Below are 64,050 nucleotides of genomic sequence, written 5' to 3' on the forward strand. Positions count from 1 at the left end.
GTCTTGTCTTTTAGGCAATATGACTTGTGCACCTTTTACGGGAAAAGGAACACGAGCAAGTGAGGTTTTGGCCCTCATACATACCGATGTGTGCGGTCCATTAACCATCATCGCTAGAGGAGGTTATCACTACTTAATCACTTTTACTGATTAGATATGGGTATGTCTACTTAATGAAGCACAAAAGTGAAGCCTTTGAGAAGTTCAAAGGTTTTCAACATGAAGTAGAGAACCAATTAGATAAGAAGATAAAGCCCTACGATCCGATCGTAGTGGTAAATACTTAAACAAAGAATTCGATTCACACCTGAAAGATTGTGGTATTGTATCACAATGGACTCCTTCTGGCACACCATAATTAAATGGCGTGGCCGAAAGGAGAAATCTCACTTTATTAGATATGGTACGGTCTATGATGAGTCTAACTGAGCTTCCTGATTTATTTTGCGGTTTCGCGATTTTGTCTGCAATATTCTCACTAAATTGAAGCCCGACTAAAACAGCCAATAAGACTTCATATGAGATATGGACATGGAAGGTCCCATATTTGTCGTTTATGAGAATTTGAGGTTGCGGGGCGTATGTTCAGAACAAGTTTAACGACAAATTTGCACCCAGATCCGACAAATGTCTATTTGTAGGATATCCGTGTTGGAGCTTGTGTCCTCCACAAATTAGTGTGATAACATTTATAAATCTCTTATAGGTTCACAAGGGTATACTTCGTATTTTATCAGTTGGTTATTGATTACCTTATAACGGTTGGCTTGCTAGAAAGTTTGACGTTATTATCATACTGATGGCGGTGATCAACTGGTCCCTAAAAGTCACACCTAAAGGATGTGTTTGAGAGATGTGATTATGGAGATGTAATCACATTGATGCCTTACATGACTAAAAGGTTAGTTCATGTATTTGACTAAACAGTTAGTCAACGTGTTGATGAGACGATTATTTAATGCCGATTAAATAATATTAGCTGAGACGAATTAAATGTCAATTCGTAAATTGAATATAATATGTTATATTTAATTAATGTATATAATGTTAGCTTGAACGAATTAAGTTGTTAATTCGTAATTAAATGTAACCAGTTATATTTAATTTGCTAATTATAAGTATGCGATATTTATAGTTAAAGTATATTTTATTCGAGATTGTTATAATAAATGTTGTCAGGCCGGATTTAATAAATCGACTACAATCGGTTCTGTATGGACTTATTAAAACGGGACAACATATATGATAATTAATAAAATGTACACATAATATACATTCTGATAACTACCCAAAAATAAGAAGATAATTTCTCCTTATTTTTGGTTGGTAGTTTGACCGAAAAAAAGAAGAGAAAAATCTCCCCTAATACTCCTCTTTCACGGTTTAAAGAGGGAGTATAGGTTAGATTATTTTCTCATTCTTTTGACCTAATTTTTGCCTCTCATCAAAACACACAAAATCCTAAAAATTAATCAGTTAATTTGGGGATCTATTCTAGCAAGAACAAAGGCATATCTCATATCATCTTGGGTGCAACTGATAGGAGAATATCATTGCGATATTGTTCATAGGCCATATTAGCTAGGACCGAAGGTTATTTCTTAATTCTCTACTATTTTGTTTATGTAATTTATTTTATGACTCGTATTCATCATAATAATTTCGTTATAATCCTTATAATGTTAATGGAAGTATACCAATATTTCCCACAAGTGGTATCAGAGCCAAGGCCACGATTTTATTTTGATGATTTTCATAATTGAATTTAAGCAAAATTTGAAAAGAATTTCGAAAAAGAGAAAAAAAAAAAGGTTCGACCGAAAAAAAAAATTTGCCGAGAGGAATTTTTTTTTTTTTTTTTTTAGCCAAATTGTTTTTTTGGTTTTCTTGTTTTTATTTCCATTTTGATTCATTCATTTTGTTGTTTTAATAAGTTAAAATGATTACATGATGAATTTGTAGATGTTTGATTTAATGAGGATTAAATTAAAATGTAAATGGAGGTTGTTTCTTGATGATAAATTGTTTTTGCTACATAGTTTTTGGCAAACATACTAATTTAACATTCAAATAAATTGTGATGATCGATTAATCATGATTTAGATGTTCCTTTTTAATAAGTTAAATTGAATCATCAAGTTTGAATATATGATTAGATTAAAAAGATGATTTTGCCAATCTTGTTCTAATAGCAACCATAAACGATTTGTCCATCTATTTTTGTTTTAGGGCATTATGACGCAAAAGAAAAAAAAAAGCTGTTGTTTTGTTTTTTTTAGTTTTCCCGAGACATATAAAAAAGGGTAGGCTGTTTTTTTTGTTTTTGGGCAATTGCCGAAAAAAAAAAAAAAGGATTGCTGGTTTTTTTTTTTTTGCCAAGAGCCAAAAGAAAAAAAAAGTTTTTTTTGTTTTGCTGAAATGCCGTGAGCATTTAAAAAAAAATTTCTTGTTGTTTTTGGCCAATAATTAGAATTATACATTACTTTATAATGTATGATTAATTGTTGTGAAGAGGTTCACATATCTTAGATACCTAATTATTTTAAAGAGGTTTAAAATATTGTCGGATTGATTCATATTACAAGATTAATATGAATTTAGATTGAATTAATTGTGATAAATTGAGGAATTGTCACATAATTTGATCATTTAAATAGGTGGTTTGGATAAATTAATCTACATAATTGAGGAATTATGTCTTGTATGTTTAATTTTATTAGTTGATGCATTTTATTTTAGATGAATGAATCGTTGAATGGTTTTATTTACGTATTTTTGCAATCGGTTGTAATTTGTAATACCTAGTGTGGCCTTAGTTAAATTATGTTTTCGTAATGATGGAAACATAATTTTTAATGTAATTTGAGATCTCGTATCTCCGTTATGGTTTTCTTTTTTATTACGGTTTTGAAATTAGAATGTAAATAGGTTTATTATGTAATTTTAAATTGTAATTTTTGAGAAGACTAAAGATGGAGATTGGAGCTCACTCCCGCTACATGGATCAAGATGGAACATCAAGACAAGCTTCTCGGGTCCAAGAATGGATTCCAAAATTATATTTAATGTTCATTTTGGTAGATAGGCCACACTAGGACTTTATTTTGTTTTACGTTTTACCGTTCTTATTGCTTTTCATTCACATGCTAGGTAGTGCATTATTTTCCGCCTAAAACCAAACCACCTACTAAAATGCATGAATATTGACTCATATAGATTGTATGTTAGTTTTCATTGACATACAGATGTCACACTGTTTAAGTCATAACCTTAGTTTATTCATTCACGCATGCTAGATATTAGTTCACTTAAAATGAATTAAAATAAAGTTGATGGGATCTTCCTCTAAAACGGAAATTGAGACTATATAAGGGCAAATAACTATGAATCCCTTCTTCGTCGGTAGGCATAATATGACCTCTTCTACGTTGGGTAAGTAGTTTGTGTTGACTTAGTTTATCTCAATTTTATAGTCCGAAGAGTTTCTCGTGATTATGATGGACTAAAGATACAATTTACAGAAATTTATCGACCAAGAATTCTAACAGTAGAATTAGCCAAAAGGTTGGCTTATCAATTACAGATAATTAAGTCTTGGGATCATTTATATAATTCTTGAGGGAGGTCAATTGTATAAATGCATGAGTCTTCGCTTATAACAGTTTTTCATTAAGACTTAAAATCATAACGATGCATATGCTTATTATTTTTATTCTTCTTTTCGTAGTGTAGAATTCATTTATTTTTATAATACTGTTACAACAAATGGCTGGAAATAACGAAATCCCAATGCCGAGTGCCACACTTGGACGCGAGTCCTGGCTTAAAGTTTTTATGGACAACATGAATCAGTTCACACGACTGAAGAATGATGGGTCCAACTTTGCGGACTGGGAGGCAGCACTACGGAATGTTGCCATTGCTGACGGTATGCTCAAGTACTTAACTAAGCCAATACCGGTAAACCCAGGCCCCAATGCAGGAGTTAACGAGTCACTTGCTTATAGTGATTTCGTCATGGAAGCGGGTGCGATAAAGAACGTACTCATCTTTGCAATGGAAACCAATTTGCAGAGACGCTTCATTGCCCAAGGTGCAAACAAGATTTTCACCATGCTCACTAACGAGTTCTCAAAAGCACCGAGAATTGTTACTTATGAGCATACCTGTCGCTTCTTTGATGCGAAACTCCAAAAGGGCCAAGCGGTTAGCCCACACATTCTTAACATGATTGAGAATGTCGAGAAATTGGAGGCACTTGATTGCAAAATCAGTGAGAGCATAGTCATTGACCGAATGCTTCATTCTCTTCATGATGGTTTTGCCCTTTTTAGGGCGAACTACTACATGAATGACTTGAAGAAAAGTCTTCATGAGCTACACTCACTTCTCGTACAGACCGAGAAGGATATGAAATTGAGTGGGAGCATGAAGCAGGATGTTCTCACGATTTCGAACAAGAATAAAGGTAAGGGCAAAGCTCCAGGCGACCTAACTGTAGGTATGCCAAAGTTTAAAAAGCCAGGAAACAGTAAGAGTGGGCCTGGTGACACTAGTGGCTCGCAGGGCAAGGCAAAGAGCAAGGGCGGTGACATTGAGTGCCACCATTATCACAAGACTGGACATTGGAGGAGGAACTGTCCCGTGTACCGTGAGGACATAAAAGCAGGCCGCGTCGTTCCTGTTGGTATGTCATCTTATATTCATATAATTGAGATTAACCTTGCAAGTTTTGGAACTTGGGTACTTGATACTGGTTGTGGTTCTCATCTGTGTAATCATTTGCAGGGCCTAAAAAACATCACACATCTCGGAAAGGGTGATGTGGACCTGCGAGTCGGGAATGGAGCTAGAGTTGCTGCAGTCTCGAAGGGAACATACGTAATCCAACTCCCTAGTGGTTTTGAGTTATTTTTATATACCTGTTACTATGTACCCAGTTTGTCTAAGAACATTATTTCAGTTTCCGTACATGATAAAGACGGTTTTTCATTTTCAATAAAGGATAATAGCTGTATTTTCTCTTTCAATGAAATGATTTATGGCAAAGCAGTTTCCATGAATGGAATTTACATCTTAGATCAAACCAAGGAAATATTACACGTGAATAATAAGAAATTAAAGGTTGGTGACAAAGATCAAACCTATCTATGTCATTGTCGAATGGGACACATAAATGAAAAACGTGTAAAGAAACTCGTCGATAATGGGACTATTCCCGCATTCGATTTTTCTACATATGGCACGTGTGAATCATGTCTCATTGGCAAAATGACTCGAATTTCCTTCAAAGGTGTTGGAATGCGCGCTAATGACCTATTAGGACTCATACATACTGATGTTTGTGGACCTATGTCAATCACCGCTAGAGATGGCTATAGATATTTTATCACTTTCACGGACGATTTGAGTAGATACGGATATGTCTACATAATGAAGCATAAAAGTGAGTCCTTTGAGAAATTCAAGGAATACCAGAATAAGGTTGAGAACCAACTGGGTAGAAAGGTTAAAGCACTCCGTTCAGATCGGGGTGGCGAATATCTTTCAAATGAGTTTGATCAACACCTTAAAGACTGTAGAATCCTTTTACAGTTAACTCCACCTGGAACACCTCAATTAAATGGTGTGTCCGAATGGAGAAATCGAACATTACTTGATATGGTTCGATCCTTGATGAGTCACACGGTAGTACGTGATTCATTATGGGGTTTTGCTCTTTTTTCAGCTGCTCTTATACTTAACCGAAGTCCGACTAAAGCTGTCGATAAGACTCCATATGAAATGTGGAAGGGAACAGTCCCTAACTTGTCCTTTATTTGGGTTTGGGGCTGCAAGGCTTATCTCAAGTGGAGACACGAGGATAAGCTTGGCCCGCGATTGGTCAAGACATACTTTATTGGTTATCAAAAAGTAACGTTTTGTCATTACTTCTATTCGCCTACCGAACACCGAGTTTTTGTTGCGGCTAGTGCGACGTTCTTAAAGAAAGAATTTCTCGAGAACAAGACAAGTAATAAAACCTTCGAGCTGTCGGAGATTCAAGAACCAACAACTGAGGAACAGATGGAGGAAGTTGTTCCTCCAACTGATGATACGGTTAATATTTCTGAGGAACTTAGGAGATCGGGCCGAGTCTCTAATCCTCCGGACAGATACATTGGTATGGTTGAGGAGAGTGACGTTTTGCTCCTAGAGAGTAATGAACCCGCTACCTATAAAGGTACCATGACCTGTTCTGACTCAAAGCTATGGCTTGAAGCCATGCAATCCGAGATGGACTCCATGTATGAGAATGACGTATGGGATCTAGTTGATTTACCTAATAAGGTAAAACCTCTACAGTGCAAATAGCTTTACAAAATAAAGCATTTTGTAGACGCGCAACCAGATACCTATAAGGCACGACTAGTGGCAAAAGGTTTCACTCAAGTGCACGGCTTGCATTATGATAAAATTTTTGCACCTGTAGTCATGCTACATTCCATTCGGATAATCTTAGCGATTGCCGCTTTTCATGATTATGAAATTTGGCAAATGGATGTGAAAACCGCCTTCTTAAACGGTTATTTGGAGGAAGAGTTGTACATGGTACAACCCGAAGGTTTCATAGATCCTGAAAATCCTAAGAAAGTGTGGAAGCTTAAGCATTCCATTTATGGACTTAAGCAAGTTTCTCGGAGTTGGAATCATCGTTTCGACCAGGTGATAAAAGAGAGTGGTTTCACTCGATCGGTCGGGGAACCATGCTTATATATCAAGTCGAGTGGGAGCAAGATTGTATTCTTGATATTGTATGTCGATGACATACTCTTGATTGGGAATGACATTCTTCTCTTATCTTCGATTAAAGGATGGTTGAAGAACCATTTCCAGATGAAAGATCTGGGTGAGGCACAACGCATATTGGGAATCCGTTTCTACCGAGATAGATCACGACGGACGTTATCATTGAGTCAGGAGTCTTATTTGGATAAGATTCTTGAAAGGTTCAGCATGACCAACTCCAAGAAGGGGAACCTTCCTATGACGTCTGAGATGCAGTTGAGCAAGTCTCAGTCACCCACGACGCCTGAAGGGATTGAGCGCATGAGTCGTGTTCCTTATGCATCTGCAATAGGATCAATCATGTATGCCATGATATGCACACGTCCAGACGTGGCATATGCATTGAGTATGACGAGTCGGTACCAAAAGAATCCAGATGAAACACACTGGATAGCTGTTAAAAACATCCTTAAGTACCTACGGAGGACTAAGGATAAGGTATTGACTTATGGAGGAGATATTAAGCTATCCGCAATCGGTTACGCAGATGCTAGCTTCCAAACGGATAGAGATGATTCAAAATCTTAGTCCGGGTTCGTCTTCACTCTTAATGGTGTTGCAGTCAGCTGGAAGAGTTCCAAACAGAGTGTTGTAGCAGATTCTACCACTGAATCCGAGTACTATGCCGCTTCGGAAGCAGGTAAGGAAGCTATATGGATGCGTCAATTCTTACAAGGACTTACGATAGTTCTTAGTTCGAATGACCCGATCACCATCTATTGTGACAATAGAGGTGCCATCTTTCAGGCTAAGGAGCCTAAGTCTAGCAACAAATCTAGACATGTACATCGGAAAGCTCACCTGATCCGTGATTACGTGTAGCAAGAAGAGATAGTGATTGACAAGATAGCTTCGGATGACAACATCGCGGATCCTCTCACTAAACCATTGAATTATGATAAGCATGAAGGGCATGTTATTTCCATGGGAATTAAATGTGTTCCTGAGATGTAGTATTAGATTATGGATTTGATACATTATCTTTTTCATATACTATTTATAACTTCATCGTTTTTATAATATCTTGTTTTTCATGTGGATTGTACCGACAACATTGAACGCCACAAAGTGAACTGAATTACATTATATTTGTTTTTTTCCGTAATCGCCTTAATGAGCTGATAACTCTGGCTATTATATTGTGCAGTCGATTGATGGTGGCTTAAACGAGCCATAAGTCAAACGGTTGACTGATCGATCACAGATGCGAGATTATAACGATACCTCGTAGGACAAATTTTTTTTGTGACAACGTAATGGAGTCCTAAATGTTTAAAAACATTCGGTGCCAAGTCGTGGATAGGACATCCATTGTGTTCCTACAATCGATTCTTTTGACTATCGACTGTCTCTTGAGATTAAGGCAGTTTTTGGGTGACTTTGGTTTCTTTCTCATGGTCTGCCGTAACTGAAGACTAAGTAGATTTTTTCTGGGTCATTTCATACTGTGCTTACATCTGCAGGATTCGTGTTGAAGAAAATATCCAACCCTTATCAGGTATAGTTATTTCTCAGAGCCACTCGAGGAGTTATAACTGAAATGCATGGCCATGCTCGAATGATGATTCGTTTATCAGTTAAGTTACTCTCTAGTCGGGGAAACCACTCTTGATATTGATCACTTGTAAAATACGACCTTTGTGAATACGGATTTTGCAAATTGTTTTATATTGAGTGGGAGAAATTTTAGGATATGAGAATCGGTTATCGCACATACACTTGTGAGGACAAGTGGGAGTTTGTTGGAGCTTGTGTCCTCCACAAATTAGTGTGATAAAATTTATAAATCTCTTATAGGTTCACAAGGGTATACTTCATATTTTATCGGTTGATTAACGATTACCTAATAACGGTTGGCTTGCTAGAAAGTTTGACGTTATTATCATACTGATGGCGGTGATCAACTGGTCCCTAAAAGTCACACCTAAAGGATGTGTTTGAGAGATGTGATTATAAAGATGTAATCACATTGATACCTTACATGACTAAAAGGTTAGTTCATATATTTGACTAAACAGTTAGTCAACGTGTTGATGAGACGATTATTTAATGCCGATTAAATAATATTAGCTGAGACGAATTAACTGTCAATTCGTAAATTGAATATAATATGTTATATTTAATTAATGTATATAATGTTAGCTTGAACGAATTAAGTTGTTTATTCGTAATTAAATGTAACCAGTTATATTTAATTAGCTAATTATAAATATGCGATATTTATAGTTAAAGTATATTTTATTCGAGATTGTTATAATAAATGTTGTCAGGCCGGATTTAATAAATCGAGTACAATTGGTTCTGTATGGACTTATTAAAACGGGACAACATATATGATAATTAATAAAATGTACACATAATATACATTTTGATAACTACCCAAAAATAAGAAGATATTTTCTCCTTACTTTTGGTTGGTAGTTTGACCGAAAAAAAGAAGAGAAAAATCTCCCCTAATACTCCTCTTTCACGGTTTAAAGAGGGAGTATAGGTTAGATTATTTTCTCATTCTTTTGACCTAATTTTTGCCTCTCATCAAAACACACAAAACCCTAAAAATTAATCAGTTAATTTGGGGATCTATTCTAGCAAGAACAAAGGCATATCTCATATCATCTTGGGTGCAAGTGATAGGAGAATATCATTGCGATATTGTTCATAGGCCATATTAGCTAGGACCGAAGGTTATTTCTTAATTCTCTACTATTTTGTTTATGTAATTTATTTTATGACTCGTATTCATCATAATAATTTCGTTATAATCCTTATAATGTTAATGGAAGTATACCGATATTTCCCACAATCCGAAAGTAACACATGGTTATTACTTCTACAATAGTCACGAGAACAAAGTGTTTGTGGCTCGTAATGCTGTATTCTTAGAAAAAGAATTTATTTCTAAAGGATAGAGTGGGAGGAAATTTGAACTTGATGAAGTTCAAGAGCCACAAACCGAGAATGAAGTGGAGAAAAATGTTCCCTCCTCTACTGAAACGGTGATTGTTCCTAGGAGGTTAGGTCGAATTAGTCATCAACCAGACCATTACCTCGGTAATATAGAGGAAATTAGTGATTTTTTTACATTTATAATGTGACGAACTGTAATACTCCACTGAACCGAAGACGTTATTCGGGTGGGGTACCCCTTTGAAGAGGTCCATTGTTAGGCTTAAAATCTGACTAGTGCTTAAAGGGATTTAAATTACTACTCATATCAACAAAGTGCACTCTTTTTTCTGGTTATCCATGCAAAAGAACTCCACAGTTAAGCGTGCTTGGCTGAGAGTAGTCTTAGGATGAGTGACCTCCTGGGAGGGTTTCCAGGATGCGCATGAGTAAGGAAAAAATGTGCTGGAAAGGACCCGTGTTGATTTATGGGCCATGTACACAACCTGACGAGCTACCGTGAGTGACCGCCCCCGACCCTAGGTTTGGGCCGGGGTGTTACAATTGGTATCAGAGCAACCCTGCGACCGTCTGGTGAGCATGTGGTATGGAGTACCCTGGTCACTAACCTAGCGAGGGAGGATTCTGGGTTTGGCTTGGCTGCGGTCTGATGCTGTCAGGCGCAATGAGGACATTACGTTCTTCAAGTGGGGATGTGTAATACTCCACTGAACCGAAGACGTTATTCGGGTGGGGTACCCCTTTGAAGAGGTCCATTGTTAGGCTTAAAATCTAACTAGTGCTCAAAGGGATTGAAATTACTACTCATATCAACAAAGTGCACTCTCTTTTCTGGTTATCCATGCAAAAGAACTCTATAGTTAAGCGTGCTTGGCTGAGAGTAGTCTTAGGATGGGTGACCTCCTGGGAAGGTTTCCAAGATGCGCATGAGTGACGACAAAATGTGCTGGAAAGGACCCGTGTTGATTTGTGGGCCATGTACACAACCTGACGAGCTACCGTGAATGACCGCTCCTGACCCTAGGTTTGGGTCGGGGTGTTACACGAACCCACTACCTACAAGTCGGCCATTTCTAGTCTCGACTTCATGCATTGGCTTGAGGCCATGCAATCCGAAATGGATTCCATGTACGAGAACCAAGTATGGAACTTGGTGGATTTACCTGAGGGAGTGTGACCCCTTCAGTGTAAATGGATCTTTAAGATCAAGCTCAGCATGGATAAACATATAGATGTATACAAAGCTAGATTGGTGGCAAAGGGTTTCACTCAAGTTTATGGTCTTCACTATGACGAAACCTTCATCCCAGTCGCTATGCTTTGGTTCATTAGGATTATCTTGGCGGTTGCCGCACTTAATAATTATGAGATTTGGCAAATGGATGTCAAAACCGCCTTCTTGAGTGGGATTCAAGAAGAGGAAGTGTACATGACGCAACCCGAAGGTTTTGTAGATACATCTAACCCTAAGAAGGTATGTAAGCTTAAGAGATCCATCTATGGTCTTATGCAAGCATCTAGGAGTTGGAACCATTGCTTCGATCATGTCATTAAACAATAGGGTTTTACTCGAAGTGGTGTGGAATCATGTTTATACATGAATTTTAGTGGGAGTAAGGTTGCTTTCCTAGTTTTATATGTGGATGACATATTGCTCATCGGGAATGATATATCGATGCCCACTTCCGTTTAGGAGTGGCTAGGAAATAATTTCCAGATGAAAGACTTGGGAGAGGCACAACGCATCTTTGGTATCCGGATCTATAGGGATTGATCCAAAAGGATACTAGCATTAAGTCAAGAAGCTTGTATTGATAAGATTCTTGATCGGTTCAACATGAAAGACTCTAAGAGAGGCTTTCTTCCTATAAGTTCTGGAATCACTTTGAGTAAGTCATAGTGTCCCACAAAACCTGAGGAGACTGAACGCATAAAATTAATCCCTTATGCTTCCGGTGTTGGATCAATCGTGTATGCTATGATGTGCACTCGTCCCGACGTCGCATTTGCTTTGAGTATGACGAGTCGTTTCTAAACCACCCCAGGTAAGAGTCACTGGATAGTCGTAAACAACATCCTTAAGTACTTGCGAAGGACTAAGTATTCGTTCTTAGTGTTTGGAGGAGAAACTGAATTGCGTGTAAGGGGTTACACGGACACCAGTTTCCAAACCAATGGGGATAATTTGGAATCCCAATCCGGCTACATCTTTATGTTGAATGGAGGAGTTGTTTGCTGGAAGAGCTTCAAGCAAGGTGTTACTGCGGATTCTACGACAGAAGCAGAGTACTTGGCAGCGTCAGAAGCTGCAAATGAAACTGTTTGGATTCGGCAATTCATGAAAGGACTAGGAGTAGTCCCTACCGCAGAAGACCCAATCAATATATATTGTAATAATAGTAGGGCTATTTTTCAAGCTAAAGAGCTCAAGTCTAGTAATAAATCCAGACACGTACAAAGGAAACATCATGTAATAAGAGATTACGTGGAGAGAAAGGAAGTAGACATTTGTAAGGTTGAGACAGACGATAATATTGTTGATCCTTTAACCAAGACTTTATCGAATGCCAAGCATGATGGTCATGTCGTCGCAATGAATTGAGACGAGTACCAGAATTTCATTAGATTATCAGATATGTAATAATTGGATATTGTATCAATTTTTCAAATATGATAATCACATTCATTGTTTAAGTTTTTATTACAGAATTTTTATTTAGTTTGACTAAATTTTAATAGTTTGTTTATCGGAATAGGTTGTGAGACAACAATGAACCCTATTCAAGTGAATAGGATGAACTTTATATTTTGTCCCTAGTCACTTAATGAGGTGACATCTCAGAGTGACTAGATTGTAAGTCGATCGATGGTTGGTTCAACACCATGGGGTCATGGAGATAACTGGTCAATTACATAGGCAGACTATATGACACTTTGCCGGGCAGTAACATTTATAGAGTCCCTTATCAATATTGTTGAAGCCTGGTCGTGGCGGGGACTTCTATAATATTCCTATTAGTCGATACTTTTGACTAGCGACCATTTATCTGAGTCGGTGCAGTTTCCGATTGGCTTTAGTTTTTGTCGTAGGTCGCGCCATGAAAGGTTGCTGATGGGCATCTTCTAGGTCATGGTGATCTGCATTATACAGAGTAATGGGTCAACATGAGTTGTTCACCCACGATAGGGTGTAAACATCTTTGGGCCACTCAAGGAGTAGTTACGGGAAATGCATGGCCACGCTCATAAGAGATATATCATAGATTTTTCGATCAGTCAGTTACTCTCCTTATCGAGGAAGCCACTAATAATATGATCAAGTGCAAGTGTGACCTGAAAGAGACCTTGCAGATTAGGAGATGTGAAACGGACACAAGAATTGGTAACGCACAACTTGTATCGGATAAGTGGGACATTTTGGAGTAGGTGTCCTCCACAGTAGTGCGTATACATAATCAATCTCATTTAAGGAATATACCCGGGATATTGATTGGCAATACTAGTCAGCTGATCAACGTATATCGGTAACGGTTGGCCAATTAGGGTTTGACGTTATTGTCGTATGACGACAGTGTTCAGCTGATTCCTTTCTGTCACACCTAAAGGAACGAGCCCTAATAGAAAATTAATTATCTGTATGTGATAAAATTTAATTACTCTCTTGAATTATTGACTAAGAGTTAGTCGAGTGAGTTTTAGAGATATCGAGTTTGGAAATCAAGCCGTAAAGTTTATTATTTAATTATGCGATAATTAATTAATAAAACTATTTGAGACAAGGTCTAGTAAGTAACTCTTAATTTACTAAAATTGTGCTAACTGATTAATGTGATTAGTGTTAGTATATATATATATATATATATATATATATATATATATATATATATATATATATATATATATATATATATATATATATATATATGTAAATCGTAATTGTATATATATATGTATTGAGTGTTATTAGACATAATATATGGGACAAACTTAATTATATAAAATAATTAAGTAGGTGATTTACATATATTTGTGAGATAAATATTAAAATTAAAATGGACCCATAATTGTTGTGAGTGGGGCACGTAAGTGGAAGAAAAAGAGAACATTTGGACACAATGATTATTTCTTGTACATGCTTCCTTTTCTTTATGCTTTTTCTCGTCCCCATTACTTTGGTTCTTATCAAAACATGTAATGATGAAGCATGCTCACCTTGAGCACTCAACCTCTGTCTCTCTCCTCTCTTGGCCGGCCCCTAGGCCACAGAAAGAGCAATAGTTGCTCATTCTTGCTTGCTTGTAATTTTACACCAAAAATTACTTCTCTCTCTAAAACTCTCTAAAATTATTATTAGAAATCTTTACTAATTGTTATTAACATAAAATCTAATATTTACATATTATTACTATGTGTTAGTATTATATTTTAAGGGTAATATTTGTAGTATCTAGTTAATACTACTTATATTATTTGGAGGCAAGTTCTTGGGTGCAACTCAAAGGAGGACTCCTATTTTGGTGTCTTTGGTTCTTGGAGGATCTTGCCAACAAGTGTTGTACTTATTTTTCCATAAGCATTGTAAGGAAATCTCTACTCTTCTCTTTTATGCCTTTATATTTGCATGCATGTTACATAGATCCGTCTATCACTAAATTAATTTGTAATTTGGTAAACTAATGAGAAGAGTCTAATTAGAGGTCTATCACTTTCAAGAGCTTCATCCAACTCGATAGTCTCATCCTCGAGCAAATGTGACGGATCACTCACATATTTCCGATGTTGTGACACATGGAAACATTATGCACCCGGTCAAGTGATGGTGGTAAAGCTAGCCGATAAGCTACTTCACCTACCCGGTCCAAAATCTCATATGGACCGATGAATTTCTAACTCAATTTCCCTCTCTTGCCAAACCTTATAGCGCCCCGCACATGTGACACTTTCAAGAGAACCTTGTCACCCACTGCAAACTCAATGTCCCTGCCATGCAAATCCGCATAACTCTTTTGTCGATCTTGAGTTGCTTTCATATTTTGTCGAATCAAGTGCACTTGCTCAACCATATCTTGTACCATTTGTGGTCCCAAAACTACAGCATCATTAGGTACACACCACCTCCTATCAAAATGAAAAATCCCATCTGCATGGATAGAAAATCTCGAAACTGTACCACTCCCTACCCTCATCTCCCACTCCTGAATCTTGGGATCATGTTCCTGTTTCCTTTTTATCTCATCATAAAGTTCAGTCTCGATAGTCAAATCACTGACGGCATCTCCCTTACGAATCATATGAATCCCCATCTTAGTCATCTCATCCTTTAGTTTCATTAGTGACATGGCAGTGCATAGCGAATGCACACACTTTCTACGCAAAGCATCTGCAACCTCATTAGCCTTCCCCTCATGATATACAATCTCCATATCATAGTCCCCAATTAGCTCCATCCACCTTCTCTGACGCATGTTCAACTCCTTATGAGTGTAGATGTACTTCAAACTCTTATGATTCGAAAACACCTTAATGGTTACTCCGTACAAATAGTGCCTCCAAATCTTTAGAACAAATATAACCGCACCCAACTCCAAATCATGTTTAGAATAGTTCTCCTCATGCGGTTTCAACTGCCTTGAAGCATAGGCAATGACCTTTCCATTTTGCGTCAAAACACAACCCAACCCATTCTTTGAAGCGTCGTTATAAACCTCGAAGTTCTCACTTCTCTCAGGCAAAGCTAGAACGGGAGCTGTAGTCAAACGGTTCTTTAATATTTGGAATGTCGTCTCACAACTCTCATCCCAATGAAATATGGTCTCTTTCCTCATCAAAGCTGTCATAGGTCTATCGATCTTTGAGAAATCCTTCACGAACCTTCTGTAGTAGCCAGCTAAACCCAAGAAACTCCGGATCTCAACAACATTCTTTGGGGCTTCCCAGTTTGACACCGCCTCGATCTTACTAGGATCCACCGATACACCATCTTTTGAAATCACATGACCCAGAAAGGCCACTCTCTCCAACTAGAACTCACACTTGGATAACTTAGCATATAACTGATTATCTCGCAAAATCTGCAGTACCAACCTCAAATGCTCCCCGTGATCTTCCTTAGTCTTAGAATAGACCAAGATGTCATCAATGAAAACCATCACAAACCTATCCAGAAATGGGCTGAAGATTCGGTTCATTAGATCCATGAACACTACCGGAGCATTTGTCAACCCGTAAGGAATCACCACATACTTATAGTGGCCATACCACATAAAAAAGCTGTCTTAGGAATATCGTCAACTGCAGTCCTCAACTGGTGATAACCCAACCTCAGATCAATCTTGGAAAATACTCTGGCTCCAGTCAACTTGTAAAAAAGATCATCAATCCTCGGTAAAGGATACATGTTCTTCACGGTAACATGGTTTAGCTCTCTTTAATCGATGTAGAACCTCATACTACCGTCCTTCTTTTTCATGAATTGAACTGGTGCACCCTAAGGCGATACACGAGGTCGGATGTATCCCTTATCCAACAACTCGTTCAGCTGCTTCTTCAAATCCTCCAACTCTTTTGGTCCCATACGGTACGAAGCCTTAGATATAGGTCCCGTCCCCAGTTTAACCTTAAAACTGAAACCAATGTCCCTCTTTGGAGGTAGCCCTGGTATCTCCTCCGGAAAGACATCACCGAACTCATTAACCACTGGTATCTGTGTTGCTGAAGGCTCCTCTACCCGAGTATCCCTCACATGACAAAGGATCATAGGACACCCCTTTCTCAAACATGAGTTTAAAGTCATCACTGCAATCATCTTTACCTTGGGTTTTACAACAAACCCCCTGTAACACCCCCATTTATTCAGGAGACTTTAGCTAGACATTCCCAAATAAATAGGACTGTTACCATCTCGGTTTCCCGAGTTTGTGAATAACAAAGTACAACAATACCAAAGTACTTAAAATTAAAACTTTAATGAATACATGTTTATTACAATTTAACCAACTAACTTAATATGAAATACAATACAACTCGCAGCGGAAATAAATAAAGTGATGTAATTATTGTATGTGATCTAGACTTCAACTACGGTCCAAGTCAAGCTCTCATGCCAATGCTCCCGAGTCAGCTAATCTTTGCAACCTGTCAAATCTGCTCCCTATAAAATGGTTCACCGCAGGTGTTCACGAATACACAGTCAACCGCGAGGTTGAGTAGGAATAAATACTAACAACAAAAACATACGATAAATAATCCAATCTCCTTTTTCATTGCACAACCCCCTGACAACGTGCTCCTTTCTTTTACTTACTCATTACACTAATCATCCCGCCAATCCCTGGCCGGGGCAGCCTCAACCCGAAGGTGAGTAAACACACACTACATTACCAAAAGGTAATGTCTGCCTCAACATATAGTTGATTAAATATCCACCAGATGGCCTACAGACCAATATGGGGCCTGCCTCGAGTAAATACGATAAAATATCGTCTGCCAGAATAAATTTGAAATACATCACCCGAAGGCTCTTACACGACGTATGCCAATATAACCTCAATTATAATCTACATCACCACGAAGGGATGTCTGCCAGTATTAAACTGAATAACCGATGCAATAACAATAACTCCATCACAATAACCAACATATACAATGTAATTCTCCCTTCCAACAAGTACGATTTGATTAACCAACATATGCAATATAAATCTCACTTCCAACAATTACGATTATATCAATCAACACAATTCACATATGATCAACTCACTTTAATATAAACCATCCAACAAACATAATCGAGTAAAAGTTGACTAGGATTTATCCCTACCTGATAAGCAATTCCAATTAAGCAGCTCAAGCAATCCAATAAATAAAGCAATCTGATCCGATTATAATTCTTCACAACCGTCACCTAATCAAAATATTATAATTCAGTTCAATTCAATTATTTATTTATTTATTCCTTTTATTTAATTATTCAAAATAATTATTTATTATAATTATTAAACGTTACGATATTAAAAACCCGCTTATGAAACAAATCCGAGTCACCCGAATTACCCACTTAAAACCAGTCACCAAACACACCAAAATAAGCCCGTCTTAAAAAAAACAATAAAACCAAACCCATTTACCCAACCACCCGTAAAACACAAACCCACATACTACATATTACGCGACAAAATCGTGTTTGACAACCCTTCTAAACCCGCCTATATCCGACACCCCTAGCCACCATCGTCACCACCCAAACCCGCCACCTCTAGCCTACACCACGACTCACCCAACCACCCCCTTCACCTTCTGTCAAACCACCATCAGCAGCCCCAAAAACCGTGCCTAACCAGCCCCCTCACAACCCGTCATCACATAACCAACCACACTCATTCCCCCGTGTAAAACATCCCTCGCCAACACCACTACAGCCACCTCCACCACCTCTGGCCACCACCGTTGACACCACTGTACCACAGTGGTTCCAGAGATGGTCCCCACTTACCCAATGGTCCCCTAACGAGGACACGAGAACCGTCTTAATACGGTATCACCACCGCCCTTGTTCTGCCCTGTTTACCGCCACTACCAGCACCAACCACCACCAGCCACCCCACCAACACCCCAGCCGTGGTCGACCCAACTACCACAACCCAACTAACCCAGGTTTGAGTCAAGCAAGCCACGGGTAAGGGTATAAAACGGGTTTTTAGCGTGGAAAACAACACCCTTGCCCTAACTCCTAACTCTGGCCAACCACCGCACAAACCACCGCCATAAAATGACCCATACCACCCACGATGGTCGACTACACCCTAGGCATCTGCCATAAACAACCCAGGTCAGTCACGCTTAAGAATGGGTTCAAAACGACACTAAATCCGCAACACAACCACCTCTCGAAAACCCTTCTGCCACCGCCACCCTACGCCTTCCCTGACACCACAACCGTACTCAATCCAACCCTTGCAATCCCACGTACCACTCCCCAAAGTTTGGTCTGATTCCGTCAAGGTTTGGGTCAGTTTCTAAGCGTCTTAAGATCGTCTGACATTCAGCTTAATAAGAAAATAAAACGAGATTAGAATTTTACCTTAATTAATTATCGCTGCTAATTTCATCACCAATACTTTCTTAATCTCCCTCTTGTGAATTATTTTCAGATTTGATGAATAATAAAGACTATTGCTTGAGGTTTCATCTATTTATATTGGTAGGCTAAGGTTATAAGGAAGCAATTAGGAAATATAAAATATATTTATTATTATTATTATTATTAGTAATTATCTGATCCCGACAATTAATCAACCCATTTACGCAACATATATAGTCGACCCAAGCCCTATATCACATGACCCAACTCCAATCCCGTCTTTCTTTATTATTTTATTTATTTAATTACTGTCTCATAACAAATATTATTATTATAAATACAATTACTATTATTATTAGAGAAAATTGTTGATTACAGCCTTTTATAAACCACTTTTTGAAAATTACAGCCTTATATAATTTTTTTTGAAAATTACATCCAAAATATTACTTTTCTTCTAAAATTGCACCAACTTGAGGTTTTCGGTGAATTTTGATGATGTTTTTATGATGTTTGAGGTGATTAATTGGTTTGTGTTAAGGAGAGGTAAGAAATCTGGGTAAGTAGGCTCTCAAATAATAAAGGGTACATCATAAAAACATCATCAAAATTCACCAAAAACCTCAAGTTGGTGCAATTTTAGAAGAAAAGTAATATTTTGGATGTAATTTTCAAAAAAAATTATATAAGGCTGTAATTTTCAAAAAGTGGTTTATAAAAGGCTGTAATCAACAATTTTCTCTTATTATTATTATAACATAATAATCATTCACTATTACCATATAAATTATCGTATATTATTATTACCCAATTACCATTCCGACCCATTACTCTATTATTCTATTATTTTATTATATCATTCCGTCTTATTCACAATTATTAATTATAACCGTCACAATCAATTATTCGAATTACGTAAATTAGTTATATAAACTTCACTAAACTACGGGGTATTACAGTCTTACCTCCTTAAAATGAACTTCGTCCCGAAGTTCGCCCACAACTACTACCACAACACTTATAACATCCTCATAACTAAGCACCATCCAACACAATTAAGCATTTTACGATTATCAATCACGCCAATCTTATCACAAGGTAACACAACAATAACTCAAATATTTGTAGTATTACATTCCTTCCCCCTAAAAATAAACTTCGTCTCCGAAGTTCAGAATATCAACCAAATGGAAAAACCAAATCATTATTATAAAACATGAAACACACATTGTAATATAAAACATCTTTCATTTCCAACACTAATTAATGGTTAAAATGAATACAAAATCTTTGATTTACTTCTAAATAGCAAAACCAACCATATACGATATTCGAACTAATTTTCATTTAAACTTCAACTTATTACTTCAGCTATCGACGATTACATTGATAGACTAAATAATACTTCCTCCGTTTTTATATGATGTACCCATTTGTTGAATATATGAGTGGAGTATTTTAATAAAATGGGTACATCATATGAGAATGGAGGAAATAATCCATAACACACTACTACAAATGAGCACTTGGGCCACGGCTAAATTCGTGGCGCAAGTGTTAAATTTCCGTGGCTAAATCATTTGGCCACGGAAATACCTTCCGTGACGCAAGTGGTCGTGGCGAAGAGATAGCCTCGGGAAAAACAAGAGCGTGGCTATTATTAAATTTTTGGTCACGGATTCTCTCGTGGTAATAACTCCCGTGGCCAAAAAATTTCCTGTGGCGAATAAGTAATTCCCGTGGCAAAAACTATATATGAAAATTAAATAAATAACTTTTTAAATAACTTTTTTTTTCACGATCGATATTTTTTTATCATATATGGAATAATGACAATCTCGGTACTAGTTTCGCTAGTTAACTTGATTCATTTGAACGTTCATTAGTTTCACCGGTCATGCATTCGCACGCATCAAAGAGGCTTCCCAGGAGGTCACCCATCCCATCACTACTCTCACTTGAGCACGCTTAACTGTAGAGTTCTTTTGATGTGCTACCGAAACTGAAAGTTAACTTTGTTGATATAATTAATACTTTGAATCCTTTTAAGTTTATTATTTTTCCTTTCAAAATTTACCTTTAGTACTATTTAATTACAAAAATGTTACATGATTTATGAATTTTTATGGAAAAACATTATTTTGGCCAAAACAATCAAATTTTCGATGTTACCCTCCCGACTAATGATTTTGACATCATTTTTTTGCCCAAGTTAGCAAAACCATTTTCTCTAAAAAGTAAACTTAATCGTGTTTTCCTAACATTTTTTTTATTTTTTAGTTTATCGACATTCTTATTTTCATTTCTCTTGTACTCATTTTTTCGTATATTTTTTTACGCAAATGCTATTGTATGACCGTCGTACATACGATATGAAAAATTAACCATTTTTTGGTAAAATAATTATCACATTTTATAACTTAAGGTCCCCCCCCCCCCCCAAATTGGTCACTATTAACCCAAAAGTAGTCACTTTTTACTCAGAAAACACGAAAAACACTGTCGTACAACAGAATCGCTTATTTTCTTAAACTGATTTCTCTTTGTTATGATTTATCGTTTTTTTCTCAAATTTTTCACATTATTTGCACATGTGACTTTAAATTATTATAATTTCTATATTTTCCCTGTGATGTGCTCATTTTCAATGAAAAAAATTTCTCCATATTGAATTTTGGGTAAATTGATAAAAACTACCAACTTTAGTCATCGTTTTCATAATCAATACCAACATAATCAATAATTAGTAATCACTAGCAAAATATTAACTTTTTTTCTACGATAGGTACCAAGTTGCCTTCTTACTCTAATTTTTTTCCTACTTTAAATGTGTTTTCATCTAAGAGAAGGATTTTGGAAGTGGGTGAGTGGAGATTTGTACTTGAATGATGACTTTCTTGAATTTTTCAAGTAGGTTGAGATTAGATTTTCAGGCGACTTAGTACCGATCGTAGAAAAAAGTTAATATTTTGGTATTGATTACTAATTATTGATTATGTTGGTACTGATTATGAAAAAAAGGTCCTTATATTGGTCATGTTTATCAATTAACCCTTGAATTTTTTATATTGATAATTTTTCCGATATGTTTTTTTCTTAATTGATTTGTGGAAGATCTTTTTTTTTTTTCTTTCTATTCTCAGCGCACTTATTTTATTTAATCAATTTTTTAATCTAATTGTCGTTTTTTTTAACCCCTAAAAAAAAGTTCCCAAAACTTTTTTTCTCACCAAGTTAAATTTTATATCAAATTCAAATTTTTTCTATAAATATCTTACAAATAAAGTTGTAAATCAAATTTTGAATGAACCAATTTGACAATATGTTAATTTTAGATTTATCAAAGATAGATGATAAATAACTTATTTATGTAATTTTATATGCTATGTTTTTAAATGTGATACGATCATTTAAGATTGTTATTCAAGATTATAATGTTTTAATTAAAAAATTAAAAGAAATTCACGACTGTAATAAACAGAATTATATATTAAAACAAATTTCTTAAAATAGAAATGTTTTGAAAAACCTACAAAACGTAATTATTATTTCTAAAAGAATAAAAAAAATTAGACGATAAAGTTTTCTTTGCTTGCATAAAAGTTTATAAAATTTTAAAATTTCTTATTAAAGTAAATAAAATAATAAAAAAATATTAATTAAATTAATCAAAGTGTTTGCAAAATTTTATATTGAAATGCTTTTTCATATTATTTATATTTGATTAAATTTCTTTTAGATTTTAAGTTTGCTTTAACATGAAAATATCTTAATTTAAGTCGGAAAAGATACTTGCCACGGGAGTTTGTTAGTTCGTGGCTAATTTTTTTTCCCACGGAACAATTCGTGGCTAATTAAAATTTCGTCACGGGTGTGACCTAGTTCGTGGCTAAAATGATTATTTGCCACGGGTGTAGCCTATTTCGTGGCGCAAGTGACGTTTTGCCACGGGAAAAGTTATCCCGTGGCATAAATTTTTTTCAAAAATAATGAATAAATTTTTTCTGTGGCTAAGCAGAAATTAGCCACGAATTATAAATTCTCGTGGCATAATTCGTGGCGCAAGTGACAATTTGTTGTAGTGACAAAATACGCATAATTGTTTAGTTTAACCTTTTCTTCATGATGATATCTAACTTAGACATGGATACATTTCATGTGAACATATATATAGGCTTAGGGAAACATATTCCGCATATCACTAGACATTGTAATCTACTTCACACAATTCACAATATTAAAATATCAAGAAACAAAAACTTTCATTTGTTCAAGACTAAGGAAAACATGTTATAACTAAAAACCATAAATGATTAACAACATAATTAATTCTTGAAAACTTATACCTTTTTTAGAAAATAAAGAGAGTTACTAAATCATGAGCGAAAGAATCAAGTCAAAAATTCATAAGGTCAATTTATAATGCATTTTACAAATTGTTTGGTCGAAACAGAAATTTTACAGCAACTTGTCTGAAACTTAGGTCAACTTGTAAAAATCACTATTAATTGTCAAACATTTACCTTGCAACGTGGCTTATCAATTTAGAAACATATACGAATCTTGTAAACAATGTAGTTGGAATTACACTAAATCGATAGGTAGTGTTTAAATGGAAAATTTTACAATAACATAGCGCAAAAACATCACTGTATAGGAATATTCTGACCACTATCCACTAAAATATTTATTTCTCCTAAACTGTATGTTATTTGAACACGAGACCAGTGACATATGAAAGTTAACTGACAAGGCTATCACACATAAAAATCTCATATAAGAACTTTAATCAGGCAGTAAATGGAAGCTAAAACAATCAAGGGTAATTGTTTTGTGAAATCAACCAAAATTAAATTCTTCACAATCCCACACAACAATTAATACTTTACATGTTTAATCATATTCGCTCCTTCCACATACATGCCCACATACTTCCTCATATCAACATGCTTAAAACAACGCTTAAAATCATATCACATTATACCACCTTAAAAGCAAGGTTACGTCCTAGTAACCGCAATCATCAACGAAATCAGTATTCAAACAAGGCAACCAAAAACTCCTAAGACAAAATAAACAACATTCATTTTAAAATTTCCCACACTGTAATATCTCACAAGGTAACCGGTTCGAAACTGGAAGGGCCAGAAGTTTGATGTGAGGGGCGCCCTAACTCATCCCCAGCCTTAAGGGGGCACCTAACAGTTTCTACCCGGGTTCAATTTATTAGACACGTCCTATGTTCATTATTGTTCATTGGTTAGGCCTGAGGATCGTTTTGCTCTAATACCATTTTGTAACACCCCCATTTATTCAAGAGCCTTAAGCTAGACATTCCCAAATAAATAGGAATGTTACCATCTTGGTTTCCCGAGGTAGCGAATAACAAAGTACAATAATACCAAAGTACTTAAAATTAAAACTTTAGTGAATACATGTTTATTACAATTTAACCAACTAACTTAATATAAAATACAATACAACTCGCAGCGGAGATAAATAAAGTGATGTAATTATTCTATGTGATCTAGACTTCAACTACGGTCCAAGTCAAGCTCTCATCCCAATGCTCCCGAGTTAGCTAATCTTTGGTACCTGTCAAATCTGCTCCCCATAAAACGGTTCACCGCAGGTGTTCACGAATACACAGTCAACCGCGAAGTTGGGTAGGAATAAATACTAACAACAAAAACATACGATAAATAATCCAATCTCCATTTTCATTGCACAACCCCCTTACAACATGCTCCTTTCTTTTACTTACTCATTACACTAATCATCCCGCCAATCCCTGGCCGGGGCAGCCTCAACCCGAAGTTGAGTAAACAAACACTACATTACCAAAAGGTAATGTCTGCCTCAACATATAGTTGATTAAATATCCACCAGATGGCCTGCAGACCAATCTGGGGACTGCCTCGAGTAAATACGATAAAATATCGTCTTTCAGAATAAATCTGAAATACGTCGCCCGAAGGCTCTTACACGACATCTGCCAATATAACCTCAATAATAATCTACATCACCACGAAGGGATGTCTGCCAGTATTAAACTGAATAACCGATGCAATAACAGTAACTCCATCACAATAACCAACATATACAATGTAATTCTCCCTTCCAACAAGTACGATATGATTAACCAACATATGCAATATAAATCTCCCTTCCAACAATTACGATTATATCAACCAACACAATTCACATATGATCAACTCACTTTAATATAAACCATCCAACAAACATTATCGAGTAAAAGTTGAGTAGGATTTACCCCTACCTGATAAGAAATTCCAATTAAGCAGCTCAAGCAATCCAATAAATAAAGCAATCTGATCCGATTATAATTCTTTACAACCGGCACCTAATCAAAATATTATAATTCAATTCAATTCAATTATTTATTTATTTATTTATTCTTTTTATTTAATTATTCAAAATAATTATTTATTATAGTTATTAAAGGTTACGATATTAGAAACCCGCTTATGAAACAAACCCGAGTCACCCGAATTACCCACTTAAAAGCCGTCACCAAACACACCAAAATAAGCCCGTCTTAAAAAAAACAATAAAACCAAACCCATTTACCCAACAACCCGTAAAACACAAACCCACATACTACATATTACGTGACAAAATCGTGTTTGACAACCCTTCTAAACCTGCCTATATCCGACACCCCTAGCCACCATTGTCACCACCCAAACCCGCCACTTCTAGTCTACACCACGACTCACCCAACCACCCCCTTCACCTCCTGTCAAACCACCATCAGCATCCCCAAAAACCGTGTCCTAACCAGCCCTCTCACAACCCGTCACAACATCACCAACCACACTCATTCCCCTGTGTAAAACACCCCTCGCCAACACCACTACAGCCACCTCCACCACCTCTGGCCACCACCGTTGACACCACTATCCCACGGTGGTTCTAGAGATGGTCCCCACTTCCCCAATGGTCCCCTAAGGAAGACACGAGAACCGTCTTAATACGGTATCACCACCGCCCTTGTTCTGCCCTGTTTACCGCCACCACCACCACCAACCACCACCAATCACCCCACCAACACCCCAACCGTGGTCGACCCAACCACCACAACCCAACCAACCCAGGTTTGAGTCAAGCAAGCCACGGGTAAGGGTATAAAATGGGTTTTTAGCGTGGAAAACAACACCATTGCCCTAACTCGTAGCTCCGGCCAACCACCGCACAAACCACCACGATAAAACGACCCATACCACCCACGGTGGTCGTCTACACCCTAAGGATTTCCCATAAACAACCCAGGTCAGTCACGCTTAAGAATAGGTTCAAAACGAGACAAAACCCGCAACACAACCACCCCTCGAAAACCCTTCTGCCACCGCCACCCTACGCCTTCCCTGACACCACCACCGTACTCAATCCAACCCTTGTAATGCCACGTACCACTCCCCAAAGTTTGGTCTGATTCCGTCAAGGTTTGGGTCAGTTTCTAAGCGTCTTAAGATCGTCTGACATTCAGCTTAATAAGATAAATAAAACGAGATTAGAATTTTACCTTAATTAATTATCGCTGCTAATTCCGTCACCAATACTTTCTTAATCTCCCTCTTGTGAATTATTTTCAGATTTGATGAATAATAAAGACTATTGCTTGAGGTTTCATGTATTTATATTGGTAGGCTAAGGTTATAAGGAAGCAATTAGGAAATATAAAATATATTTATTATTATTATTATTATTAGTAATTATCTGATCCCGACAATTAATCAACCCATTTACGCAACATATATAGTCGACCCAAGCCCTATAGCACATGACCCAACTCCAATCCCGTCTTTCTTTATTATTTTATTTATTTAATTACCGTCTCATAACAAATATTATTATTATAAATGCAATTACTATTATTATTATTATTATTATTATTATTATTATTATAACAATAATAATCATTCACTATTACCATATAAATTATCATATATTATTACCCAATTACCATTCCGACCCATTACTCTATTATTCTATTTTTTTATTATATCATTCCGTCTTATTCACAATTATTAATTATAACCGTCACAATCAATTATTCGAATTACGTAAATTAGTTATATAAACTTCACTAAATTACAGGGTATTACACCCCCAATATGACACTTTGACTCCTTTAAGCCCCTTTAAAGACACTTTCTTTTGACGACGGTCTATCTTGGCCCTATACTTACCCAACAAATCCCTCCCAACTATGACCTCAAACCCATCATAGGGAACTCAAGCAAATTAACTAGTAAGTCCACTTGCCCAACTACTATAGACACCCCTTTATACAACTTATTACAAGACACCGACTCCCCCGATGGTATAAACACATTATCTCTTACCAACTCATATTCTCCCAAACCCCATGGTATAGGCATGACCGCTAGACACAAAAGAATGGGTTGGCCCTGAATAAAAAAAAAAAAAAAAGTCAATTTATTATTAACAAGAAAAGTAGCAGTGACAACATGCGCGTCATCCTCAACCTCCTGTTTGCTAATCATGAAGAGTTAGCCACTGTTCTTCTGACCTTCTCCCTGGACTGTAGTCACTGATGTAGTAGGCTTAGCCGCCAAATTCTGAGTCACACTGTTATTCGAACACTGATAGGATCCACCGTTGTTGCGGTTGTAGCCGCCATTGTTGTTGTCCCGGCCTCGCTGATTGATCCATGACCCAGCTGGCCTGCTACTTGCCAAATTATGGCTCGGAGTTTGTGAGTAATTCCCTTAATAAGATCTTGGAAAGCCTCCTCCTCCCCTTACAGTGCTCGTAAACTCATACCATTTGTGACCTGACCCACCACAGTTGTAGCATTACAAGGTTGAGTTATCGCTAGTCCTCCAACCACCTCTTCCCTATGCATGAGATCCCCCACCATAGGTAAACCCTCCAGAATAAGTTCTAGCTTGGTTATGGTTACCCCGCTTGTGGCTTGGTTGGTTGCCACCCTCACTCTCAACTTTCCTCTTCTCAATCCCCTTTCCCCGGGCCTCCTTGGCCATATCAACCAACCTCTCAGCATACCCTGCTCTTTCATAGACATCTTTCAATCAGAGATCACCCCGGCTGGTAGCTTTTCCATAATCTTCAATGCTTACCCTCTCTCAAAGCGAATAGCCAAAATTCGTTGACTCAGCTGCATGTCTTCCATAAAGCGCGATAGTTTGATGAACCTATGATAGTACTCAGTGACGGTCATGCTGTCAATCATAGTAAAGGTATCAAACTCACCCCTCAACTTTGCACGTATGTGCTCCGGAACGAAGTGGTCCCTCATTGCCCCCTTGAATCCTACCCAAGGAATTGCAGATTGGCCTAGATTTCTATAGTATGCTCGAGCTCCTTCCCTCTCATTGTGCCACCATACCCCAACCTCATCCCTCAGATAGAAAGCAGTCTACTCTACCATCATCTCCTCCGGAAAATGAACCACTTCCAACACACTCTCCATCTGTTGGTGTCAGTTGTCAAGTAGTCTAGGCTAGCCGATGCCCTCATAAGTGGTAAGGTTAAAGCGGGAAATGGTGGTGCTCAAACGGGATGCATTAAATGGTTTCTCCCCCGATTCCCCACATTTTTAAGTGCATCAGTGAGCACCTCTTGCTGCTCAATCATCCTAGCCACCTTATTAAGGCTCATCTCCGGAGCCTGGAGGTAAGCGGCTGATCTCTTTGGCGGCATTTTGAGCTGATATAACCAAGACAAACGTAAGCACATATCCTAAGACTCAAAACAAATATCACATCCGCCATAGAGGTATTCGGTCGAGTATGATGACTACTCGGCCAAGTAATCCGACTCCAGTAGCTGATCAAAAATACACATAAAGCATACTCGATCGAGTACATTACGTACTCGGTTGAGTACGCCCCACTCGGTCGATTACTATCTCTACTCGGCTGAGTGGTCATATTCCAGTAGCTACTGCCAAAAACACAAGTCCACTCAATCGTTCGAGTGACTAGTTACTCGGCCGAGTACCCTCTACTCGATCAAGTACCTGTCCTGCTCGGCCGAATCATGCCAAAAAAGATTCCCCCATCACACAACCAATAAGTATAAGTACTAAAACACAAAGCAGCAGCCTATTCACATGTTTCTATACCATGAACAAAAGAAAAACGCAAACAACCAACCATACACATTATGCCTTTCTATATCACTTTTATTACTCTAGAACATACGCATCCAATTCATATCATACCATCTCGAACCATAACATGCCCATCCATTATATACATACATGGACCTACACAAACATACACTGATCCCCAAAACATACCCCGTAGTGACCGGTTCGAATTTGTGTGGGCAACATTACGGTTTCGAGACGTCTCTCACATCTTTCTGGTAGGTCCAAACAATTCCTACCCGGGTTCATTTTAGTTAAACGCCCTATGTTCATTTTGTTCATTGGTTTTCGGTTCCAAAATCGGCGCTCTGATACCACTTTGTAACACCCACATACACCAAGGTGCCTTACCAAGAAACACCTTTGTATATCAAGGAGCTACTATCTCGGTTGCCCCAGGTAAAGTATATCAAATAGACCATCAAAGAACATTTATTAAAAGTACAAAACTGTTTAATCAATACAACCCAAAGTCAAACCAAAAACTGTTTACAACTCCGAACAAATAAAAAGAAACCAATGTTTAAGCGATAGCGGAAGCCAGCTAAATGAAAGGTGATGACTCGGCCCCATCCGTAACCCATGAGCTATGCTCATATCCATTACCTACTAAACCAACTGCTCACCATCCCCGAATGGATCACCGTAGTTTTGAAAACAATAAATGGGGTTAGTCAACTGTATAACAAAAATAAGAAATCACAGATGCACAATCCAATCCTGCTGTAGTAACCATCCTCCAAACACCAATAGTAACCAGTAACTGACTACACACCAAAGTGTGTAGCCCTGCCAGGTTACCCATCGCAATAGGTAAGCCACACCGCTAGGGGGAGGGGGGGGGCGCATCCTTGCCCACCAAATCCCTTCTAATCGCAATGTGCGAACCCAGATCATTAATGTGCACATCCCCCTTATGACGGGAGCCACAAGAGGCGAACATGGGTTGGAACCATCTCCTGAAATTGGTTCCATAACAACAATACCAATCAACAATATAATCTCAATAAATTTCAGTCCAACTGATACAAGTTACACAATCAACCATAATCAATCTTATACCAATTATACAATCAACTGAGTAGGGAAACCCTACCTTATTGCAATCCAAATCAAAGCACGTAAATCACACTAGAAAGCCTCCTCTACAAAGTTATCACCTATTATAATATCATACAATCAATATATTACATATATAAAGGCTAAATACCCCAATTCCCCTAAATCTCGATTAGGGTTCATATAATTATTACAAAAATGTATAAATAACAAAGATAAAACCCTTACTGATCGAATCGACGCGGAAAAGGAATGAAAAACCCCCAAAACTATGAACCCTAGCCTTGGAAATGATGAAGGTAATTGGAGAGCAGTGTTACGTAGTTAAGAGTTTAAAAAAGTGATTAAGAAACTGATTATAAAATGATTAAGACGATAACACGACTTATATATACTTCTCTAATTATGTTAATTAAACCGCAGAAAATTAACCCGTCAGACCGGGTACTCGGTAGAGTACCTGGGATACTCGGCCGTGTTTGACCTACTCGGCCGAGTTCCTCACAACTCGGCCGAGTGCGCCTAAAACAGCAGCCTGTTTAAAAGCACTCGACAACTTACTCGACCGAGTATGGACTACTCGACTGAGTAAGCTAGGACCAGAAAACCGTAGTATTACAATTTTACCATGTTTTCCTATGATCCCATGACACCCTAGTGTCTTTAATCTATTGTTAACATTTCTATTTTATTGCTTATTTTACCATTCATTGTCATTTATTGCTTTTCATTCGCTTAGACTTTAAACCCAATCAATTGCGACAACCAAAGTATAACTATAACTTGATTGAATAATTTGAATACCCCCGTCCTTTGGGTTCGACTCCGACTTACTCACTATGCTTGTAGTTGGATATAAATGTGTTTGATAGTGGACAACGACCCGGTCCATCATGAGTCCCGTAACAAGGGGGATGTGCACATTAATGAGCTTGGGTTTGCTCATTGCAATGAGCGTGAATTTGATGTCCTCTCTGCGGTTTGTCATCGGCAGGGGTGGGTTACCTGTTGCCATGGGAATCTGGCTCCTCGTTGGGATGAGAGCCATTTGTTATTATGGAGTTTGGAGGATGTTGGAGTATTGATTGTATTATCTTGTTCTGCATATTCTTGTATGTGGTTGTGATTTATTGTGTAATTGTACTGACCCTTCAAATGTTTTCAAAACTGTGGTGATCCATTTGATATTTCCGGCAAATGGTGAGCAGTGAGTCTAGCAGGGTTTGATGTTTGAGCTTGCTTGAGGGTTTGGATGGGATGCCGGCGTGACATTCACATTAGCTTCCGCTGTTGTTTTGTAGACTATCATATTACTAGTTTGAGACGAGTTGTATTTTACTTTCACTTTGAGATTTTGATTTATGTAACCTTGGCCTAAACTTTATTATTTACATTTATTGTTTCATTATGGTATCTTTGATGCATACTACCTTGGGTAAATGAGATGGTAGTACTCTCATTTGCTAAGGTAGGCCTTGGTAAGGCACTTTGGTAGATGAGGGTGTTATAAAGTGGTATCAGAGCGACGATTTTGGAACCTAAAACCAATGAACCAATGAACGTAGGGTGTCTAACTAAAATGAACCCCGGTAGAAGTTGTTTGGAGCTACCGTAAAGGTTTGGGAGACGTCCTAAAACCGCCTCATATCCCTTACGACTTCGATCCGGTCACTACGTGGATGTGTTATCGGGATTGCTTGCATGTGTATGTTTTCTTACCTATATGTATCGTGGAATGTGTAGTTATATGATGCATGAAGTATTGTGATGTTACTCGTATTTACGCACATTTAGTCCCTAACTAGCCTTGTTTCATATGCTTTCACGTGATTATTAGGGTCGTTTCTTTTCTTTAGCTTCGTATTACGCAAATTCTATGAGGTTTGGTGCCTTATTAGGAGGAGAGCGCTAGCGTTGCCTAATTGTTGCATTACAGAGCTAAATTGACCGCATCTAATGACCAAGCATCAAAGAGGAGACCAAGACTAAAGGCCTTAGTCAATAAAGCAAGCATCTTGGCAATGTAGAGGAACCTCACGAGTCTAGGCCAGCTCCCACGAGCTCGGAGGCAGCCACACCCAAGCAAAAGAGAAAAGAGACTGAGCTCGGGCGAGCTCACTAAAGCTCCCATGAGCCAAGCCAGAGCTCGAGCGATCACTTACCCATCTCCTACGAGGTGACTGATAGGATGAACCTCAAAGAGGAGGAGCTCGGGCGATGTAATACCCCGTATTTTTATTACCTTGGTCAAAGGCTAGTCAAGGTAAATGAGAAAATATATTTTATAAAATTATATTGTATTCTACAAGTTATGCTATAAGACGGGATTATATGGTGACGGTAGTATTTAGTAATAATTATAATTGACGGTAATTATAATTATAATAATAATAATAATAATAATACATATATTAGAACCTTCCCCTCACCATCCACCTACCCTCATATATACTCCACCCAGCCATACTACCTCATCTTATCTCATAATCAACACAACTACACCAAACACTGGACATGGGCCACCTACACGCCAATCTGTGGACGTATAACAGTTGGAAAGTCACGCTCAGTGACGTAGAAATGTTTTCGACCGGATCGCTTTAGATCGGTCTGTTTCTTCTCGGCGAGGGTCTCAAAACGATGCTAGAAATGTTTGAAGTCACCAACAAGCAATTATGGGATGCCTGGAAACCGTTTGAATCCACTTTGTACCTCGGTCAAATAAAGCAAAAAGCGGTGCTTGACATAGGTACTAAATATAAGGAATCGTCCCTCTTTAGCATCATATAGCTTGAATGACTCTCATTCGCCTTGGATAAGGTCGTGCACTACCCAAAGTTTCTGAGTAAGAGGTGAGGGTACGTATTGGGAAGCTCTTTAATCGAACACCTAATCCCGCCCGCTGTAGCGGCCTCTACCGATCGATCTTTGTTGGTTAAGTGCAAAAGTTGATAAAACGGGTTAAATTCATGAATGCTCATCCACAAATTTAAACTTAACATGTGAGATTTTCTATGTCAGTTGTTTTTCCAAATATCAAGTAATTGATGCCGAGTTGGATTTAATGTTGATTTGCATGTAAGATGGAAATTAAACATCCATTTACTAAGTTAGGTTTATGGTGCTTAACATGATCCATTTATCTTAAAAAAAGTGTTTTAGAATGCAAAGTGTAAAATGCAAACTCGTCAATCTCATCCGTCTTGTATTCGGGTTTAAAAACTCCGCGAGCCTGTTGGCTATGCAAGGGTGTCTGCCCAGGTTTGAAAAATAGAATTCAGAGAGCCTGTTTAGGCGCGAGTTAGGTGACGACCCAAAGGGGTGTCTCCTGGTTGTTGAAAATGTTTATGAAATCGTTTGTAAAGGGTGTTATAACCCGCTTTTGTTGAAAAGGTCATTCAGACCGCTTTTGTGCTAATATGAAGAACGTGACTCGGAATGATTATCATTGTCTCGATAATACTCGATGTCGGGTTCGGATTTGCAAGCTTAACATGGATAATTTTGTAAAAAAAAGGTTTAGAAAATGTTTGATATGAACTAATTTATTAAGTTCATTGCTTTGTAATTAATCAAAGTTTATCAACGTACTCGGGTTAAACCGACATGGTATGTGGAACCAAGGATGATTATCCATGTATGACTAATATGGTTTTTGCAAATGTAAACAAATGAAAAAGAGGACTTTAAAATACCCTTTAAAAATGTAATGAACAAAATATTATCACCGAGGAACGGATTAAACCGTCATGGTATAAGGAACTAAGGGTGAATGCAATTCTTGGTTAAAAATGCTCATCATAAAAATATTTTGAAATATTTAAAATGGTGAAAATCGATTGCAAATAAGAAATTAAATAGAGGAAAGATGAACTCAAACACGTTGGAGTTCTGACTGGGGAGGCAGAAAGAGGCGCGAGGTTGGTAGTGGTGACTACCAGCCGCTGTTTCCAGTCAAAACTCGGTTTTGGCTTAATCAATCCATAATTTGGATCATGTTATGCATGTTTTATCATGTTAAAGTCATGAAAACAGATAAAAAGAACATGAAAGAAGAGGACGAATTACACCCTCATACTTACATGCTTGGTTGCTTGACGACAAATCGACAGTGTAAAAACTCGTGAGTCGGAAAACTCGATTTAAAACCGTTTCTGTAAAATATGGAGTTTTGCTTTGCTTTAGTGATGGTGTAGTTGGTCGAAGTTGTAAGCCAAGTGATTTAATGCACGATGACGGTACCAAAAAATGTGTAAGGCTCGTATTTTCAACCGGTAGGTCAAAAATACGCGTCGGTTGTTGACTCGAGAAGTCGAGGTCTAGAATTTTAAGGGAGAAAAGAAGAGACGGACTCTCGCGTACCTTCAAATGGTGGCAATTGAGGAGTATTTATAGAGGATTTGTGTGGTGGTGTGAGTTTTGAGTGACGTGGCTGTAACAGCTACTTGAAGAGGCGCGAGCATGTCCGCGGGTCTTCGAGTTGTCTTGTCACTATCACGCATTTGAATTTTTGGTTTGTTCTATCCTAGGTTTTGTAGAATATGATTGTTGTACTTGACCATCAAGTATACCGGGTATACTTAGCATGGAAGAATTGTGAGGTTTGTTTTTTGTGTTTGACTCGGTTTGACTCGTTGTTGGAGTCGGGATTTGAATTTTGAATCGGTTTTCGGTCCGGTGTCGGTTTTGACTCTAGGTAGTGTCATTGCGACCCCGTCATCGTGCATAAAACACTCCAGATATTTTTGAAATATTTTGAAAATGTTTTCGTTTTCGAAATTGTTTTTTGAGTTTCCGACGCGTAGTTATACAAACTGTCGATCAAACGTGGCGATTCCTAAGCATGTTATAGTCCGATAACCATCGGGTGTTTGTTGGGCATTCGACAGATACCGGGTATCTACAGAGCCCCCACTTTGACTGAGGCTTGGACAGGGCGGAAGTCAAAGTACAGACCCTGGTCAATCGAAGATTACAACCTGGAGACGGAAGCGACGTCGAGGCGGTTCAAAAGGATTTGGGCCAAGGACCTGCGGTCGGGAAGGGCGACGTCGAGGCGACTCGGGGATACGAGTCAAGGACCTACCATCGGGAACAGTTTAGACTAAGTTGACTGCCAAGGCGGGTCGTTTAAAGTCTGTTCGACTACATATAAAGGCTCGCCAGCCATAGGAAAGTGTCATACCCGAGGCATCTTCGGGATATGTCCTTTAAATGCTTCTTGTTCGCGTGTAGAGGCTCGCCAGTCATTGAAGGTGCGTAGAGAGTCGCCGGCCATTGAAGGTTCGTAGAGGCTCGCCAGCCATTGAAGGTGCGTAGAGCCTCGCCAGCCATTGAAGGTCCGTAGAGGCTCGCTAGCCATTGAAGGTGCGTAGAGGCTTGCCAGCCATTGAAGGTGCTTAGAGACTCACCAGCCGTTGAAGGTGTGTAGAGGCTCGCCAGTCATTGAAGTTGCATAGCGACTCGCCAGCCATTGAAGGTGCGTAGAGACTCGCCAGCCATTGAAGATGCGTAGAGACTCGCGACCCATTGAAGGTGCATAGAGGCTTGCCAACCATTGAAGGTGCGTAGAGGCTCGCCAGCCATTGATGCTGCCTAGAGGCTCGCCAGCTATTGAAGATGCGTAGAGACTCACCAGCCATTGAAGGTGTGTAGAGACTCGCAGGCTATTGAAGGTGCGTAGAGACTCGCCAGCCATTGATGGTCGAATGATCGACTGCGAGAAATATCCTGAATCATTAGGCCTACTTCAAGAGGTTGTTTGTCCAACCAACCCAATGGGGAGCGATGTCGATGTCGCTGGGGCGGAAGGTGCTAGATTTCGCTTTGTTTAACACCCAGTCGTTGCTGCTTTTTGCCAGTTTGTTGAATGATGAATCCGTGCGGAGGTTTCCAGGGGTTCCGCTGGGGAATTTTTTGTGTTTATAAGGGATGTTTGCGGTGCTGGGAAGAGATAGGCTTTTTGTAACTTGGGCCTGGCTCATGCGGATGGCGGCCTCTATTACTGCCATTCGTAATTTTGAATTTTGAAGAGAAGTAATGGTTTTTATTGCCGTGGTTTGAAATTTGTGATGATAATGAATTTGAATTTTCGCCATTTGCAACTTGGAAAATTTGTGATAATAGCCGGTTTGAATTTCGCTATTTGCTATTCGTGTTTGAAAATAATGGTTTTTAATTCCGTTATTTGAAATATTTGCTGAGAATGGCGAGTTTGAGATTTCGCTATTTGCTATTTTTTAAATAACGGTTTTTAATTCCGTTATCCTGGAATTTGGTGAGAAATAGCGAATTTGAATTACGCCATTTGCTATTTTTGAGGAAATAATGATTTTCAATTCCGTCATTTGAAATTTTTGCTGAGAATAGCGAGTTTGAGATTTCGCTATTTGCTATTTTTGTTTGAAATAACGGTTTTTAATTCCGTTATCCTAGAATTTGATGAGAAATAGCAAATTTGAATTTCGCCATTTGCTATTTTGAAGAAATAACGATTTTTAATTCCGTCATTTGAAATTTTTGCTGAGAATAGTGAGTTTGAGATTTCGCTATTTGCTATTTTGTGTCGAAATTTTTTGTTGTGATAATAGCGAATTTTACTTTTGTTATTTTTTGTTTGTGTTTGAAAATAACGGTTTTTAATTCTGTCATTTGAGATTTATGCTGAGAATATCGAGTTTGAATTTCGCTATTCGCTATTTGTGGTTGAAAATAACGGTTTTTAATTCCGTCATTTGAAATTTGCGTAAACAGCGAAATTCGAATTTCGCCATATTGTATTTGTGAAAATAATGGTTTTTAATCCCGTTATTGCATTTGCGAAAAACGGTGATTATGCGTAAATATTGACCAAAGCCCAAAACTTTGCTGAAACTAACAGAGTCACCCCAAAGAGGTGCGAGCACTGGGGCGACATAAGAGGCTTTCCCTTTTTTCTTAACAAGACACGTGAATGGGTTGCTCGTCTTTCGCATCATCTTCTTCGACACAATCATACATAAGCTCTCAAAAATCGCCATTTTTTATCTTACTTTCTTGCTTAGATTCGTGCTATTGCCATCATGTCATCTCAAGGTTTGTAGTCGGGGAAAGCCGTCTTTGCTATGTTAAACCTTCGTTGTGTGCTAGAGGCAAAATTTCGTATTTTGCCTTTATTAGGCGGTCTTATGCTAAAGAAATAACCGCCTATTTTGGCTCGAACTGAGCCACATTGCTTACAATAGACCTTAACGGTAGTTTAGGTCGTCCTGGGGCGTGATCGAGTTACGATGCATTGTTGTGGCCGTAATTTGAATTTTTTACCTGTTTGAGCTCAATTTGGCGTAAAATTGCTTTTTGAGCATTGTAAAATGTCCGGTCGGGACGGGCGGGTATTTTTTTTTATTTTTTTTTTTGCAGGCCTTGTGTTAGCCCGATGGTTTTTGGTTGTTTTTGTATGTATTTTTTGTTGTTTTGACTCGTTTGTTGCTTGAAAAGAAGGGCGAGTCGTCATTTTTTGAGTTTTTTGTGCTGGATGGGATTGGGCGGGTTTGCCCTTGCTGTTGTTTGCTTTTCTTTTATGTTTGCATGTGTTTTTTGTTTTTGGGTTTTGTCTGTTTTGTGCCTTCGTAATGTCGAAATTTCGACTAACGTTGGTTTTGTTTTGGGTTTCAGGTGAGTGTTCGGGGTCTGCTAGGCCCTGGACTCGAGAGGAGGAAGACCCGGGTGGAGGAGGATCTAGGAGATCCGTTTGGCTTTTCTACGAGTGAGGCTCAAGGGTAGGTCACTGAGTCCTGATCAGTGACCTACGCCTGCAGATGGAGGGGCGTTTGATGATTGGGGGTCAACATCAGGGAGATGTCTTGTATTGTGACTCTTAATCATCACTGAATTCTGATAATTGGGATTCAACATCGGGGCAATGCACTAGGTCACGGCTCCTGATCATCGCGCTGTCCAAAGTCTGCTAGACACTTTCTTTCTTTTTGTCTTGGAGTGGGTAGGAGGGGTTATCGTCATGGTAACTTCCTCTGCTTCCACTGTTACTCCTTTTCTTTTCATGTTGCTCCTTTTCTTTTGCGGTCGGAGTGACGGGGAGTGCTAACCCCCAGTTCATTGTTTTAGTCCAGTCTCTGTATGACAAGTTTTTGTATCGCACCCTGTTTGTATGGTCGGTCGTTTGTAATTTGTTTGTGCTTGGCTTTTTTTTGTATCGAAGAAGCGCGGTCAACGGCTGATTCTTCATTTGCTTTGGCATTTGTTCTTGCATCGTTAGTGTAGAAGACCGGCAACAGGTAGAACATACGCATACACGTAAACATGCAAAGTATTTGTTGAAATCAAAAATAACCACGATGACTCGAAGTTAAAATTAAAATTGCGTGTTTGATAATGAATTTTTAAAATTCCGTGACAAGACGTCACGCTTGGATTTTTCAAGTGGAATTCTTTTGAAATTATTCAAGAGGAAAAAATCAAATCGAGTTTGAATTAAATTAGCATCGAATTTTGCCAAAATTGATTTGCAATAAAAGAATTGAAACTCAAACAGCCATGAATGAATTTCAAATGGATTTTTGTGAGTGTGTTGATTTTAAATTTCGCGAGATCAAGACTGGAATTTGCAACAGCAATTTGAGAAAAATGGAAGTCATGTATCAATTTTGCGGAAATGCGAAATTTTTTTCAAAATTTTCGACTGATATGGAAACGATCCTTCGCGGATCAGGGCGACCAGCCCTTCCCCCCTCAAAAAAAGAAGATAAAAACCCGTATGTTTAAAGTTAAGTCATGAAAACCGTGTCAGATTTCGTAAGATGTGAATTCAAGGAAATGTGAGTGTAAGAAAACACAAAAATTTTTGGACAAGCCTAAAAAGGCGCGAGCTCTAAGGCGAGAAGAAAGAGGTGTCAGGAAGAAACACAATTTGCCAAGGACAAGACAAGGTGCGAATCCTTAGAAGCAGCCTATGTGACACCCCGCGATATAGCAGAAAATATAACTAATAAATTAAAGCGGAAATTTTGAGATTTTTAAAACTTTTTATTACTAGCTAAAGTTTAACATGCGGGAGTCATGATACAATGAAACAAGTTTAACAGTAAGCAAACTTAGGTTATTACGAACCAAGTCTTAGCCAAAAAGAGGAATAGATATCCCACGAATGACAAGACAAGAATAGGTGAGTTTAGCAAACGATAAATAAAGTCCAACGGTCAAGGTACACGCTAGCTCACACATGTCTTCACCCCAAATAAGCACCAACTAATACCTGTCATTCATGAAACATGAACGCCACAGTCAGTGGGGAGTAACTCAGGGTTCTCCCAGCCACATTATGTCAAAATGAACATAACAAAGAACTCAAATAGGAAAACAGGTCTAAGTATTAGACAAGACGTATACCATTGGAGTTATAATAGACATCGGGGCATTCATGTTAGCGTAAGAAGAGAAAGCCAGATGGAATAATGACATAATAACAATAGGATATCAATGGAACAATAATTGAACATGTCATAGGCATATTCAAACAAATAAAATAAAGGAAAGGATATGGATACAGTTAATTAATCACGAGCACGAAATCCAACGAAGACATGACATAGATATGAGATTAGAACTTGAATCATATGAAGAAGATAAATAAAGGATCAATCAATACAAAATATATGAATGGAAACCATAGCCATTACTTTGAAAACCTCTTAATAAACATTGCACGGGACGTGGCTACTAATGTCACATTCATACTTATGGCTTGCATCTCACCATAAGAACGGATGGGAACATCAATCCCGACGATCATATCGTAACTAGAAGGCTTGAATCTCACCTATAGTATCCGATAGGACCAAGACTCTCGCAATCAACCATAAAACACGTAAACTCTCGTGTAGAACGACATATGCAAATGAGCATAACCAAGCAAGACATTTACTACTCTTAGACTAAATTTTCCCCGAGTAGGACTACGATAATAATACGGTCCTAGTATAAACCTGCCAGACTCTCGGAATGTACATTTCCGATTCTACATTCGGCAGAATCAGCCCGCATCCAAGACTCGATGACAAAATGAAAATCGAGTACCCCAATCGCCAAATCAGCACGAAAGTGGCGGAAAGACTAAGATAAAACTCACTTGCAAGATCAGCACAAGTGGCCAAACCCGTACATGCCAGAATCAGCACAAGTAGGGCGTAAATATAAGTCAAGCAAGGAGGCATAACATTATGGCATTTTCACAAAAATACGACTCATTTCAATTAATCATGTGTAATAAATCACTCGGATTTTAAATACGTTAAATAAATGAGAATAAATGATTTAAAGCTCATATTCTAGATAAATGAAGACATTTCATATAATTATGACATGAATAAATAATAAGTTCCACATTTATGGTTCATGTGAGAAATATATAAATAAACAGCAAATAATGAATTTAATATACATAAAACATGTGACGGAAATTCAAATTAAATAAACCCGAACAAAAATATTTCACGGATAAAAATTAACCCAACCGGGGCTACGGCCTAGCCATGACTAGCCCAACCCGGCCACGGCCTGGCCGCACCCCGTCTCAGCCAGCCACGGCCTGTGCCAAGACTGGCAGCCCCTACATAAACACCCAGCAGCACACAGCAGCATGCAGTACGTGAAAGTTTCTAAAACCCCTATTAAACTTATTTAATAGATTTTATAAATTACTCAATAATTTATCTCTTGGATCTAGTTGCATGCAAAATGAAATTATACAAAATAAAAAGATTAAGAAGAAAAACAATTCTCCTTACATTGTTGCATGGTTCGAAATAGGGCACCACAAGAGACTCCTTCTCTTGTAAATCTTGAGCAATTAGTAAAAGGATGATCCTCCAAAACCCAAGCTCCATATTAGAAACTCTCGTCTTAGTTGCACCAAGACAATAACCCTTAATACTAATATACTAATTAACTAGATTAATATATTATTTGTCCTTAAAGATTCTAATAATATTTGTATTACTACACTAGTAATAATGTTATGTGATATTAGACTTTAGATGAACAATTAATCAAAGTTTCTAAAACTATTTTAGAGAGATGAAGTGATAATGTGAATAATTGATTAAGAGAAAAATGAGAACATTTTTCTCTACATAAAAGAGGGAAGCCGGTTTGGGGGTCAAGAAGGCCAATGCATGGCCTTCGCCCTTTTACTTTTCTCTTCTCTAAATCATAGGTGTGTAAGGCTTAGCAATAGGTACTCATTGTGTTTCATTTTAACAATTAAAATAAAACACCCACTAACCCCAAAAACCCTCTATTTTTCGGTCCATACATAAAATGCACATCCATTTTATGTTTGTCAATTTGTCATTTCTAATAAGGTAGGTCATGTGTCACACACCATGCCCATAGATATTTCAATGCATATTTAACTCTTAAATATCATTTTATAACAAATAAATTACGTGTGACAAATTAACTAGTAATACATTATTATAATTAATAAAATGGGTCATATAAATATAATTCACAACATTTTGCAATTACAATTAATCAATCATTCTTAATTTAATTGTTTCACAAACAATAATGAATTTTAGTAATGAAATCTTTTAATTACTAAAATAAATCTTATTTAATCAAATTACAATAAGAAACTTATTCTTACTCACAATACAAATTGTTCAATTTTAAGGAATTAATTAATCTGTATCGTTATACAATTAAATAATTAATCTATTAAGGGAATTGTCCTATAGGTGTGACCTTAAGAGATCAACTGATCACCACCGTCAAACGACAGTAATGTCAAACTCTAGTTAGCCAATCATTACCGATTAATGTTGATCTGTAGACTGTATAATTGAGTCATCCCTTACATATTCTTTTCATGAGATTTAAACATGTGATCGCACTATTGTTGAGGACACTTACTCCAACAATCTCCCACTTGTTCGAGACAAGTGTGCGTCACCAATTCTCTTGTCCTATTATAATCTCCCACTCAATGCAAGGTGTCTTGCAGGTCGTTCTTGCAAGTGATCATATCAAGAGTGGTTTCCTCGATCTGGAGAGTAACTAACTGACCGGAATTATCTACCGTAGATACCTTCCGAGCGTGGCCACTCATTTTTAGATCACTAATCCTCGAGTGGCCCTAAGATTCAAAATAACCCTGACAAGGGGGTGGACAATTCCTAACACACTATTTCCTTTGTCTAGCCACAGCTCATCATGACCCAAAAGATGCCCATTTGAACTCATTTAAAAAAGTCATAGAGCATAATTTAAAGTCGCTCAGAAACTGTGCCAACTTGGGTGAACAGTCTCTAGTCAAAGAATTGACTCAAAAGAATACTATAGTAGCTCTTTCCACGACCAGGTTATATAAAATTTCCCGAACTCTATAAGTGGTCACTGCCCGACAGAGTGTCCCATACAGTCTGCCTATGTGATCGACTAGTCATCTCTTATGACCCTATGCACTTGAACTTGCCATCAATCGACTCACATTCTAGTCACTAGGAGACGTCACCTCATATAAGTGACTAGGGTTGAATACTGTGTTAATCCAGTTCAATTTAATAGGGTTCAATATTGTCTCGATAACCTATTTTGAAAACAAATTATTATAAGAAAAGAGTTTTGAATAAAACTCAAACGATGAGTGCATTATCACATATGTAAAATTGATATCATATCAAGTACTACATAATCTATAATCCATACTTAACATTGTATATAACTATACATCTCAACTCCATTGAAATGGCATGACTTATCATGCTTAGCCTATGAAAAGTCCTTTCTTAGCAAGTTTTAGCAACACCTTTCACTTTCCTAACCTTACTATATACTTTTTTCCTTTGTTATGTATAATCTTTATTATAAAACCCTTGAGTACGTGTCTAGATCCAATCTAGACATAGGCTCTCATGCCTTAGGATAGCTCCCACTGTCCTTACAGTGAGTAGGGATAGGACCTTCGGTTATTGGAACGAACTACCATAGTTCCTCCAATTCACAAAACCGAATCCTAATATCATCCCTTCCTTCTTGCATATCTTATTATTGCAGGTGTATTCAGTTTTCGTTGTATATATCTCATTGTTCAACTGCCTAGGATGTTTCTAGCAGATATCCTCCTTAAAAAATATAGCCAAGATGGTTCTCCAATCATCCTTACGTGTTTAGAATATGGTTTTTGTGTAACTCCTTGCACATAAAACCATCTCATTTCTAAATGCTTAGCTTCATATCCTTAGTACTTCCTGAGTACTAACTAATAAACTATGTGGCGATACGCAATGAATTAATTTCGTAGCGGAAGCATGTGGATTCAAATTCTTCATGTTCAATACTTTTGAACTTGTTAAGATTCTTATTGACATAAGAATATTAACTTTATGCTAATATCCTCTTAGATCTATCTTTATAGGTCTGGATACTTTAGAGATGTATTATTCTTCTCCTAAGTCTTTCATCATTCACAATGATCAATATGTCGATTATATATAAGACTAGTAACACCACATTACTCCCACTAAACTCCATGTATAAACAAAACTAATCGACAACTCGAGAAAGATTTATCACGTGATCAAAACATACAATTCAACTCCTTAACTTCTACTTAAGATTTCTTCTTAAGTTTGTATCCTACCTTAGGATAGTTGCGATTTAGAAAACTCATGCAAGATGATTTTAAAATCCAACTATATCACATCATATCCGAATACAATGAAGTTTTGTTGTTGCGTGCAAAACCCTTTGCCACCATCCAACCAAGCTAAATAGACATTTTCATGTTTATGCTCACTTCGGACTCTTGTGGAGTTTAAACTAGATAAAGCATCTAAATAAGTTACAGGTTTATTACTTTCAAAAAGTAACATGACTCCAGTCTACTTTAGGTTTCGAAGAAATAATAACTGATTTTGACCAAGAAGGAACATCTTCCTACGTCTTATTCTCAGTTTGTGGCACTTGAACATTTTCTCCCACTCTGTCTTTAAGAAATAATCCTCTTTTCTCAAAAGACAACATCACGAGCCACAAACCTATTGTTCTCATGATAGTTGGGCTACAAAGTCATATGTTTTCTTCCAAAACAAGCTACAACTTAGGTACCATGCCTAACCATATCATATATGAATTGTACTTGATTGCTTTAACTATGTTTTGTTTTAGTGGAATAAATATATACTAGACAAATTGTGATAGAAACTATTTCCAAATTTATAGTAAAGGTTCAATCATATCGTAATGAAAGTGAACTTGTGAAACCATATCACTCTCTTTTTGTGCAGATAAAAGTCATCACTTTATTGTTCCCCATTTTAACAAAGTACTAATACTTTTGTTTTTATACTTCATAAGAAGAATTCATTGAAATTATTCAAAGAATTTTTCTTCTTACCTCATTAAGCAGATACCAAGTATCTACCTGGTTTGTCGGTAAAAGAGAAGAAGTAATAATGACCTTATCAGATTGAAAATATATTCGAACATACATTGAAGTGTAATTAGGTGAATAACTTATTCCGCTGTACTTTTCAAGAAAAGTCACGAACCATCTTGCTTTGAATACAAGATTCGCACATTTCTTGAGATTCATAATCAAATGGTGTGGGATACTAGTCAAAACTAGTTTTAATGCGATTTTCAATTGAGAATGAGAAATAATTTGGGGTCACCAATTCGAGTCTTGTATATATATGACATTTTATTTCTAGTTTGAATAAAATTACCTTGATTTGTATGGTCTCACCATAAACTTAATCCTGGTATGTAAGGGCACAACGCTTGTTTTAATTGCATAATTGAGAAACCCTTTGCGTTTTATACAAAAACATGAATTATACTCTTATTTAAACATATTGTACATCATAACGATTATTGAGGTACATTTATATATACAAAACTAAAATGACTATGCTACAACATTCATATGTTCATGGATGAAATGGCAACTACCCTAGTTGCATTCATGGAAATTTCTGAACTTATTCTTGCTTGTGGTCATACGATTATTCTGTAACACCCCGTATTTTATTAAGTTGGATAAAATTATTTAATTGCTACTTTGTATTTAATTACGTTGGTTAACGATCTATATATTTATTTTCTCAGCTAATTAATTAATTTTATCATAATTCGTTACGTTAAATTTTAATAATCGTTAATAAATTATGTTCCTTTTACGAGGCCTTTATGAAAGTCGGCCCTTAGTGGATTCAAAACGGATTTAGGAAAAGTCATCCAACTAGCTATTTTGAGTTATTTTGCTAAGTTATCAATTTTCGTTAAACTCCGCTAATTTAGTAAAAATCGTTAATAACTCCGATTCGAATCGAATTCCTATTATTTCCGTTAGCTGGCTGAGTTTATTATATTTTCACTCATTAAATTTATTTATTATTGACTCCGTTTTATTACTGAAACTTTTACTAAAACCGATTTTATTAACTCGAGACGGTTTTAAAAACTAGCGAAATTTATTAACGATGAAGAAACGTACGTATAATAAATATCTAGTTAGCTAGCTGCTCCCTCATTTTCTCACGCACCCCTTCTTATCCCTTCTTTCCTCTTCTTCTTTTGTCTTTCCTGCGTGAAACAAGAGCAACAACAACGAAACACAAGCAGCTCCGTACCGCCATTTTTCGTCCCTTCAAAACTAAGATCTCTCCCTTATTTCTCAACCAAACTCCATTATTTTTGTACCATTAGCTTCCTCGTCCTTTCCTCGTTCTTTTAAGGTAAGAAATCTTCTATTTTGTAGAAGTTCGAAAATACCGTCTTAAATGACAACTCGATTTCTTGTCTTAATTAACTCGTTTTTCCTCCTTTTTAGTTGAAGACTGAAGAAAGGCTCGTGCTTTGGACGTTTTTACTCGGGAATTCGAGAGTTAAAGGTAACGGTGATAGGTTACTCGAATTATTTATAATACTAGCTATTATATTTCCTATTGTTAAGTTAATTAGTTGTGAGACGGGTTAAAAATAGCTGCTTTGGTTAGCACGAGAGTTTGGGATATAAGCGAAGGATGGCCTGGTTGTGAGACAATTTGTATGTGGATTGATTTTGCAAGTGTAACGTAAGAAAACAAGAAAGGGGACTTTGGTAAATTTTACTACTAGAAAATGGTATACTTGTTTTTGGAATCCCTGTTAGAATTTGTCGATGGTTGACCAGACTTTTAATCGAAAGGGTATGATGAACTAGATCTTCGGATTATAATTTAAGTATTGTATTTTCATTATCGTTCTCTTTGACCTTGACATACGGGTGAGTAGCTTAGAGTTATACTCTAAATGTTGAGCAATTCCTTTAATGGAATATTTGACAATATCGATATTGAAATTGAGATGGAAATCTGGTTACTATGGAGTATTATATTATGAGGCGGAGTAATGAGCAGGACGGAGTAATGAGAGAGATGGAGTAGAGAGTTGAGATTGAATTAATTATTGGGACGAGAGTGACTATTATAAGGTTGGCCTAGCAGCGGCCTGGTCGTGGCCTGCTGTAGCCTGGCCGTGGCCTGCTGTAGCCTGGCCGTGGCCTGCTGTAGCCTGGCCGTGGCCTAGGCAGTGGCCTGGCTAAGTCTCGAGTTTGGGCCGTATCTATAAATTGTTTTGACGCTAGTTTGGTTTATTTAAAATATAATTAAATTTATTTCCGTCTCATATTTTTATATAAAGATAATTCGTTAATATCGTGCTTTCACATAATTATTTTAGGTGCCTCATATGTGGTTGAAGATGAAGAGTAATTTTGGGTTTTAGAAGCTTTCTCAAGTTATTACTTGTCTCTTTGCTAGCGTAAGGTAACTATTCCGAGTTACTCGACGAATTAATGTCACATTAGTAGTTGATGTTGTGTTTGTTGTTTGATAAGTGTTTAGGTGATTGATAATGTTTTACTTTCGTTTCTCACATGATAGAAATTGGAAATAGCATGAGAATAATATTGCGATAAAATTTGTGATTTGGGCCAAAGTAGGCCAAGACTCTGAGCTGGGCCAGATTCACCGAACGAGTTTGGTCAAACTAGGTTTAAACCGGTCAGCCTCGATTTGACCGATGACCCGTCGCGGGACTCGGGTCGAGGGTTTGTCTTTGAGGTGAGATTGGTTATTGGATGTTTTACGTTGATGCCTTAATATTTGTGACTATCATTTCACATGTTGGTTGTTGGATGAATTGGTTGCCTTATACTTCAGTCTTCTTGTCTTGTTGCCATTTTAGCTTGTTCTCATGAATTATGAGATTAACGGTTAGCTGGAATTTGGATTATTATTGATATTGAAGATTTTGTTGGATTGTCAGCTGAATATGCTCTTGCGTAACCTTTCATATACTAGGGTGTGTATGATCATATGAGTGTGCAAGTTTCGACTCTTTGCCTCTCTTATGGTTAATTGGGTGTCCTACTTGTCTTGTGTGGTGTGGGCTAAAGTATTCAAGATTGGACCTAGATTGGTTTTATTTAGGTCCTAGGTGAGTATTTCGGCCTTCATCATAGATAGGTCTTTATAGTCTTTGACGAGTGTATGTTCACTGCTCAATAGCCTTTGTGTTCCTGACTTGGTGGGTTTATATCCAAGTTGGGGCACAACCTCGTTACTTATTTTGAGAGTAAGTGGTCAGCTTAAGTACTAGCCAACCCTTTGGTGGACTCCTTAGGGTACTCACATGGTTTTATAAAATTGTGGGTCTTGGGTGCGGTGGTGTGTATCCGCATGTCTAGGTCTCAAGTTGATTTAGGACTAGGGTTGTGTTGTGTCTTGGCCATGTTTTTATAGAACCTCTGAGCCAGGATACCGGTTCGATTACCTTCCCTACCTCGTGGTATAGACTCGAGTTACAAAGTGACTATTGACCGTGCTAAGAACTTATGCCTGTCTTTGATATATTGTCCTTTCTTGTATGGTGATTTTATGAATTGTAATAGGTGAGATGCAAGCCGGTTACAATTGATAAAGTTTGGATTACCGTTTGTTATATGATTCACATGATAGTGTAGTTTGAGTCGGTCTAGTATTCACATGCTAGGACTATGTGTTGTTATATTGTTGTTCACATGATAAGCACGATTGTCTAGCATTTATATGCTAAGGCTATGTGTTATTCATATTCATATTCTTATGTTTACATGTTATATTAATTATGACATTTCGTGGCTGGGAGAACTCGGAGTTACTCCCCACTGACTGTGGCTTTCGTATTTGTATAAAATGCGAATGACAGGTAGGTGATGCATATATGGGGTACATGGACGAGCTAGCGAGCAAAGTAACCTTGGGACCTAGATTGACTTTATTATATTGTGACCCTTAAATATTTTTATGTCACATACATTTTAGGGACATATGTCTCCCTCTTTACATTTGGTTGTATAATTTGCTATTCGCGACTTTAGCGATGGTTATGTTATGAAACTTCTAGTTAGACCTTGTATGTTTGAAACCTTCCAATTTGGATATCTTTATAACAGTTCAGTTTTAAAATTACAGGTTTTTACCCAAATGAACCTATTACAAACATATCCATGCAGTTTTATTCTAGAATTACGTGTTTACTTTTCCGCGATAAATGAGGGTGTCACAGTTGGTATCAGAGCATATTTGCTCCCGACGCACGTTTGTGCACCCCAATATAAATAACTTGACCTTAAAATAATAAACTTGAGAGATGGGTAAGATGGGTAGACTTAGGACCTAATGTTGTAGTCTCTTTGTGTTTGCTCTTTGTTAGGTACTAAACTGTTTGTTGATTGTCATTTAATAATTGTTGCGTTCTTGGATCAATGACCGTGAGCTTATCTATAGCTAATGGAGTTATTACCCTTATTATAAAAAAAAATTTTTAACTAAAGGTTTTGAAAATATTTTAATGTTTTTCACTGGTTTTAACGTCAATTAGTGTTAAAGCTTGTTATTGGAGACGTCTGATAATTAGTTTTATCATTTGTTGGTGTAAAAATGTATTTTTATGTCTTTGAATTGGAATATTGATGTTCTTGAGTGATCGCCAAGAGTATCTCCGTTCCATTGAAAGGACACTTATATTTTACGAAGATCAAGATTTAGTGCCTATTGCTGAGGATTGAAGATTTGTTCAACCTTTGAAGAATACTTCTACTTCCTTGAAGATGTTTCTCGTTCTTTTTGTATCTCGCCTTATTCTTAATCTCTTGGTTTTTATCCTCCTTCTAAACTCCCTTCTGTTTTATTTTAAAAGCTACGCTTGTACTCCTAACTTGTCCTTTGTTCTTTGCTTATCCTCCCTTAACGCCATTAGATATTACTCTTTCTTGTGAGGAATGTTGACCTTGGTTGGAAAATTTGACTTTTGAGGAGATTGTTTTTGTCTGACCCTTAACCCTGGCTTTGAGAAGTCGTGATGTTAGAAAGACTTAGGTAATGTGATGAGACATACTTAGTGATTCTTATACCTAGTTCCTTGACAAAGTGAGTATAATCGATTGGTGGATTCTTTGTGTTAGGAATGAGTTGCCTATGTAATTAAAGTTATAGAACTTGGCCTTGTTGTTTATTTTTGGGATTTGAAAGCTTAGTAGGTTGAGCGTCGTCACCTTAGGAGTAAACATGAGATAAATTTAGAATATGAATTTGGAAGAAAACCCATTTTTAGATGTTAACAATCCCGTATAGATTGGGAATGTGATTTGGTGTTAGTTGTTTCTTGAGAACTTTGTTGAGAAGTCTTTGTCAATTCATTCTTTGGTTTTTAAAACATTGAGGTTGTGTCGAGTGCTTGAGATACAGAGATGCTTTTATACTTGAGTGGTAGATTTGATTTAGGGAAATCCTAATATGTGATAAGATAGGTGGAAGAAGTATCTAACCGATTTATCACCCCTTAAGCGAGCATTTATTTTACCTTGACCCTTGTTTTGGGATTTGGTCGTTGTGTTATAAAGGTACAATACCCTAATAGACGTGACCTTGTTAGAGAGAACCTTAAGTTTTAGGAAGCGTATGGATTAAGCCTTAAAAATCCTCTTTCGTACCATTAATCGTTTTCCTCCCTTTCGTTCATACCTTGGTTGGATTTGATTCTTAAGTATAAAAGTTTACTCGTTATTACCTTGTCTTGAATACCTCCCTAATTCTAATATCTCTTACTGGTTGTTAACTAGTTATCTTTATGATTCGACTCTTTTAGTCTCACATCTTGACATGTTCATATATCCCTTTTTAAATTTCCTATCATTTCCTGACCTGGTTATTACCCTTTGTTTCCTTAGTGAAGTGATGACATTGTTGTTTGAGATTTGAGTATCTGGCGTTTCCTTGTTGTCTAATTTCCCTTTCTCCTTGATCATAAGCGTTACCGTTTATACCTCATTTCCTCGCTTCATCTTGCTCCTCCTTTAAGTTTGACACTCGTATCTTGTGAAACTCTATCTTTGACATCCTTGTAAATTTGACTTCAATTCTTATCCCTAGGAAGTTCATCATACCTCTTTTGTTGGTTAAGCTTGAACCCTCTTAGCAGACTTGTATCCATGATGTCTAACTTACTTTTCATTTCGCACAATTTCTAAATATTTCAAGCTACCATTTTTGGTTCGTTGTTAAAAATTTATGTTACTATTACAAAATTTTCCCTACTTGTAAAGATTTGGAAAATGAAAATTCGATTTAATTCTCTAATTGTTCTTTGAGTATAGACTTCTTTATCATGGTTTTGAGTTGCTAAACATGAGATTTTTGTAAATTTTATCCAATTTCTATTCACTTTGATCTAATCATGATGCCTTTGTCAAAGTTTAATATTATATTTCAGGAATTTAACTCCCCTTTTAGTTTAAAGGTGAAACCTTCATTTCTATTTTGTCTTTCGCAAAAGAAAATTTGAGTGGATTGCCTTTTTCTTTGATTTTGACGTTGATCGGATGATAGAACTAGTTATTGGAAACGTTTGATAACTTGTTCTACGCTTGTCGGCGAATAGTTTTTGTTTTAAATTTGTCTCTGACTTGGAAAGTTAGCGTTCTTGTGTGCACGACAAGAGCAATTCCGTTCCATGAATGAGACTTATATTTTTGAAAACTCTTCATTAATGTTTTTGAAGGTATTTTGATTTTTGATTTATACAAATGATTTGCCTTTTGACCTTATCTTTGATTTGGAATGAGATGTTCTTGAATACGTAACGAGAACACTTCCGTTCCTCCGATGAGAGTCCTGTTCTCGGAAAAAATTTTATTTGAAACTTTTGAAAGAATTTTGATTCTTACGATAAATAACCTTTAAAATGTTTTGGTTACCGATTCCAATTTCAGTTTTATTTTTATAACCTTTCATTTCTACTTTCAAGTTTCGAGGACGAAACTTTTTAAAAAGATGGGGTGATTGTAACACCCCGTATTTTATTAAGTTGGATAAAATTATTTTAATTGCTACTTTGTATTTAATTACGTTGGTTAACGATCTATATATTTATTTTCTCAGCTAATTAATTAATTTTATCATAATTCGTTACGTTAAATTTTAATAATCGTTAATAAATTATGTTCCTTTTACGAGTCCTTTATGAAAGTCGGCCCTTAGTGGATTCAAAACGGATTTAGGAAAAGTCATCCAATTAGCTATTTTGAGTTATTTTGCTAAGTTATCAAATTTCGTTAAACTCCGCTAATTTAGTAAAAATCGTTAATAACTCCGATTCGAATCGAATTCCTATTATTTCCGTTAGCTGGCTGAGTTTATTATATTTTCACTCATTAAATTTATTTATTATTGACTCCGTTTTATTACTGAAACTTTTATTAAAACCAATTTTATTAACTCGAGACGGTTTTAAAAACTAACGAAATTTCTTAACGATGAAGAAACGTACGTATAATAAATAGCTAGTTAGCTAGCTGCTCCCTCATTTTCTCATGCACCCCTTCTTATCCCTTCTTTCCTCTTCTTCTTTTGTCTTTCCTGCGTGAAACAAGAGCAACAACAACGAAACACAAGCAAGCGACTCCGTACATCGCCATTTTTCGTCCCTTCAAAACCAAGATCTCTCCCTTATTTCTCAACCAAACTCCATTATTTTTGTACCATTAGCTTCCTCGTCCTTTCCTCGTTCTTTTAAGGTAAGAAATCTTCTATTTTGTAGAAGTTCGAAAATACCGTCTTAAATGACAACTCGATTTCTTGTCTTAATTAACTCGTTTTTCCTCCTTTTTAGTTGAAGACTGAAGAAAGGCTCGTGCTTTGGACGTTTTTACTCGGGAATTCGAGAGTTAAAGGTAACGGTGATAGGTTACTCGAATTATTTATAATACTAGCTATTATATTTCCTATTGTTAAGTTAATTAGTTGTGAGACGGGTTAAAAATAGCTGCTTTGGTTAGCACGAGAGTTTGGGATATTAGCGAAGGATGGCCTGGTTGTGAGACAATTTGTATGTGGATTGATTTTGCAAGTATAACGTAAGAAAACAAGAAAGGGGACTTTGGTAAATTTTACTACTAGAAAATGGTATACTTGTTTTTGGAATCCCTGTTAGAATTTGTCGATGGTTGACCAGACTTTTAATCGAAAGGGTATGATGAACTAGATTTTCGGATTGTAATTTAAGTATTGTATTTTCATTATCGTTCTCTTTGACCTTGACATACGGGTGAGTAGCTTAGAGTTATACTCTAAATGTTGACCAATTCCTTTAATGGAATATTTGACAATATCGATATTGAAATTGAGATGGAAATCTGGTTACTATGGAGTATTATATTATGAGGCGGAGTAATGAGTAGGACGGAGTAATGAGAGAGATGGGGTAGAGAGTTGAGATTGAATTAATTATTGGGACGAGAGTGACTATTATAAGGTTGGCCTAGCAGCGGCCTGGTCGTGGCCTGCTGTAGCCTGGCCGTGGCCTGCTGTAGCCTGGCCGTGGCCTAGGCAGAGGCCTGGCTAAGTCGCGAGTTTGGGCTGTATCTATAAATTGTTTTGACGCTAGTTTGGTTTATTTAAAATATAATTAAATTAATTTCCGTCTCATATTTTTATATAAAGATAATTCGTTAATATCGTCCTTTCACATAATTATTTTAGGTGCCTCATATGTGGTTGAAGATGAAGAGTAATTTTGGGTTTTATAAGCTTTCTCAAGTTATTACTTGTCTCTTTGCTAGCGTAAGGTAACTATTCCGAGTTACTCGACGAATTAATGTCACATTAGTAGTTGATGTTGTGTTTGCTGTTTGATAAGTGTTTAGGTGATTGATAATGTTTTACTTTCGTTTCTCACATGATAGAAATTGGAAATAGCATGAGAATAATATTGCGATAAAATTTGTGATTTGGGCCAAAGTAGGCCAAGACTCTGAGCTGGGCCAGATTGACCGAACGAGTTTGGTCAAACTAGGTTTAAACCGGTCAGCCTCGATTTGACCGATGACCCGTCGCGGGACTCGGGTCGAGGGTTTGTCTTTGAGGTGAGATTTGTTATTGGATGTTTTACGTTGATGCCTTAATATTTGTGACTATCATTTCACATGTTGGTTGTTGGATGAATTGGTTGCCTTATACTTCAGTCTTCTTGTCTTGTTGCCATTTTAGCTTGTTCTCATGAATTATGAGATTAATGGTTAGCTGGAATTTGGATTATTATTGATATTGGAGATTTTGTTGGATTGTCAGCTGAATATGCTCTTGCGTAACCTTTCATATACTAGGGTGTGTATGATCATATGAGTGTGCAAGTTTGGACTCTTTGCCTCTCTTATGGTTAATTGGGTGTCCTACTTGTCTTGTGTGGTGTGGGCTAATGTATTCAAGCTTGGACCTAGATTGGTTTTATTTAGGTCCTAGGTGAGTATTTCGGCCTTCATCATAGATAGGTCTTTATAGTCTTTGACGAGTGTATGTTCACTGCTCAATAGCCTTTGTGTTCCTGACTTGGTGGGTTTATATCCAAGTTGGGGCATGACCTCGTTACTTATTTTGAGAGTAAGTGGTCAGCTTAAGTACTAGCCAACCCTTTGGTGGACTCCTTAGGGTACTCACATGGTTTTATAAAATTGTGGGTCTTGGGTGCGGTGGTGTGTATCCGCATGTCTAGGTCTGCGCAGATTTAGGACTAGGGTTGTGTTGTGTCTTGGCCATGTTTTTATAGAACCTCTGAGCCAGGATACCGGTTCGATTACCTTCCTTACCTCGTGGTATAGACTCGAGTTACAAAGTGACTATTGACCGTGCTAAGAACTTATGCCTGTCTTTGATATATTGTCCTTTCTTGTATGGTGATTTTATGAATTGTAATAGGTGAGATGCAAGCCGGTTACAATTGATAAAGTTTGGATTACCGTTTGTTATATGATTCACATGATAGTGTAGTATGAGTCGGTCTAGTATTCACATGCTAGGACTATGTGTTGTTATATTGTTGTTCACATGATAAGCACGATTGTCTAGCATTTATATGCTAAGGCTATGTGTTATTCATATTCATATTCTTATGTTTACATGTTATATTAATTATGACATTTTGTGGCTGGGAGAACTCGGAGTTACTCCCCACTGACTGTGGCTTTCGTATTTGTATAAAATGTGAATGACAGGTAGGTGATGCATATATGGGGTACATGGACAAGCTAGCGAGCAAAGTAACCTTGGGACCTAGATTGACTTTATTATATTGTGACCCTTAAATATTTTTATGTCACATACATTTTAGGGACATATGTCTCCCTCTTTACATTTGGTTGTATAATTTGCTATTCGCGACTTTAGCGATGGTTATGTTATGAAACTTCTAGTTAGACCTTGTATGTTTGAAACCTTCCAATTTGGATATCTTTATAACAGGTTCAGGTTTTAAAAATTACAGGTTTTTACCCAAATGAACCTATTACAAACATATCCATGCAGTTTTATTCGAGAATTACGTGTTTACTTTTCCGCGATAAATGAGGGTGTCACATATTCAATGTTAGGATTCTAAGGATTTACAAAACCCTCGGATTGTGTTATGAACACATCCTCCTTTAAATACCCATTTAGAAAGGTAGTTATGACATCCTTTTACCATATTTCATAATCATGAAATGTGGCAATTTCTAACATGATTCACAAATTTGTATCAAATACTCATGATGTGGTAGTTGGCAAGAATACAATGTCAATGTCATAGATATTCAGGAAGGAATATGTTGGAGTCACACGACCAACTTCCTTGATCTTTACTTATTGGAGTTTGTATCTATTTTAGTGTCTAACATTTTCTCTATCGATCCTAGTTCTATCCTTAACGATTAGGATAGGTACTTACTTCTTATTGCTCCCACTAACTTCAAGAACTTCTACTTGATGAAGACTTCTCTTCATATAAATTCTTAGTTAATCCTTCACAAGGGTTAACTCTATTGTGGTATTTGGTTTAATCAAATTTTCTAACAAATCAATTTACCAATTTAACATTGTCATGTTCTTAATAACTTAAGTACTTGATGACAACTGTTTAGGTTGAGCAATAAGATTTTTGAACCGTGGATGCATAAAAGATATTATCAAAACATATTTTGACTAATCATTACTTCCATTCACTTTTCTTCACAAGAAATCATATATAGGCATGTTAGGAATTTAAGATACTAATCTTATATGACATAGGACAACTCCTATGGAGTTCTATGGAATAGAACGATTCCTATGGAACTAGTCCATACCCTATTTAAACGGATTATTTGAGGATTTTAGAAAGAGATTATACTTGTCATTAGTAATGGTGGTTTAGCGGAGACTCGTGTTATAATCGAATGATATCGTATATTAATAGGAGAAATGATAAAGAACAGCATAAAACAACGAAATAGTGGGAAAAGAAACATTCATCATTACTATATGAAAACATTTTAGTATGTTTTAGCATTTATATAATGACCTCCACCCAATTAAACAAATGATTCTGAGATCCAAATCCATATTAACTCGGGCACGGGGAAACTGATACATCCCTCATTAATATAACTCGGTGGGTTAACTCTTTAACCGATTCTACAATTAGAACTCTCGGTCGATGAAATTACCTTAAGTTCATCTCTAGCCCCGGAACATAAGACTAGTCTTCATGTCCCGTTGAGTCCAACCAAATTTCGCGTGTAATAACTTGTTATTACCCCACTTAGCCAATGAAAAATGAAAGTACCCCGGGAAACCGAATCTACCCCAAATGTCAAAGGGATTCATGGGTCCCACTATTTGGGAAGGCTAATCTCAATTTTAAATATGTGAGAAGTCTTGTCGATTTATTATCTATCACTTTTATGTGAACTATATTAGTTAACTAACGATAATTATAATCGACACAGTCGAAAAGACGATATAAATATATAAAAATGCATGTGATGTTAATGGCGATTTGGCAATGCGTGTATATATAAAGAAAAATGCAAAGCAATAAATAAATTTCCTAGTATGACGTTTCCTAAAAAGGAAAATCTAATAATCTATTACAAATTCGGAAACCAACTCCTTTGGTCCCTAGAATCTTCATATGGCACGCCTTCCAAGAGAACTCCGTCTTGTCGAAACACCTTCCGAATGGCACCATCTTGAAGGAACTCCGGAATAACAAATACAATAAAATAAATAGCTATTTCTATTATAAATTTGTAATATAAAAACTAGTAAAAATAAAAGTTATACGAGATCACATTAAATTACTACCGAATCGGTAATCCCTTACATTACGGGTAATACCGATTAAAACTAAGGCCATACTAGGATAAAATTACATAATTCAAAATTACATAAATAAAATATGACATTCATCAATGAAATATACAGCATTATTATATGATCTAACATGCCAAATTAAGTGCCAAATCGCCCTATTTAAACCTTATATCATATATAATCCGGTTTTATGGAAATGCGTGATAATAACTTATTAAAATCACAAGTCAATACTTAAATTAAATTTAAGCCCAATTTAATTATCCTAACCTTTTTAGGACTCAAAAATTAGTCTTCACTCAATTTTTGACAATAATTCAACTTGGTTTTCTATTATTGCTTATTAAACTTCTCTTAATCATAACAATTATGAAATAATTCCCAATAAATCATAAAATTTGAAAAAAATTCGAAATAACATTTTTGCAAATTCTGGAATATTATCAAGATTCCAAAAACTCAATAAAATTTGCTCAAAAATATTAATAATTTATTTCATAAATAAATCGTATAAAACATAACTTTTATCCTTTAATTCCAAATTAAACATAAAAATTATGGAAAAATCAAAATCCAAATTTTGAACATTCTTAAATAATTTTCAGAACCTAGAAATGGCAAAATTTAAACCAAAAATTTCGAATTAATTTTATGACTAATAAATTTGCCCTTTTATTGATTTTATCACATAAAAATCAATAAACATACCAAATCAATCAAAATTAATTATGCAACTTTAGATATGATGTTCATATCATATATACAACATTAGAGAAAAATTTCATGCCATAAAATTCATTTTAGCTATTTTTGCTAAAAATAGTCACTATGTATATCATTTTAACCACTAATATTATAAATCTTGCATAATAAATCACAATTATCTTAAATTTTACATACAATTTGTAAAATATGCCTGTGATAACATATTAAAATTTCGTGGCCTGTTATGAAGTCTAACTAATTTTAGTCATTCAACCTCCATTTATAGCATTTTTATCACATAAAAATCATAAATCATGCAATATTAATCAAATTAATACGAAATTTAACATAAAATAAGTAAAATATGCATGTGAGGTCATACTAAAATTTGATGGTCAGAATCAAAGTTTAACTATTTTTAGTTAAAAATGTCATTTTATTCATTAAAATGCAATTATTTCACTAAAAATCATTAAAATAAGCAATAATCATCCATAAATCATCAATATGACCTAAAAATATTTTAGAACCAGAATATATTACATGCAAAAAAATTTCGTGGCGTTATGCTTATAAATCACAAATTTTATTTTTTATTTTGTTATCAAATAACTCATAAAAAACAATAAAAATGATATGCATGCAACATCAAAGCTCTTAATGCCAATTGAAAGTTTCTAAAGCCCCTATTAAACTTATTTAATATATTTTATAAATTACTCATTAATTTCTCTCTTGGATCTAGTTGAATGCAAAATGAAATTATACAAAATAAGAAGATTAAGAATAAAAACAGTTCTCCTTACATTGTTGCATGGTTCGAAATAGGGCACCACAAGAGACTCCTTCTCTTGTAGATCTTGAGCAAATAGTAAAAGGCTGGTCCTCCAAAACCAAGCTCCATATTAGAAACTCTCCTCTTAGTTGCACCAAGACAATAACCCTTAATATTAATATACTAATTAACTAGATTAATATATTAGTTGTCCTTAAAGATTCTAATAATATTTGTATTACTACACTAGTAATAATATTATGTGATATTAGACTTTAGATGAACAATTAATCAAAGTTTCTAAAACTATTTTAGAGAGATGAAGTGATAATGTGAATATGTGAATAATTGATTAAGAGAAAAATGTTTTCTCTACATAAAAGAGGGGAGCCGGTTTGGGGGTCAAGAAGGCCAATGCATGGCCTTCACCCTTTTGCTTTTTCTCTTCTCTAAATCATAGTTGTGTAAGGCTTAGCAATAGGTACTCAGTGTGTTTCGTTTTAACAATTAAAATAGAACACCCACTAACTCCAAAAACCCTCTATTTTTCGGTCCATACATAAAATGTACATCCATTTTATGTTTGTCAATTTGTCATTTGTAATTAGGTAGGTCATGTGTCACACACCATGCCCATAGATATTTCAATGCATATTTAACCCCTTAAATATCATTTTATAACAAATAAATTACTTGTGACAAATTAACTAGTAATACATGATTACAATTAATAAAATGGGTCATATAAATATAATTCACAATATTTTGCAATTATAATTAATCAATCATTCTTAATTTAATTCTTTCACAAACAATAATGAATTTTAGTAATGAAATCTTTTAATTACTAAAATAAATCTTATTTAATCAAATTACAATAAGATACTTATTCTTACTCACAATACAAATTTTTCAATTTTAAGGAATTAATTAATCTGTATCATTATACAATTAAATAATTAATCTATTAAGGGAATTGTTTTATAGGTGTGACCTTAAGGGATCAACTGATCACCACCGTCAAACGACAGTAATGTCAAACTCTAATTAGCCAATCATTACCGATTAATGTTGATCTGTTGACTATATATTTGAATCATCCCTTACGTATTCTTCATGAGATTTAAACATGTGATCGCACTATTGTTGAGGACACTTACTCCAACAATCTCCCACTTGTTCGAGACAAGTGTGCGTCACCAATTCTCTTGTCCTATTATAATCTCCTACTCAATGCAAGGTGTCTTGCAGGTCGTTCTTGCAAGTGATCATATCAAGAGTGGTTTCCTCGATCTGGAAAGTAACTGACTGACCGGAATTATCTACCGTAGATACTTTCCAAGCGTGGCCATGCATTTTCAGTTCACTATTCCTCGAGTGGCCCTGAGATTCAAAATAACCCTGACAAGGGGGTGGACAATTCCTATCACACTATTCCCTTTGTCTAGCCACAGCTCATCATGACCCAAAAGATGCCCATTTGAACTCATTTACAAAAGTCGTAGAGCATAATTTAAAGTCACTCAGAAACGGTGCCAACTTGGGTGAACAGTCTCTAGTCAAGGAATTGACTCAAAAGAATACTATAGTAGCTCTTGCCACGACCAGGTTATATAAAATTTCCATAACTCTATAAGCGGTCACTGCCCGACAGAGTGTCCCATACAGTCTGCTTATGTGATCGACTAGTCATCTCTTATGACCCTATGGCACTTGAACTTGCCATCAATCGACTCACATTCTAGTCACTAGGAGACGTCACCTCATATAAGTGACTAGGGGTGAATACTGTGTTAATCCAGTTCACTTTAATAGGGTTCAATATTGTCTCGCCAACCTATTTTGAAAACAAAGTATTATAAGAAAAGAGTTTTGAATAAAACTCAAACGATGAGTGCATTATCACATATGTAAAATTGATACCATATCAATTACTACATAATCTATAATCCATACTTAATATTGTATATAACTATACATCTCATCTCAATTGAAATGGCATGACTTATCATGATTAGCCTATGAAAAGGCCTTGCTTAGCAAGTTTTAGCAACACCTTGCAGTTTCCTAACCTTACTATATACTTTTTCCCTTTGTTATGTATAATCTTTATTATAAAACCCTTGAGTACGTGTCTAGATCCAATCTAGACATAGGCTCTCTTGCCTTAGGATAGCTCCCACTGTCCTCACAGTGAGTAGGGATAGGACCTTCGGTTATTGGAACGAACTACCATAGTTCCTCCAATTCAAAAAACCGAATCCTAATATCATCCCTTCCTTCTTGCATATCTTATTATTGCAGATGTATTCAGTTTCCGTTGTATATATCTCATTGTTCAACTGCCTAGGACGTTTCTAGCAGATATCCTCCTTAAAAAATATAGCCAAGATGGTTCTCCAATCATCCTTACGTGTTTAGAATATGGTTTTTGTGTAACTCTTTGCACACAAAACCATCTCATTTCTAAATGCTTAGCTTCATATCCTTAGTACTTCGTGAGTACTAACTAATGAACTATGTGGCGATATAGAGACTTATCTCAAATATTCAATTTGTAACATCTCGTTATACTCCAAGTATACGAGTTTTAAGAATGGTAATACATCATATCGCAATGAATTAATTTCGCAGCGGAAGCATGTGGATTCAAGTTCTTCATGTTCAATACTTTTGAACTTGTTAAGATTCTTATTAACATAAGAATATTAACTTTATGCTAATATCCTCTTAGATCTATCTTTATAGGTCTGGATACTTTAGAGATGTATTATTCTTCTCCTAAGTCTTTCATCATTCACAATGATCAATATGTCGATTATATATAAGACTAGTAACACCACATTACTCCCACTAAACTCCATGTATAAACAAAACTAATCGACAACTCGTGAAAGATTTATCACATGCTCAAAACATACAATTCAACTCCTTAACTTCTACTTAAGATTCTTCTTAAGTTTGTATCCTACCTTAGGATAGTTGCGATTTACAAAACTCATGCAAGATGATGTTAAAATCCAACTATATCACATCATATCCGAATGCAATGAAGCGTTGTTGCTGCGTGCAAAACCCTTTGCCACCAACCAACCAAGCTAAATAAATATTTTCATGTTCATGCTCACTTCGGACTCTTGTGGAGTTTAAACTAGATAAAGCATCTTAATAAGTTACTAGTTTATTACTTTCAAAAAGTAACACGACTCCTGTCTACTTTGGGTTTCGAAGAAATAATAACTGATTTTGACCAAGAAGGAACATCTTCCTACGTCTTATTCTCAGTTTGTGGCACTTGAATATTTTCTCCCACTCTGTCTTTAAGAAATAATCCTCTTTTCTCAAAAGACAACATCACGAGCCACAAACCTGTTGTTCTCGTGATAGTTAGGTTACAAAGTCATATGCTTTCTTCCGAAACAAGCTACAACTTAGGTACCATGCCTAATCATATCATATATGAATTGTACTTGATTGCTTTAACTATGTTTTTTTTAGTGGAATAAATATATACTAGACAAATTGTGATAGAAACTACTTCCAAATTTATAGTAAAGATTCAATCATATCGTAATGAAAGTGAACTTGTGATACCATATCACTCTCTTTTGGTCCAGATAAAAGTCATCACTTTATTGTTCCCCATTTTAACAAAGTACTAATACTTTGGTTTTTATACTTCATAAGAAGAATTCATTGAACTTATTCAAAGAATTTTTCTTCTTACCTCATTAAGCAGATACCAAGTATCTACCTACTTTGTCGGTAAAAGAGAAGAAGTAATAATGACCTTCTCAGATTGAAAATATATTCGACCATACATTGAAGTGTAATTATGTGAATAACTTATTCTATTCGCTGTACTTTTCAAGAAAAGTCACGAACCATCTTGCTTTGAATACAAGATTCGCATATTTCATGAGATTCACAATCAAATGGTGTGGGATACTAGTCAAAACTAGTTTTAATGCGATTTTCAATGGAGAAATGAGAAATAATTTGGGGTCACCAATTCGAGTCTTGTATATATATGACATTTTATTTCTAGTTTGAATAAAATTACCTTGATTTGTATGGTCTCACCATAAACTTAATCGTGGTATTTTAGGGCACAACGGTTGTTTTAATTGCATAATTGAGAAACCCTTTGCGTTTAATACAAAAACTTTAATTATACTCTTATTTAGACATATTGTACATCATAACGATTATTGAGGTACATTTCTAAATACAAAACCAAACTGAGTATGCTACAACATTCATATGTTCATGGATGAAATGGCAACTACCCTAGTTGCATTCATGGAAATTTCTGAACTTATTCTTGCTTGTGGTCATACGATTATTCAATGTTAGGATTCTAAGGATTTACAAAACCCTCGGATTGTGTTATGAACACATCCTCCTCTAAATACCCATTTAGAAAGGTGGTTTTGACATCCTTTTACCATATTTCATAATCATGAAATGTGGCAATTTCTAACATGATTCACAAATTTGTATCTAATACTCATGATGTGGTAATTGGTAAGAATACAATGTCAATGTCGTAGATATTCAGGAAGGAATATGTTGAAGTCACATGACCAACTTCCTTGATCTTTACTTATTGGAGTTTGTATCTATTTTAGTGTCTAACATCTTCTCTATCGATCCTAGTTCTATCCTTAACGATTAAGATAGGTACTTACTTCTTATTGCTCCCACTAACTTCAAGAACTTCTATTTGATGAAGACTTCTCTTCATATAAATTCTTAGTTAATCCTTCACAAGGGTTAACTCTATTGTGGTATTTGGTTTAATCAAATTTTCTAACAAATCAATTTACCAATTTAACATTGTCATGTTCTTAATAACTTAAGTACTTGATGACAAGTGTTTAGGTTCAGCAATAAGATTTTTGAACCGTGGATGCATAGAAGATATTATCAAAACATATTTTGACTAATCATTACTTCCATTCACTTTTCTTCACAAGAAATCATACATAGGCATGTTAGGAATTTAAGATACTAATCTTATATGACATAGGACAACTCCTATGGAGTTCTATGAAATAGAACGATTCTTATGGAACTAGTCCATGCCCTATTTAAACGGCTCATTTGAGGATTTTAGAAAGAGATTATACTTGTCATTAGTAATGGTGGTTTAGCAGAGACTCGTATTATAATCGAATGATATCGTATATTAATAGGAGAAATGATAAAGAACAACATAAAACAACGAAATAGTGGGAAAAGAAACATTCATCGTTAATATATGAAAACATTTTAGTATGTTTTAGCATTTATATAATGACCTCCACCCAATTATATAAATGATTCCGAGATCCAAATCCATATTAACTCGGGCACGTGGAAACCGATACATCCCTCATTAATATAACTCGGTGGGTTAACTCTTTAACCGATTCTACAATTAGAACTCTCGGTCGATGAAATTACGTTAAGTTCATCTCTAGCCCCGAAACATAAGACTAGTCTTCATGTCCCGTTGAGTCCAACCAAACTTCGCGTGTAATAACTTGTTATTACCCAGTTTGGGGGTCAAGAAGGCCAATGCATGGCCTTCACCCATTTGCTTTTCCTCTTCTCTAAATCATAGGTGTGTAAGGCTTAGCAATAGGTACTCATTGTGTTTCATTTTAACAATTAAAATAAAACACCCACTAACCCCAAAAACCCTCTATTTTTCGGTCCATACATAAAATGGACATCCATTTTATGTTTGTCAATTTGTCATTTGTAATAAGGTAGGTCATATGTCACACACCATGCCCATAGATATTTCAATGCATATTTAACCCCTTAAATATCATTTTATAACAAATAAATTACTTGTGAC

The 64,050-nt window shown here is 36.3% G+C and overlaps 2 long non-coding RNA genes across 2 annotated transcripts; both read left to right on the forward strand.

Annotated features, from left to right (window-relative positions):
* The first annotated feature begins 45,709 nt into the window (after window positions 1-45,709).
* On the forward strand, window positions 45,710-48,397 carry LOC141626351 (uncharacterized). The gene is made up of 4 exons (XR_012535945.1): window positions 45,710-45,772; window positions 45,868-45,928; window positions 46,758-46,843; window positions 48,267-48,397. It is a non-coding gene; the product is annotated as an uncharacterized LOC141626351 (long non-coding RNA).
* A 3,674-nt stretch (window positions 48,398-52,071) lies between these two features.
* LOC141626892 (uncharacterized) lies at window positions 52,072-53,142 on the forward strand. The gene is made up of 3 exons (XR_012536461.1): window positions 52,072-52,134; window positions 52,230-52,290; window positions 53,099-53,142. It is a non-coding gene; the product is annotated as an uncharacterized LOC141626892 (long non-coding RNA).
* Window positions 53,143-64,050: the final 10,908 nt, after the last annotated feature.

The sequence above is a fragment of the Silene latifolia genome, chromosome Y, assembly GCF_048544455.1.
Source record: "Silene latifolia isolate original U9 population chromosome Y, ASM4854445v1, whole genome shotgun sequence".
In the NCBI taxonomy this organism is placed as follows: domain Eukaryota; kingdom Viridiplantae; phylum Streptophyta; class Magnoliopsida; order Caryophyllales; family Caryophyllaceae; genus Silene; species Silene latifolia.